The sequence below is a fragment of the Zingiber officinale genome, chromosome 9A (genome assembly GCF_018446385.1).
Source record: "Zingiber officinale cultivar Zhangliang chromosome 9A, Zo_v1.1, whole genome shotgun sequence".
NCBI classification, from domain to species: Eukaryota; Viridiplantae; Streptophyta; class Magnoliopsida; order Zingiberales; family Zingiberaceae; genus Zingiber; species Zingiber officinale.
This window is the reverse complement of record NC_056002.1, coordinates 109,215,000-109,286,346: the sequence shown is the minus strand read 5'-3', so window position 1 is coordinate 109,286,346 and position 71,347 is coordinate 109,215,000. Positions and strand designations below refer to the sequence as shown.

The 71,347-nt window shown below is 41.5% G+C and overlaps 6 protein-coding genes across 8 annotated transcripts; 3 read left to right on the top strand and 3 right to left on the bottom strand.

Moving 5' to 3' along the window:
• Positions 1-25,983: 25,983 nt before the first annotated feature.
• Positions 25,984-26,646, bottom strand: LOC122019457. Its single transcript, XM_042576917.1, has one exon. It carries the CDS (start codon positions 26,644-26,646, stop codon positions 25,984-25,986), a length of 663 nt encoding a protein of 220 aa, XP_042432851.1.
• A 623-nt stretch (positions 26,647-27,269) lies between these two features.
• Positions 27,270-29,113, top strand: LOC122021069 (cytochrome P450 89A2-like). The gene has a single exon (XM_042579146.1). The coding sequence runs from the start codon at positions 27,312-27,314 to the stop codon at positions 28,836-28,838; it is 1,527 nt and encodes a 508-aa protein (XP_042435080.1). The 5' UTR covers positions 27,270-27,311; the 3' UTR covers positions 28,839-29,113.
• Positions 29,114-30,013: 900 nt separating this feature from the next.
• On the bottom strand, positions 30,014-34,408 carry LOC122021338 (protein RETARDED ROOT GROWTH, mitochondrial-like). The gene is made up of 7 exons (XM_042579461.1): positions 33,910-34,408; positions 33,691-33,805; positions 32,388-32,553; positions 31,314-31,462; positions 31,078-31,229; positions 30,487-30,601; positions 30,014-30,386 (listed from the first exon to the last, which is right to left on the bottom strand). Exons 1-7 carry the CDS (start codon positions 34,320-34,322, stop codon positions 30,273-30,275), a joined length of 1,224 nt encoding a protein of 407 aa, XP_042435395.1. The 5' UTR covers positions 34,323-34,408; the 3' UTR covers positions 30,014-30,272.
• A 13,780-nt stretch (positions 34,409-48,188) lies between these two features.
• LOC122020747 lies at positions 48,189-49,786 on the bottom strand. Of its 3 annotated transcripts, none has more exons than XM_042578768.1 (3): positions 49,650-49,786; positions 49,472-49,587; positions 48,189-48,709 (listed from the first exon to the last, which is right to left on the bottom strand). In XM_042578768.1, exons 2-3 carry the CDS (start codon positions 49,569-49,571, stop codon positions 48,441-48,443), a joined length of 369 nt encoding a protein of 122 aa, XP_042434702.1. In that variant the 5' UTR covers positions 49,572-49,587; positions 49,650-49,786; the 3' UTR covers positions 48,189-48,440. The 3 variants fall into 3 exon arrangements, with proteins under 3 accessions (XP_042434702.1, XP_042434701.1, XP_042434700.1); XM_042578767.1 differs by having other exon boundaries at positions 49,675-49,786; XM_042578766.1 differs by having other exon boundaries at positions 49,472-49,761.
• A 186-nt stretch (positions 49,787-49,972) lies between these two features.
• On the top strand, positions 49,973-50,863 carry LOC122020746 (50S ribosomal protein L10, chloroplastic-like). Its single transcript, XM_042578765.1, has one exon. The coding sequence runs from the start codon at positions 50,027-50,029 to the stop codon at positions 50,720-50,722; it is 696 nt and encodes a 231-aa protein (XP_042434699.1). The 5' UTR covers positions 49,973-50,026; the 3' UTR covers positions 50,723-50,863.
• A 5,354-nt stretch (positions 50,864-56,217) lies between these two features.
• On the top strand, positions 56,218-60,647 carry LOC122019655 (respiratory burst oxidase homolog protein B-like). The gene is made up of 10 exons (XM_042577109.1): positions 56,218-57,204; positions 57,282-57,441; positions 57,550-57,598; positions 57,702-57,815; positions 57,911-58,729; positions 58,807-59,018; positions 59,100-59,202; positions 59,268-59,338; positions 59,465-60,069; positions 60,151-60,647. The coding sequence occupies exons 1-10, from the start codon at positions 56,577-56,579 to the stop codon at positions 60,258-60,260; spliced, it is 2,871 nt and encodes a 956-aa protein (XP_042433043.1). The 5' UTR covers positions 56,218-56,576; the 3' UTR covers positions 60,261-60,647.
• The last annotated feature ends 10,700 nt before the right edge of the window (positions 60,648-71,347 follow it).

Genomic DNA, 71,347 nt, shown 5'->3' with positions numbered 1-71,347 from the left:
ACAGACCCAACTGGACTTCGGTCGATTATTAAGTCCCGCGAATCCAACCTGACTTTCCACTAGATATCAGGCCTTATGAACTTATTTGGACTTCGCACCAGCTATCAGGTCCCACAGACCTAGTTGGATTTCATCCTAGTGTCAAGTCTTTCATACCCGTCAACTCCTGCACACTTGGTAAAATAATTAGACCACAAACACTCTAACTTTAATCCACTTATCATTCCTCAAAACATGAGTTAGATCATTAGTGTTGGATCGAGAAGCGCTAGAGGGGGGGGGGGGGGGGAATAGGGCTCGTGGCTATTTCGTTCGATTATCGAAATCGTAAAACACTCGAGTAAAAACGCAGCGGAAATGAAAGAAATACAAGCAGATGAACACAGTGGATTTACTTCGTTCGGAGCCTGTGACGACTCCTACTCGAAGGCCCGCGATCCTTGATCGTTTTCGGTGGGCAACAACTATAAGTTCGTTAAGAGTATTACAAACTAATTACAATTCAAAGCTGTAAAAGATTATACCGACAACAAAAAGATTAAATCCGAAGCTCCGGGTTGTCAGGGTGTCGTTGCAGCACTTCTGGATTGAGTCGTTAGCAGCTTGTCGCAAGGAGATTGCTTAGATAATTGTCTTGTTTTGAAGCTGCACCTCAACCCTCCTTTTATATGCGGTTCCGGGCGCCTGGATCCCTTCCGGGCGCCTGGAGTGTGACGTGGCCAACCAACCAGGATGCTCCACGTGGTGAATACGCGGTAGGGATAAAGTTTGGTCCCGGGCGCCTGGACCTGTTCCGGGCGCCCGGACCTCCGGGCGCCCGGATCCATCCCGGGTGCCCGGACAGCCTTTTTCCAGCAGGTTCCTCACCTGCAAACAAAGGTTAGTCCGAGCAAAATCCCCTGCAAGACAGTGTTAGAATAAGATAAAACATTGTAAAGAAGAATTGACAGTCTTCAGACTGTCCGAGTCTGACTTCGGATTTCCTGCCGGAAATCCTAGGTCGACCCGACGCCTACTGTTCCCTCTACGGGGAACGCATCCTCACCTACTCGCCAGTCGATCCTCCAGATCGACTGGACTTTTGCTCAGCACTCGATGCTTCTGGACTTTCTGCTGGACATCCGCTTCCCCGGCTAGTCCAGTCTTTCACCTGGTTCGCGACACCAGGACTTTTCACCTAGGGTTACCACCCCCTAGGACTTTTGCCTGAAGCCATCGACCTGCCAAGACTTTCCGCATAGGGTTATCACCCCCTATGACCTAGGGTTACCACCCCCTAGGGTTTTCCCTTTGCCTAACCGCAGCTAGGACTTTTCTCCACCTAGGGTTACCACCCCCTAGGACCTAGGGTTACCACCCCCTAGGGTTTTCACCTGCCTAACCGCAAGGACTTTCCTGAAATACTCATTCAACATGTTAGATAATAAGGAATCTTAACTTTGAATCCCTTTGCCATTATCAAAACATAGGTTCGATCGTCGGATGCTTCCTGCACCAACAATTAGTACAAATTACACCAGCAGTCTCCCCCTTTTAATGCAATGACAACTTATATTAAAGTTAGAAAAAAATATTAAAAGACTATATTAAAAATGTAAACAAATGATCTAAGTTAGTTTTGAATTTGATTTACATGATCAAATTTATTTGTTCTTTTTCTGTATTAACCCTTACCTTCCCCCTTTGACATTCATAAAAAAAATACTAAGGTAAAAGAAAGATAGACATAAAGAATGATCAAGTAAAGTCAGTCATTAATGCAGAAATATAACTAAAAATAAATACTTTATATATCTCAGATTGAGAGAGAGGTTTAACAAAAATTGCAAATATTTTTAAAGGCATTTTTGAAGTCAAAATTATATTCCAAATAAGGCCTTAAAAAAACCTTTTACGTAACCTTTTTTAAAATTTTCTAAATAAACTTTTTTAAAATTTCTACGAAAAAAAATTCTAAATGAACTCTTTCAAAAATTTCTAAGTAAACTTTTGAAAAAACATTTTAAAGTAAATATTTGCAAAGTAATTTCAAAGAAAATTTCTACTCAAAATTTTCAAGGTAATTTTAATGAAATAATTGTCTAAGAAAGATTTTTAACAAAATAATTTTCTAAGAAAGATTTTCAAAGTAATTTCTGGGTAAAGCTTTTTTTTTAAAAGAATGTTTAAATAAACATTTTAGAATTTTTGATAAATGATTAGATCCTCCCCTAAATCTAATATCGCTATTTAACACAATAAACACATAATAGCTAAAGAAGAAGATAAGAAATATCAAGCATAATGTGATAAGTGAAATAAAATTCTTGTAACCAAAGTGAAGATCCAATAACATAAGTCAGGAAAATATAGCAGAAAATGAACTACTGAGAAGACAGAGAAGAGGGGTCCGAACCCCAAGATCGTAACATGTCCATCAACTTAGTATGGCGAGTCCTCCCCTCCGCTCGAAGACTGGAAACATCTTGTTAAAGATCGGAGACCTCCTGTTGAAGACATGTCATGGACTCCTCAAGTCCTATAACTCGGTCGTCTAAAGTAGGAGGGGCTGGAGGTAGAGGCAGTCCAAAAAGCTCGGCAATAATATCAAGTATCTCTGCCTCCTCTCCTGGAGCTGGGTCAGGCTGAGGCTGGGCTGTGGGGTTAGGATGATGTTGGGCCTCTCTTCTCTAAGATAGGACATCCTGATTATCTATATGGACACCAGCTAAGAACAGGTTCCTAGCTCCTACTATGTCAAACTCATTTAGAACTCTAACATCATCTGTGGTGACATCAATACCTAATGATGCTAAGTAGGAAGTTAAAATATGACAATAAGACATATGGACCCGCCAGCTAGTGGTAATACCTTCTGAATAAATGATGGTATGAAATATATGCAAACTGATATATATATCTAGCCTTTGACATAATGCATAAAGAAGGAATGAATGAAATGGACGCATCATGGCTACATTATATTGTGAGTAGTCAGAGGCAGAATGCACATGACTATGACTATATAAAGCATATAGTCCTGGATCCTAAGGGTGACAGATCTAAACTAGGTCACAGTCGGTATGCGTTGTCCCCCCCCCCCCCCCAAAATACAAATATATCATATCGAGCATGATATGTAAATAAGGATCACCAAATAGTAGATCCCTAGGGAAGTAGTATAAAAAAGGGCATATAGAGGGTCGTAATCCTAAAAAATCTCTAATGATAATAGGAGATAATGTAATGTCCGTATTGATGACCCTAGAGGTGTATGTAACATCATTAACTTTAATTAAATTGTCATATAGTTCAATACATAAACCTATGTTTATGGAACTAGAATAATACACTAAATTCTGCAACCTATAATAGTCGATAACCTCTACATAGGAAATACATGATCGCATGATGAAACCCCCATCTAGGTATCTAGAATGCAACAGAACATATGGAATTGAAGAAAATCTAACCCTAAATTATTCTGTTGAAAATCTAAGGTATGTACTAGGAGTTGAAGGACCAGTACCAGTATTTGGCCTTTTCCTAATTAACAATAAAATTCTAAATTAAAACATGTAGACAACTACAAAAAGAAGGAAAGATTAATTAAAACTTCTCTTTTTAAATCATGGTTACACATAAAATGAAAGTTTTATCAAAAATTAAAATCTTTCTTTTAAACATTATAGATAACTACAAATAAGGAAAGATTTAAAATCTCTCTTTAATCCCTTGTAGATAGCTATAAAAGGAAAGATTTTAAAATTTTATAACTCTCTTTTAAAACTATGAAGATGGCTATAAAAGGAAAGATTTTAACAAGAATAAAATCTTCCTTTTATTCCTTTAGTGGATGCTAAAAAAGGAAAGTTTAAACAAAATTAAAATATTTCTTTTAACTATTGTAGATAACTACAAAAAAGAAAAGATTTTAACAAAAATAAAATCTCTCTTTTAACCATTGTAGATAACTACAAATAAGGAAAGATTTTAACAAAATTTTGTTTTAAAACAAAACTTTCTTTTCTTCCACTAGTGGTCGGCCACATCTTGGACACCAAGATATGCTTGGGTCGGCCACCTCTTGGACTCCAAACAATGCTTGGTCGGCCCCCTTGCTCCAAGCAAGGATGTGTCCGACCCATTACTTGGGTAAGAAGTGGACTTTGTGGATACAAGGCTTTATAGAGGCTACAACAGGAACCGAGAGGAGAAATTAGTTTTGGTCTCCCGATGAGCTTGAGCTTCCCGTGTTCGCCCCGAACACCCAACTCAAGTTCATCAATAATAACTCAAACCACTAAAGAGTTATTATTGAACTACCACACCAATCCCAAATTACATTATGAGCTCCTTCTTATCATGAGTGCATTAATCTCCCTGTGTTTAAGATATCAAATGTCCATTAATTAAATGAGTTACTGACAACTCACTTAATTAATATCTAGCTCTAAGAGTAGTACCACTCAACTTCATTGTCATGCCGGACTAAGTCCACCTACAAGATTTACATGACAATCCTTATGAGCTCCTCAAGGGAACATCATCAACCTAGATTACTAGGACACAATTTCCTTCTATAATCAACAACACACCATATAAATAATATTATTTCCCAACTTATCGGGCCTATTGATTCAACGAGCTAAATCTCACCCATTGATAAATTAAAAAAATAAATACTAAGTATACGCGCTTGTTATTATATCAGGATTAAGAGTATGCACATCCATAATAACAGAGGTTTTGTTCTTTTATATAGTTAGTATAAAAAGAAACAACTTCAAATGGTCCTACTCAATACACACATAGTGTACTAGTGTAATTTTATAGTTAAGATAAACTAATATCAAATTACACTACAACCACTCCAATGGTTTGTCCCATTCCACCTTGGTTATGAGCTACTGTTTATAATTTATAAGGAACTGATAACATGATCTTCTGTGTGGCACCACACACCATGTTATCTACAATATAAATTAAATGGGCAACTGCATTTAACATAAATGCAGATATTTGATCAATGTGATTCTTATGTTCATACAAAAAAACGAGGCTTTTAGTATACATCCCAACACTTCATAGATGGATGAAGAAATACACTGGTTGTTGTGCATGATCTTGCTCTTTCACCAGAACTGCCCCCATGGCCTCAGGGGTAGCTGATAAATACACCCAAAGTGACTTCCCAGTAATAGGTTTAAATAATGAGGGAAGGGTCTCCAGGTGCTGCTTTAGTTCCTTGAAAGCTTTCTTGCATTCTTCGTCCCACTGAAACTTGACAGCTCTTCGGAGCACTTTAAAGAAGGGGAGTGCTCTATCTGTAAATCGGGATATAAACCTATAAAGCACCATGATTCTACCCACTAGCTTTTGGGCTTCCTTTAAATTCCAAGGCGCCTGCATGTCTCGGAGTATCTGAACCTTCTTCGGGTTAGCTTCAATCCCTCACTCGGTAACGAGGTATCCCAGGAATTTTCCCTCTCAAGCTCTAAACAGGCACTTCATTGGATTTAGCTTTAGCCCATATTGTCGTAACGTGTTGTAGGTCTCCTCTACGTCAAAAATCAAGTTTATTTCCATGATAGACTTGATGAGGATGTCATCCACGTAGACCTCCACGTTCCGCCTTATCTGTTCTCGGAAGATCTTGTATCATCCTCTGATAAGTAGCCCCTGCATTCCGTAGCCCAAATGACATGACTATATAACAGAAAGTAATATCATCGTTCATGATAAAGCTAACTTTCTCCTGGTCTTCCCGGGCTAGAGGAATCTGGTGGTATCCTTGGTAAGCATCAAGCATGCAGATCCTTTCGCAACCCGAGGTTGAATCCACCATCTGATCGATCTGCGGTAAAGGGTAGCAGTCTTTAGGGCTAGCCTGATTAAGGTCCCAAAAGTCGATGCAGACCCTCCACTTATTGTTGGGCTTGGACAATATGACTACATTAGAGAGCCAGGGCAGGAATTGTACTTCTCTAACGTGTCCTACTTTTAAGAGCTGATCAACTTCAGCTTGGATTATCTTATTTTGCTCAGCCGATAAGTTTCTCTTCTTTTGCTTGACCGATCGGGAATCGGGTAGGAGATGAAGTTTGTGCTCAGCTACCTCAAGCCTAACTCCCGACAGCTTCTCGGGGGATCAGGCGAAGACGTCCCTGTTGCGCACCAGACATTTGACCAAATCTGACATAATTTCAGCTAGCAGGTCACTTGAGACGCAAGTGATGCTTTCTGGACGATCATGATAAAGTTGGCCCTCCTCCCAAGGAATGAGTTCTTCCGCTATCGTTAAGGGCTCCTCTTAAATGACGTGAATTCCCCCTGTTATAGTGTATACTAAAAGTCTAGCTTTTGTAAACATTTATTTTTGAAATAAAAGAATAACATTGGTCAAATGTCTATATTTATTTGTTAAATATAGTTGTTCAATTAATTTATAAAATAGATAACATGGTGTGTGGTGTCACACACAAAAGATCATGTTATCAGCTCTTTATAAATTATAAACAGTTGCTCACGACTAAGATGGAAAGGAGCAAACCATTGGTATCGTAGTGTAATTAAGTATTAGTTTATCTTGACTAATAAATTACACTACTACACTCTAAGTGTATTGAGTATGACCATTTTAGGCAAGTTCTTTTTATACTGACTTAATAAAAGAACTAGACCTTAGTTATTATAGAAGTGTATACTCTTAATCCTAATATAATAACAAGCATATATATTTAGTATCTATTTCTTTAACTTATCAAAGGGTGAGATTTAGTTTGATAAATCAATAGGCCCGATAAGTTGGGAAATAATATTACTTATAATGTGTGTTGTTGATTATAGAAGGAAACTGTGTCCTAATTATCTAGGTTGAGAATGTCCCCAAGAGGAGCTCATAAGGATTGACATGTTAAACCCTGCAGGTGGACTTAGTCCGATATGACAATGAAGTTGAGTGGTACTACTCTTGAAGCTAGATATTAATTAAGTGAGTTGCCAGTAACTTACTTAATTAGTGGATATTCGTTATCTTAAACACAAGGAGACTAACACACTCATGGTAAGAAGGAGCCCATAATGTAATTTGGGATTGGTGCGGTAGTGCAACAATAACTCTCTAGTGGAATGAGTTATTGTTGATGGACTTGAGTTGTGTGTTCGGAGCGAACACGGGATACTCAAGCTCATCGGAAGGCCAAAATCAATTTCTCCTCTAGGTCTCTGTCGTAGCCTTATTAGTGCCTTATAAACCACTCATTAAAAGCCCATCTTGGTGTCCAAGAGAGGGCCGGCCCAAGGCTTGGTAACCAAGCCAAGGGCCGGCCACCATATCCTATTAAGGGGTCGGCCCCTTGCTTGGTGCCCAAGCAAGAGGGGGCCGACCACATTAATTCAAACAAGGAGGGGCGTTTTGAATTTTTAAAATCTTCTCTTTGTAGAATTCTACAAGTTTTAAAAGAGAGATTTTAAATTTAAAAACTTTCCTTATTTGAATTAGGCCACATGGTTTAAAAGAGAGTTTAAAAGTTTTAAAACTTTCCTTTTTAAACCATCCACATGGTTTTTAGGAAAAAGAAAGAGAAGTTTTAACATTTAAATTTTCTATTTTTGTAACCATGTTAAAAAAGAAAATTTTATAAGAGAAGTTTTAAATTTTAAAACATGGTTTTAATTTTTAAAACTTTCCTTTTTTAACATCCACTTTAGGAAAGAGAGCATGTAAAATTTTATAGGAGGATTTCTTCTTTTATAAAATTTTATAAAAAAAATTTCTTCCCCTTGATGATGTGGCTGGCCACCCTTGCTTGGTGCCCAAGCAAGGGGCCGGCCAAAATAAATAAAACCAAATCATCATCCAATTAATATTTGATGATTGATTCAATCAAGAGGAAAGAAAAGGAAAAATAAAAGGGAAAAGGAAAAACAAGAGGAAGATTTTAACTTTTGTAAAAAAGTCTTTCCTTATTTGCCTTGGGCAAGTAATATAAAAGAAGGGGTAAAGAGACCTCAAGTTACATCAATTCTTATTCTCTTGGTGGAGTTTCTCTTGGTGGTCGGTCCCTCTCTCCCTCTCTTTTCCCTTTGCTCTCTTTTGCTCCTTGGTGGTGGTGGTGGCCGAATTCTAGAGGAGGAGGAAGAATACTTTGGGTGGTGTTCATCTTGGAGGATCGTCGCCCACACAACGTCCAAGGCAAGGTGAGGAATACGGCAGAAGATCTTGAGGTTATTAGCATACAAAGAAAAGGTATAATTAGCAATTGTTTTCCGCATCATGCTAGTTATTTTTCTTTGTATGAATTCCAAACACAAGAAGCATTAGATCTAGTTTTTCGAATTAGTAATTTGTGTTTGTGTTTTTCTTTGTTTTTCGAATTTGTGATTTGATTGTTCTTTTTGGTTAAACCTAGAGTTATATAAGGAAATTAAATATTAGCTTTCCTTAAAAGGCTTTGTCTAGGCGATGGTGGATGCTCCCATACCTAAGATGGCCATGTGCCTCGCCATGCGGTCCTGAAAGCCAATTTAGGAAATTAATATTTAATTGAATTTATAACATAGGTGGATTTGGATCAATAGTGTTAAGTTCCACTTGCGATTCAAGTCTAAACCATTAAGAACAGATAAGTTAAATTTGGAATCAATAATGTTAAGTTCCGTTTGCGATTCCTAATTTAACTTCTAAAGAACATAATAGGTTGTTTAGGAAAGGTTCGACACTTGTACAAAATTTTTATACAGTGGAACTAGTACGATCTTCCTAGGACCAACCAACACCCACATCCTAGGTATTCTAAGCTTTGCGAGCCTCGACTTTCACCATATCCGCATAGCACTTGCGAGAGACCAGTTGTTCGCCTTTAACTTCCCCGACCTGGTCTCCCACCGGGAATTTTATCTTTTGATGAAAGGTGGAGACTGCTGCTCGGAATTCATGTAGGGTGGGCCTCCCTAAAATAACATTGTAGGTAGATGAAGAATCCACCACGATGAAGGTGCTCCTCCACGTCCTCACCAATTGCTCGCTACCCAAAAATATGGCTAGCTTGATCTGACCAATTGGTCGCACTTCATTACCTGTAAACTCCTATAAAGAGGTGGCTACGGGTTGAAGTTAGTTGGCGTCGATCTATATGCCATCAAAAGTGTTTTTGAACAGCACGTTAACAGAGCTTCCAGTGTTAACGAAAACCCTGACCACGCGGCTATTGGCGATGACGGCTTTGATTATGAGGGCCTCCAGGTCTTGCGGTCCAAACTTGATTAAGGGACCTACAGCTGGTTCCCGGCTGTAACTTACCATGTGTATCTTTAAGCGACATTCATGAGACTTCCGGACTCTGGCGGAGTCTCCATCTGTGGGCTCTCCACATGTCGATCTCCTGGATGACAATATTTCTAATATTCTCCTCCTCAGGACATTCCATCAGCTCCTTGCCCCGGCTGACGTACTGACTCCCTTGACCTCCGCTTTTGGGCAAGAGCTTTCTTGGTTGTCTTACGGCAATAGGCGAACTGTCCAGCAACCTTTGGAGTTTGGGCGCTATCTCGAGTGGAGGCAGGCTAAGTTCAGTTGCCCGCCAAGAATCACGGGCGAACTAGACGCAATCTCCTGTGTAATGGGTGTGGGACTTATGATAGGTATAATAACGAGGCCCCCACTGGCTGGGTTTAGGAGCTTGGACCGCTTTGACTCGTTGCACCACCCTGGATACCTAACCAGGCGGAAATCCCGGTCGAGAATCCTTGGAGCGGGCCAAGGGTAGAGCGGGATATTGTGGCAGCATTTTCTCTGACTTGTTGACATGAGCAGGCGCTCTGTCTGTCTTCCTCCTAGTTGCCTGAGCTTCCTCTATATTAATGTAACTTGCTGCTTTCCCCAGCGTTTCATTAAAATTCTTCACAGACTCTCGAATGAGAGTTCGGAAGAACTCCCCTTCTACCAGACCATGAGAGAAGGCACTCATCAAGATATCCGAGGTAGCGGAGGGGATGTCCTGGGCTACATGGTTGAAGCATTTTATGTAGGCTCTGAGGGGCTCTGCAGACCCCTACCTAAGAGTGAATAGGCAATGGTTAGTCTTCTGATATTTACTGCTACTGGCGAAATGGTGCAGGAAAGCGTTCTTGAAATCCTGAAAATAGGTGATGGATCCAACAAGCAATCTGTCAAACCACTTTTGTGCCAAGCCATATAGAGTGTTTCAAAACACCCGACACTTAATAGCATCACTGTATTGGTGCAACAACGCAGCGTTCCAAAATTTGCAAAGGTAATCCTCTAGATCCTTGCTACTGTCATACTCTCCAATAGCTGGGGGCTTATACCCCTTCGGCAGTTTCTCCTCGAGCACCCTCAAAGAAAAAGGTACTTGCAATTCCTCGGGTAACTCCTTCGGCTCCTCCCTGACAACTATAGCTTTCCCCTTTTTTAAATCTTTGGGTGGGGAACTTTCGGCAGAGGAGGTATGGTGCTGCTCCTTCTTGTTGTAATAATCTGGGCAGGGGTCATAATAGAAGGCTCGGGGGAAATCCTCGGGTTGTTTCCTCTTAGACCCCCTGTCTGAAGGGTGGGTTTGGTCCTTTGAAACTGCAAGTAGCCTATGTAGTTGTGAAGCGGTGGTGTGCCTTTCCTCCATCATCACGTTCCAAAACAGGTGGAGAAGATTCCCACAGATGACGCTAAATTGATCATGTCCGGAATCTAAGTTACATGGGGCTCGGCGGAGATGGCGTTGGTGTTGACGGAGAGGCGACTTTGACGCACCCTGTTTATGTACGTCCGAAAAGTAAGCCCCTACGTGGAACTCCCAGGTTTATAGTATGAAGACGGGTGGTACTTGAACTCTGCACACACTCAAACAAGCACTCAAGGTGTTAGAGACCAGAAACCAGGGAAAAAGTCCCCGGCGGAGACCCTCTGATGCTCAAATCAAGTCATTTTCCCCCAAAAGAACAGTGTACGATGGAAAAAAAAATTGTTGAAGATGAGTATGTATGTGTGCCTTTTAGAAGCCACTCGCCTCTTAGCTTTCTTGAACAGTTTGTACTCTTCGACTGTCATGGTGATGTTGATCTTACTAGTATCCTCCATCGTCACGTTCCAGAACAGGTGGAGAAGATTCTCACAAACGGTACCAAATTAATCCTGTCCTAAATCTGAGTCAGAAGGAGAGGTGACTTTGACGCACCCTATGTCTGCACGTCTGAAAAGAAAAACCCCACGTGGAACTCCTAGGTCTATAGTATGAGGACTGGTGGTACTTGAACTCTACATACACTTAGACAAGCACCCGGGGTGTTAGAGACCAGAAAATAGAGAAAAAATCCCCGGTGCAAGCCCTCCGACACTCAAGTCAGAGTCTTTTTCCCAAAAGAACAGTATATGATGGAAAAATAATTGTTGAAGACGAGTGTGTATGTGTGCCTACTACATGGCCAAGGAAGAGGACCTCCCTTTTTATATGACGTTACGCACCTCCAGAGCTTGACCGTTGTCAGAGAATGTTGGGTGTCAGGACTTGTCGGGTGAGAGAGGATGTACGATGACCTCCTATTATGGAAGGAAGGTTCTACTCTCAGGTAATAGCAGGCCAATGGAATATTCCCTGACGTATGATAGTTATTCTCTGACAAGATGTTACGATTCCTTGACATTGTTGTCGCTTAGTGCTTTTCGTCCCGCCCAAGTTCAGCTACAGACATCTCGGAATGATTGCTCAGAGGTACCGCCAAGATTGAGCCTTGATGAAGAGGACGATCTATGATGAGGGACTCCTTCCCAATGTGACCGTTGAAGAGCCGATCGGGAGTTGTCTTAGCAAAAGCAACAGGACCATCTACAGAGCCCGAGCTGGGGAAACCCAATCAGTCAGGGGCATGTAAGGAACTAGTCCATGCTGCGTCTTACGTCTCAGATCTGGGGACCTGACCTGCCTTGCTTATGCCCGACCAAGAATTATGCGGTTGATGATGCGAGGAGGTCTGACTCCCACCTTCCCTTGATTGTTGATTGTCACGCCCTCTTGACTTTTGATTGTCACGTCCCCTTGACTATTGATTATCACATCTCTTTGACTATTAACTGTGTCTGATCTCCTTTATGCACCGTATAAATAACAATAAAAAAATTAATAATAGAGGTTTACACATCTTAATCAGGATCAACACGAGATGGATGTCATCGTATACAACTTGTAAAAAATATGACTTCGATTGCTGTATGATCCGGTGGTGAAGGAGGGGGCCTGACCGTATAGTGGTCAACGACACGTGGAAGTCAAAGTCAATATGGGTAGACCAATGTTTTGGCCAAGCGGGGAGGTCACCTCGCCGATCGGCCTTAATAGCGCCCAGGCCGGCGCGAAGACAACTCGATCACAGGTCGGGTTTCCGATGCTCAGAGGGTTTCGTATAAAAGAGGCGATGCGCCGACCGGCAAGTCTGCTCGGTCGAGCTACCGAATGACGAAGGTTGCATGCCCGTCCGAGTATGCGACCGAGCGGCTCACCCGCTCGGCCTAGTAACAGACAAGAGAGAAGAGGACAAAATAGACAGCTAGCGATATCCTTCTCGAGACATGCGCCGCCGACAGACAACATGGTCGGCAACCAGACCGGACAGAAGATCGTACGATGGAAGTTTCCACTGTTATGTCGGAGATATGCTCGGACGGTTGCGGTATGGCGCCAGACACACTTTTCTTACACGTCCATTTTGAAGTATGCTTTGAGGAGCGTGCACGCCTCGGGAAGCGTGCATGTGCCCCCCCCCCCCCCCGAATCCTATATAACGACCCCCAAACTTCGACGAAGGTATGTGCGATTATTCACTGTAGCTACAGTTTCGTTACTCTACTTCCACTTTATTTCACCGGTGCCTGACTTGAGCGTCGGAGGGTCGTCGCCGGAAATCCCTTCCCGGCTCGGCTTTGTTGCAGGTTCGTCGGAGGTCCACGTCATCTTAGAAGTCATCTGAAGACAGCAGTGAGTGCCACGTCCCCAGTGCCCGTCAACTCGACTCTCGGACAGGATTAATTTGGTGACGCCTGTAGGAACGCACCTGAAACTGAGCCGAGAAGATGGAGGAAGCTGAATGTTCACACACCGTGACGCTCTCTCCCGAAAAACTCGACGCGCTCATCCAGGCGCGAGCGGCAAAGATAGTGGAGCAGCAGCACAAAGTATTAGCCGAACGGATAGCGCAGCAGGCGACCTCGACGTCGGGAGGATGCCGGACGGATCAATTCGGAGTTTCAAGAAATTCCGAGCGGCATTCCTCCACCACTTTGCCAGCAGCTGACGCTACCAGAAGACCAGCGTCAGCTTATTTTCCATGAAGCAAGGGTCGAGAGAGAGCCTCCGAGCCTACATCCAACATTTCAACCAGACGGCCATGGATATTCCCACGGTCTCATCCGAGACAATGATGCATGCCTTCACTCAGGGCTTGGTCGACGGGGATTTCTTCCGCACACTCATCCGAAAGCCGCCCCGCGACTATGACCACATGCTGAAGAAGGAAAACGAGTATATCAACGTAGAAGAAGCTCAGGCTGCTAGGAGGAAAGAAACCCTGTCCGAGTCTTCAATTCCAGCCGAGCGAAGGCCGCTGGCCAGTCATCAGCCACCAAGAGGACCCCGTGCCGAGGGAACGTGCCCTCATCAGGAAACAAGGCCGCACGTCGTCCAACATGTGGCGGTCGATCGGCCCAAACCAAAGGAGATGGTATGGACTCCCATGTTTTGTTTGCTTCACCAGTCAGCCATCCACAACACCCGTGACTGTCAAAGTCTTGGACCGATTGCTCACCCAGCGCCGAGGAGCTATCGACGCTGATCACCTTCGGCAGATCGACACCATCGACACCAGAGTACCGGGTGACGGGTGGCTAGAGAGTCCCCCGAACGGCCACATCATCATCAGGGAAGAGCCAATCCTCAAGTCTCGCAGGAGCGAGTGAGACCGTCCGCTCGGGAGGAAGAAAACAGGAGCAACACTGCTCAAGGCGAGATTAGCATCATTGTTGGTGGACCAACAGGCGGTGACTCAAACCGGGCCCGAGAGTTACATGCTCGGCAGCTAAGGATTCATGCAGTAGGCTGCGGTCAGGAGCAAGCACAGGGCCCTGAGATCAGCTTCAGGCCTAGAGACATTGATGGAGTTGAAGTACCACATGACGACACACTCATCATCTAGGAGGTAATAGCAAATTATACTATTCACCGCATATTCATTGATACAGGTAGCTCGGTCAACATTATTTTTAAGAAGGCGTTCGATCAACTGCAAATTGATCGAGCCGAGTTGCTGCCTATAACAACCCCGCTATACGAATTTACTGGCAATGAGGTTTTGTCGGTCAGGCAAACCAGGTTAGCCATCTCGCTCGGAGAGGAGCCGCTGTGGAGAACGCGGACCACGAACTTTATTGTGGTCGATGCCCCCTCCGCCTGCAATGTGATACTGAGGTGACCGGCTCTCAACGAGTTCCGGGCAGTCGTCTCAACTTTCTGTCAAAAGATCAAATTTCCTATCGAGGACAAGGTGGGAGAAGTCCACGGCGATCAGCTGGCCGCCCGGCGATGTTATGTGGAGATGATCCAAGCTGAATCGAGGTCCGCTCGGAAAGCGCCGCACCTTGAGGTAAACTCCATAACCGAAAAGCCTCCGTCCTTAGTTTATGAAGAAAAGGAAGAGGTGAAGATCCAGGATGGCAGACCAGGAGCCACCACGTTCATCACTTCCGACCTGGAGACAAATCAGAAGGAAGAGCTAATCAGTTGCCTGCAGCGCAACCACGATGTCTTTGCATGGTCAACTCACGAGCTATCCGGTGTCCGGCCAAGCATCGCGCAGCATGAGCTCCACGTCCTGTCGGACACTCGGCCAGTGAAGTAGAGGAAGCGGGACTTCAACGCGGAGCAGAACGTCATCATCCGAGCGAAAGTGGAGAAGCTCCTGGAGGTCGGCCACATACGGGAGGTGCAGTTCCCAAGCTAGCTCGCGAATGTGGTACTGGTCTCCAAGCCAGGCAATAAGTGGAGGATCTGCATCGACTTCTGGGATCTGAACAAGGCGTGCCCAAAAGACTTTTACCCTCTGCCCTAAATTGACCAGATGGTGGATTCGACCGTTGGATGCGAACTGATATGCATACTGGATACTTGTCAGGGTTACCACCAAGTACCGCTTGCCCGAAAGGATCAGGAGAATGTGAGCTTCATTACGGGGGACGACACCTACTATTACACCATAATGCCGTTCGGACTGAAGAACGCTGGTGCCACATATCGTGGCTCATGAACAAGGTGTTCCGGAAGCAGATCGAGTGAAACTTAGAGGTATATGTTGACGACATACTTATTAAATCAATCCAGACGGCTAACCTTTGTGTAGATATAGAAGAAACCTTCCAGACGCTGAGGATGTACGGAGTCAAGTTGAACCCCCAAAAGTGTCTGTTCGAAGCAAGGAGCGGTCGCTTTCTGAGGTACATCGTTACCGAGCGGGGCATAGAGGCGAATCCCAGCAAAGTGAAGGCACTGCAGGACATGCCGCCTCCCAGAAACTTGAGGGAAGTGCAACGCCTTACCGGTCGGATAACGGCCTTCTCACAGTTCATCGCCAAAACGGTCGATGGGAGCTTGTCTTTTTCAAGATTCTGCGTCGAGCCACCAAATTCCAGTGGGATGAAGAATGCGACCATGCATTTGAGGAATTAAAGGTTTATCTAAGCTCTTTGCCTGTGTTAGCTAAGCCCAACATTGGCGAGCTGCTCCACATCTACTTATCCTCAACCGAGCATGCTGTAGGCTTGGCGTTAGTATGACAGGACGGCGAAGAATAGCCCGTGTATTTCCTGAGTCACATTCTAAAGGATGCTGAGTCTCGATACACTGGCCTCAAAAAACTTGCCTTCGCGCTAGTCCTCGCCGCTCGGAGGCTTCGACCTTATTTCCTCGTGCGCACGATAAACGTCATGACGAATAGCCCTCTAGGAAGAGTTCTCTTCAAACCGGAGGCGTCCGGACGGCTAATTAAGTGGACAACTGAGCTTAGTGAATTTGATATCCAGTACCAACCCCGCACGGCCATTAAGGCACAATCATTGGAGGACTTTGTCACCAAAGTACAGAATCCCGAGCCCGAAGCTTTATGGAGAGTATATGTGGATGGGTCATCCACTTGGCTCGGGAGTGGTGTTGGTATTCTATTGATCTCCCCTCAAGAAGATCGGATGCATCTGTCCGTCCGGCTGGACTATCGGGCAACCAACAACGAAGCAGAATATGAAGCCCTCATAGCGGGATTGCAGGCCGCTCGGCATGTGGGAGCAAGCCGTATAATGATCTACTCAAACTCTCAGCTTGCCGCTCAGCAGCTCTTATGATCCTTCAATATAAACAACCCCAGACTTAGGCTCTACGCGGAAGCTTTCGAAAGGCTCAAAGCCAACTTTGACGAGGTTGTTGTACAGAAGATCCCCCGAGTGAAGAACCAGACGACAGATGAATTAGCCAAACTTGCAAGTTCAATAACGTCGATCATCATCCAACAAACGATTGAGCATGTAGCCTTAGTGGCTCAAAATGACAGAATGGAGGGTCTCGCATTCCCGAGCGACTGGAGGATGACCATAATGGAATTTTTACGATCGGGAGCTACGCCATCCGATCGGGAAGAGGCACAGTTGCTGAGAAGGAAAGCCGGATGGTTCACCCTCATCGGGGATCAGCTCTACAAGAAGGCTTTCACTCGACCATTGCTAAAATGCATCAGCTCGGAGGACGCGGAGTACATACTACACGAAGTACATCAAGGGTCTTGTGGGGGGCACCCGGGCGGCCGCTCATTGGCGAAGAAGATTCTGCTAGCTGGGTACTTTTGGCCGACCTTCCAGGAAGATGCCGCTCAGACCATCGCCACTTGCCTTTCCTGTCAAAAATATCACAACTTCACCCATCGACCCACTGAGGAGATGAAGGCGTCTACAGTGTCCTGCCCGTTCGACCAGTGGGGCATGGATATTGTGGGACCTTTCTCGATGGCGACCGGGCAACGGATGTTTTTACTTGTGGCGGTGGACTACTTCTCCAAATGGGTCGAGGTCGATCCCTTGGCAAAAATAATCGAGCAGATGGTCAAAAAGTTCATCTGGCAGCACATAATATGTCGATTCGGTATTCCACGTCGGCTCGTGTTCGACAATGGACGATAGTTCATCGGACAGCAGCTCCAAGAATGGTGTTAGGGATACGGTATTCAGCAACACTTCACCTCTGTAGCCTATCCGCAAAGCAACGGCCAGGCCGAGGTCGCCAATCGAGAGATCCTTCAGATTATTCGAGTTCGGCTCGACCATATCGGGGGCAGCTGGGTAGATGAGCTCCCAGGCGTGTTATGGGCGATTCATACTACCCCTAAGGAAGGAACGGGGGTCACGCCTTTCCACTTGATATACGGAGGAGAGGCTGTCGTGCCCGTAGAGGTCAGAGTAGAATCTGATCGAGTGCAACAGTACAACGCAAGTAACACCGAGCGGAGGCAACTGGAGCTAAACTTGATAGACGAGGCGTGAGCCAAAGCATCCGTCCGGCTAATGGCGTACCGACAGAGAATATGGCAGAATTACAACAGGCGAGTAATTCCTAGGGCATTCCAGGTCGGCGACCTTGTATGGAAGAAGATAAAGCCGGTCGGCGATGTGAGCAAGCTGGAGGCTCCCTGGGCCGGGCCCTTCAAGGTTGTCATAAAGCTCCGATCGGGTGCCTATTACCTTGAAGACGAAGACGGACGGCCGCTAGAGCGACCATGGAGTGCTAACTATCTACAGTCGTACCGAACTGGTTGAAAGGTGCGCCAATGTAATTTATTAAGTGTATTTCTGTTCTTCGGTATCCTTTGCTCGCAGGAAGGAATTCATGAAACACAAGGGTATAACTAGTTCCCGCCAAACGGCTATACTCCATCAAACCGTCGAGCGGCGACGTTAAACTCTAGAGTCGAACCGGCGACTATAAACCCCCCGGCCTGAAGACCGTCGAACGGCGACGTTAAACTCTAGAGTCGGACCGGCGACTATAAATCCCCTGGCCTGAAGACCGTCGAGCGGCGACGTTAAACTCTAGAGTCTGACCGGCGACTATAAACCCCCCGACCCGAAGACCGTCGAGCGGCGACGTTAAACTCTAGAGTCGGACCGGCGACTATAAACCCCCCGGCCCGAAGACCGTCGAGCGGCGATGTTAAACTCTAGAGTCGGACCGGTGACTATAAACCCCCAGGCCTGAAGATCGTTGAGCAGCGACGTTAAACTCTAGAGTCTGACCGACGACTATAAACCCCCCGGCCCGAAGACCGTCGAGCGACGACGTTAAACTCTAGAGTAGGACCGGCGACTATAAACCCCTCGGCCTGAATACTGTTGAGCAACGACGTTAAACTCTAGAGTCGGACCGACGACTATAAACCCCTCGATCGAAAGATCGTCGAGCGGCGACGTTAAACTCTAGAGTCGGACCGGCGACTATAAACCCCTCGGCCCGAAGACCGTCGAGCGGTGACGTTAAACTCTAGAGTCGGACCGGCGACTATAAACCCCCCGGCCTGAAGTCCGTCGAGCGACGACGTTAAACTCTAGAGTCGGACCAGCGACTATAAACCCCCCGGCCCGAAGATTCTAGAGTCGAACCGGCGACTGTAAACCCTCGGCTCGTAGACCGCCGAGCGGCAACCATAAGGTTCAGCCTTGGCACCGCGTAAACCTAATGGGACTTACGGAAGAGTGATGGTCTTGTACTCGACTACCGAGCGGTAGCTCGAAGATCAAGAGGCGAAGGCTCGCATGAATCAGACAGCTCGCTTGAATACACATGGCAATTGAACGAGCAGACAAGGAAAGGCCAAAAAAGGTTCATTGATCAAAATAAGCCGAATAGCAAGTACACATAGAGAAATAGGTCGAACGACCAGTACATATCCACGACTTCACTCTAACTAATTAAAAATCTCATCCGGAATCGTGGTTAGAAGATCATCATGATCACGGACGGGAATAGTGAAATCCTCAGGAAGCTGACCCTTTGTCTTTAGATAGCCAGTCGTGGCGGTGATGGCGAACTCGAACGCATGGACGAGCCGAGCGCAAGCTTTTTCAATAAATTTCTCTGAGCGGATGTAATTCTGCTGCATGATAGTGAATCGACTCGGCTCGGCCTCCTGATATTCTTTTAGGGTGGCTTAGGAGGCCTCGAGTGCCTCCTGAAGGGTCTTCAAGTCGCCCTGGAGAGTGACCACCTCCACCGAGCGGCCAGCCTTCTCGGCGGTGAGCAGATCAGTTAACTCCGTGACCTTCTGCTGGAGCGCTCGGGCCTCGACATTCTTTGCCTCCAGGTCGATGACGGCTCTATTCTTCTTGGAGGTAGCCAAGTCGACCTTTTTGTTATACGTCTTCACTTGGGCCTCGAGCCGGTCTACCATAGTTTACAGGGCTGAAGATTTGTGTCGCTCGGCCTCTAGTAGTTTGTTGGTCTTATCCAGGTCGGCCTTCAGCTCAGCATAAGAAGGGCCTTGAGGGGGAGCCCCACCAGAGACCTTGAGCTTTTTGAACTCCTCTTCAAGGAAAGCTAAGCGGTGGCATACCGCTATACTTTCCACCCAATTCTGCAACCAGGTCAAAAGGGAAATAGTCAGTACCGAACGAAGAGGAAAATTTGAAGGCTTGTGATAAAAGTTACCTCGGTGGTTTGTTGCAGATAGCTGTTGTCGAGCAACCCCGGGGGCATTAGACCCACGCGCGCTCGTGCGTCCTCCCAGACTTTTACGAGGGGTCCCCGGATGGTTATCGAGTGTTCGGGCTTGTCGGTTGTTCGGTCGTCTGCAAATATTCCTCTGTCAGTAAGTGGAGTAAGGCCTTGATAGTCCTGCATTGGTATGGGGTAGACTGAGCGGACGCTGAAGGGGCAGAAGATTGGCCGACCGGCTTAGAGTGAATAAGGGATCGCTTGATTACCCGTCGAGCCGGAGGGAGTGAGCTGAGAGGCTGAGCAGCGACGGGGTCGGAAGGCCAATCTCCTTGAGATAGGGTCCGGTCAGAAGACAATGCTTCCACAGTCGCTGGAGCCAGTGCAGGAGGATAGCCCATCTGCTCGGACTCGTGAACGGTTGAGGTGGTCGAGCAAGTTGGTGTGCCTGTTCGGCGGCGTTTGCATCCAACCAATGGGAGTTCATCATCAGAAGACTCGGCTTCCTTGGGCTGAGTGGTCGATTGAGTACTAGACGGAGCGGTCTCTCCAGCTGCATCAGTAGTGACTGTCCGAGCGGCACACGCATCGTCCGCCGTCTGCACGTCTTCGCTCTCACCTTCATGAAAGCCGACCGGGGTGATGCCAAGTCTCTCCGCCTCCTGCGCTGCAGCCGCCTCTATCTCTGCGGCCTTGCATTTCAGCATGCCGAACACCACCTGTCACGCCCCGGGGGAGTCCCTGTCCGAAGAAATTTCGGTAGCACCTCCCCTGTACGGCTGACAATTTGAATCATTTCTACATGCACAATATACATCAGCCACAGGCGGCTGGAATATACATACAACCACACAGTTATATGATACAGCTTACTCGGCTGATACAATAAAAACACAACCACGTAGTTATATGTAAAGCAGCCCACTCGGCTGTACCAAAACCAAAACACAACAGAAAATGACAGAAACCAAATACAAACCAAACACAAAACTGCTAGCCGGCTAGGCTTACACAACCAACAATAATACAAAATACCACATAACAACTTCAAAACTCCAGAAACAAAATCGGAGCACAAACTAAACACACTGACACATAAAACAAACAAAACATAAATGAAACCGATAAATCTTCTGAGGTGATGTGGGGACCAGCAAACAGGATACTCCAAGCGACATCATAACCAACCTGGTACCTGAAAAAGATAGTGTCCACGGGGGTGAGTTCAACAACTCAGCGAATACCAATAGACATGCCTAGTAAGAAATATCTAACAGCAATAAACATGGAATACAACTTCCTAATCATATATAGGAAATATGCAAAACTGAAAGGTAACTGAGGAAGCTGTACTCACCAGGAACTCCTATACAGAACAAAAGGATCGTCAAACCAGATACACAATATGCCTCCTGTATGCATGTCAAATAAATGCATCCACCAAAATACAGCAAACACAAGCAAATAAATGCAATAAATGCATATGATGTCAATGACATGGTCACCCCTGACGTCAATCAGTCATCTCACACACAATGGTGAGACTGAGTGGGTAAATAAATGCATCCACCAAAATACAGCAAACACAAGCAAATAAATGCAATAAATGCATATGATGTCAATGACATGGTCACCCCTGACGTCAATCAGTCATCTCACACACAATGGTGAGACTGAGTGGGTAAGGTTGTGACAACCATGCACTCTGACGTCACTGCTCTTGATGAGTGACCGAATGGACGGGATATTGTCGGAGTACACATATACTCCTACCCCAAAACATAAATGGGGGAGCACAATGCTCTCATCTCCCGGTACACCATGACGGGGAGGGGTCCCTGACGTGCTACCACGCTGCATCACACTACCCATGAGCGGACCAACGGAGCACTGAACAGAGCAAAACTGACGTGTTACCACGCTGCGTCACGCTACCCATGAGCGGACCAACGGAGCACCGAACAGTGATGAAACTGGTGATATGCTCTACAATAATGGAGCAGCCTATCACGCAGCATGCAATCATGAGAATGGTGCATGAAACTAAGCATGACAATATCCTGAACCAAATCCACATATATATATATATATATATATATATATATATAAATGTGTACCCTAGTACCAGTAAGTCGGATCCACAGATCTAGGGTATACAGATCCTCTATGATATAACAACGTAGGTCCGGAACATATCCACCTCCATAAAATATGTACCAACAATGTACATGGATCAAAACAAAAGGGTCTAGGTATACAGATCAGATATGATATAAAAATATAGGTACACATGCCAGATAATAAAAATCCAGAATCTAGTCTTACATCAGTAAAGCATGGTATGTCACTTACTCTAGGAATTAAGGTAACCATGGCAATAATCACGAGGCATAAACATGGATACATAACAAACAACAAAAACAGAACATGTTAGACAGTGGCGAGGGGAAGAGGCAATGGCGAGAAATAGAAGGGGAGGAAGGTAACCGCCGCCGGTTAGGGTACGGTGGAGATGGCGTCAGGCGAGGAAGGGGGTGCGGCTCAGGTGCGCGAGGGAAACGGCGTCGCGGAAGAAAATAAGATAAATAAAAACAAGGAAAAAGGAGAATAAAAAAAAAATCGAACTTTTCCTCGTTAAATTGGGGTAGCCTAAATAGGCTTTCCCCTGCCCTGTTTTCATCCCCGTAAACTCATCTATACGAGCTCCGAAAATTTCCCGAAAAATTTCTAAAAATTCTGAAAAATTTCCTTATCATTACCTGCCCTTTTCGGTATTTTAAACCACTGATTTCATCATAGTCTCGGCTGCAAAAAAGAGAAAAGAAATCAGTTAGACTCAAGGAAAAGGAGAGAAAGTTATTTCTTACCCGGGCCGTTCGGAAGCCGCGTTCGGATTGGGCTTAAGCCGAATAGATACAGCATCCCTTCGTGCAGCAGCATATGGATGTCCAGCTTCAGCCCGGCCAGCAGGCTAGCCGCGTGTAGAAAAGCGGGCTCGGTCCTATAACTCTTCAGGTCGGGGGGAGGCGGCAGCGAAGTTTGCCACTGGGTTCGGAAGGGTGGCGGCTCGGGAAAACTCAAAAAGAAGAAATTGTCCTTCCAGTGCTTGTTGGAGGTAGGCATTTTATCAAAGAAAACAAAGCCGATCCGAGCTTGAAACAAGAAGGTGCTTAGCTCGGACTGCTTGGGATAGTAAAAATAATGAAAAATCTGAGGCTTAAGAGGGATGTTGTGCACTCGGAAGAGCACAACTACGCCACACTACAGCCTGAAGGAGTTGGGCACGAGCTGGCCGAGTGAAATGCGAAAGTAGTTGCACACTTCTATAATGAATGGGTGGATGGGAAACCTAAGGCCACCTACGAATTGGTCACGGAAGAAGATAACAGTGTCGGCCGATGGGTCATGAGGTCGGTCGGACGGCCAGCCAGGGTGAGTTTGTGGTCAGTAGGGATGTCATATGCATTGATCAGTTTAAAGGCATCTCCCGAGTCGAACCGACTCTCCATGGCTTGATACCAAAGGCCGGGAGAGGGGGTGGACGAACTGGCCATGATCGGAAAATGAAAATGCAGAAGCTTGTCGGAAGGATCGACGGAAAGAACGACGAAAGAGGCGACACCAAGGAAAGCAAGGGGAAGCAAACGCGAAAATAAGAGAGGAGCAGGGAGCTTACAAAAGTGGACCTAGGAGAGGGAGGTGGAAGATCGTCGAAGCGCTGGAGGCAAAGGAAGCCGATGAAACACGCGGAAGCAGCAATGATCGAATAGTTGTCGGCGCTGGTGCTTTATAAACATAGAGCTCGGTCAACCTTAGCCGTCCGATCCAGGTCATCGAGATCGAAGTCGACATCCGACCGTTGAATTCAAACCACCGCCTGTCCCATCGAAGCTGACGCCCTCTCTTTTATGATGACGGCGGTGGCGCCATGTGATGACAAGTTAAAGGGCGACATTTAATGAACGCCATTACGCAGGTGTGGGTGCATGCTCGGCCTTAATAGCAGGGATTTGCATGAATTCCGAGGAGATCCTGAAGACGTCAGCATTAATCGCCCTCGGGTCGGCAAGGTAATCAGCGATAAGCAAAACTTTCCAAGGCCCAGTGGGTAGGCTGCCGAGCGGTTGCCTGGCACCATCACAGTGCCCGAACAAAGAAGCACCCACGTCAGTGGCTGAGCGACCGCTACACCGCTAGACTAGTAGTCCAGTCAGTCGGACTTTTAACCTCCTTCGACTAGACTTGAGGGGGAGACACGTGATCCGGTGGTGAAGGAGGGGGCCCGACCGTACAGTAGTCAACGACACGTGGAAGTCAAAGTCAAGATGGGCAGACCAATGTTTTGGCCGAGCGGGGAGGTCACCTCGCCGATCGGCCTTAATAGCGCCCAGGCCGGTGTGAAGACAACTCGATCACAGGTCGAGTTTCCGATGCTCAGGGGGTTTTGTATAAAAGAGGTGATACGCCGACCGACAAGTCTGCTCGGTCGACCTACCGAATGACTAAGGTTGCATGCCCGTCCGAGTATGTGACTGAGCAGCTCACCCGCTCGGCCTAGTAACAGACAAGAGAGAAGAGGACAAAATAGCTAGCTGGTGATATCCTTCTCGAGACATGCACCGCTGACAGACAGCATGGTCGGTGACCAGACCGGACAGAAGATCGTACGATGGAAGTTTCCACTATCATGTCGGAGATATGCTCGGACGGTTGCGGTATGGCGTCAGACACACTTTTCTGAAACGTACATTTTGAGGTATGCTTTGAGGAGCGTGCACGCCTCGGGAAGCATGCATGCCCCCCCCGGATCCTATATAAGGACCCCCAGACTTCGACGGAGGTATGCGCGATTATTCACTGTAGCTACAGTTTCGTTACTCTACTTCCACTTTATTTCACCGGTGCCTAACTTGAGCGTCGGAGGGTCGTCGTCGGGAACCCCTTCCCGGGTCAGCTTTGTTGCAGGTTCGCTGGAGGTCCACGTCATCTTGGAAGTCATCTGAAGACAGCAGCAAGCGTCACGTCCCCAGCGCCCGTCAACTCGACTCTCAGACAGGATCACCGTATTAAAATCATCTAACATAATTATTGCCTAACTTTCTTTCGTCTCTCTTGTTTTAAGAGTAACCGCAATCCTAAACTTATAAACTCAACTTTATCGTGGGACCTACTATGCCACATCACTGCCACATTAAAAATAAAAAATCTATAACTTTTATAAACCTCTCCCTACAATCATAAACCCAACAAACAACTTTATATTGGACCCACCACATCATTATCTATATTTTCTATTTACTATCTTATTTACTATTTATTTATATATTATCATAAATACATATTTATAATATACCTGTTAATTAATTTATTAATAATATATATTAGTTTTATTTAATATTTTTAAATAAATTATTAATTTAATAATTAATATATAATAATTAGCTACATTTTTTGTTCACTAAATTTATTTACAAACAAAATAATTTTATAAAAATATTATTGAAAATTTAATAATTTGTAACATTAACAAATAAATAATTACAATGAGATCATAAAATAAAACATAGTACATAATTAAAACAGAATTAATTAATAATTAACTTATTCCTCACTAATTATATTCATAACGTGTGTCCAGACATGGTCAACTAAGTCAGCTCGAAGCCGGTGATGCACTTCTCTATCACGTAGCTCGTTATAATTCTGGAGGTACTCTTGGAATTCTGGGGTAGTGCCCATGACTATTTATGCCGGTGGAGGAGAGTATTCATCCGACCAATTGACTGATGTCTTTCCTTCATCCTCAATAATCATGTTGTGCAAAATAATGCACATATACATGATATCCTTTAAGTCATTTTTGTACCAAGATCGCGTAGGACCTCTAATTATTGCCCAACGAGCTTGAAGCACTCCAAATGCTCGCTCCACATCCTTTCTTGCAGCCTCCTGTCTCTCCTTAAATTTTTTTCCTTTTGGGATCCTCGGGACATGGAAAGCTCTTCACGAACGTAGCCCATTCCGAGTATATACCATCTGTCAGATAGTATCCTTTTGTATATGATGTGTCGTTTACTGTGAAATTAACATCCGTTGCATTTCCCTGTAGGACGACGTTAAATAACGGTGATTCATTAAGAACATTTATATCGTTACCCGACCCTACGACGCCAAAAAAAGCATGCCATATCCACAAGTCTGCAGACGCGACAGCTTCAAGAATTATTGTTGGCACACCATAATCGTCTCTAGTAAACTAACCTTTCCAAGTGATGGGGCAATTCCTCCACTCCCAATGCATGCAATCAAGGCTGCCCAACTTTCCAAGAAAATCGTGTCTCTGCTCATGCATTTGAAGCAAGCGTTGAGTGTCAGCAGCATTGGGTCTTCGCAAGTATCGTGCCCCATACACATCGATCATACATCGACAGAAGTTGATCAAGCAATCAAGGGAAGTTCTCTCACCCATCCGTACATACTCATCTAGAGAGTCGGCGGGGGATGCATATGTCAATTGACGAATAGCCGCCGTGCATTTTTGAAGTGGTGACAAACCTTTCCTTCCAATTGCATCTCTCCTCCACTGAAAATACTCTGAATAATCTGTCAAGGCATCGACTATGGGAACAAATAACTCTCTTCGCATGCGAAATCGTCGTCGAAAGACTTCAGCGTGAAATGTTGGAACATCCGAGAAGTAATCTCGGACAAGGCAAACATGCCTGTCTTCACGATCCCGGTCCACATACCTCCGATTTGTAGCTCTTCGAGAACTTCGAGTTTCTTGACGTCTCTGCTCTTCCTTCTCAAGTAGCGTAATCATCATTCGATCAACATCATCTTCCGCATCTTCCCACATCTCATTTCTCCAAAATTCACGAATATTATTTTCTCTAGAGCGATGAAGATCTTCAGACATTTCGAATATAAATGAAGTTTTAAGTGGTTCATAAATCAGAAATACAATGGAATGAAGAATCATAACTTCCACATTGATATATATAGACTAATTTGTAATAGTTAGTTTATAACGGTTATTTTACAACGACGTTACCAAACAACGTTGTCTAAATATTAAATAGTCATTTTTTTACCATTGTCTAAAAAATAGACGTTGTCATATTTTTACCGTTGTTTAAAAGATAGACATTGCCAGATAACGTTCATTTTGACAAATGAATGTTGTCGGTCAATTTTGCAAAATGAACATTGTCGTTCATTTGACAAAAATGGGCATTATCTATTGTCTCATTTGATTAAGTTTTAAAAAATAAAAAATAACAAAATTAAATATTTGCTTGACAACTAACATGGGACTCATGTGCATTTAATTTCATATTCTTAAAAGCAATATGAAGCCAACATCCTGAATGTTGGCTTCTTTAATTCTAAATTTTTTGAAGTCATGCAATATAATTGGGTTTACAAAACCCAACTTCTTCGGTTTGGTAAACCCACCATTGCTTTTTGAAGTCATGCAATTGGGTTTACAAAACCCAACTTCCGCAGACACCCTAACAATAAGATCTATTGCCTGGACGCGCTGGCAGAGGCATCGGGCGAAGGAATCATCTTTTAGACGCCATGAGCTTCCTCTTCCTCTTGCTGTTCCTCTTCATCCCCCTCTCCTACTGCTTAATCACACTCGTATTAACTCCACGTCCATGTAAAGGAACTGCGAAGGTTAGATCATTGCCGCCAGGCCCTCCTCCCCTTCCTCTGGTGGGCAACCTTCTCTGGCTTCCACCCTCTTTCTCACGAATCGGCACTCTCTTCACTCATCTCCGAGCCGCCTACGGCCCTACTGTCACACTCTACATCGGCCGCCGACCAGCCGTCTTCATCATGGAAGGACACGTCGCGCAGGCAGCATTGGTCCACCAGAGCTCCGCCTTTGCGCGCCGTCCTCCGCCCCTCGGCACCTCTCGCGCCCTCGGCAGCAACGTCCACACCGTCAATATGACCGACTACGGCCCTCACTGGCGCCTCCTCCGTCGAGCCTTCGCTTCCGTGGCTCTCCTACCGGGAGCGCGCCAGTGGGCCCTCGAAGCACTCGTCGACGACCTCACCTCGGCTTCCGTCGCCGCCAGGGAGAACGAAGTCAGCCCCAGCGAGATATTCGCGCGGGCTCTGTTTCGGTTATTCTCGCTGCTCTGCTTCGGCGAGGAGCTCGAGGAGAGTACGTTGTGGGCGGTGAGGGAGGCTCAAGTCGGAATCATAAGCCTCGCAGTTAAGCTCAGCGTCTTCAATTTACTGCCCAAGATTGTGTTGGTGGTGTTCTGGAGGAGATGGGTGCAGTTGGTCCGGCTCCGGAGGCGGCTCGATGATCTTTTAATTCCTATCATTCGAACTCGCAGCCGAGATCAACTTGCGGTCCTTCGTTGCAGAAGTATGCCATCATACCTCGATGCACTCCTCGGCGTCGAGCTCGAGGAGGAGGTACGTCGACGTCGGCTGATCGAGGAGGAGATAGTTAATCTCTGCTCGGAATTTCTCAACGCGAGCACTGAGACCACCTCCGCCGCGTTGCAATGGATCATGGCCAATCTCGTCAAGCAACCGCACGTGCAAGATAAATTGGTGGCGGAGATCGCGAGTGTGATGGGAGCTAACAAATCAACGATCGTCGGGGAGGAAGAGGTGAAAGAAATGGAGTATCTGAAGGCGGTGGTGCTGGAAGGGCTGCGACGGCACCCGCCGGCGCACCTTCTGCTGCCGCACACGGTGGCGGAGGAGAGGGAGGTGGCTGGGTACGTGATCCCGGAGGGGGCAGTGGTGAACTTCGCTGTGGCCGAGATGGGGCGAGACGAAGCGGTGTGGAAGGAGGCGATGGAGTTCCGGCCGGAGAGATTTATGGAGGGTGGGGAGGGAGAGGGAGTGGACTTGACTGGGGTTCGGGGAATCAAGATGATGCCGTTCGGGGCCGGGAAGAGATTGTGCCCAGGGATGGGCATGGCCATGCTGGTGGTGCAGTACGTGGTGGCGAATTTGGTGTGGAGATTCCGGTGGGTGGAGGTGGTGGGGAAGGAGGTGGAGCTGGCCGAAGAACCGGGCCTCACTGTGGGCATGAAGCACCCGTTTCTAGCTCGCCTGGTGCCAAGGACTCTGTGAAGAAAGGAGAAAATCAAAAGAAATTATATTTCGTTGCTATTATTGTAGTCGAATAATCTGCAAGCATGCAGTACTGCTCATTTATGATACAACCTTATAAATATTAATTGTGAACGATAATTATGGTGTATGATCTTAAAATTATAGTAAGAAGACTTATGGCAACTACAACTATATTACCAAAAATTAATTACTTGCTAAGATGAAAAAGTAGGTATTTTTTTATGTTATTGTGATGATTCTTTAAGTGGAATTATTCATTTTTTCAGGATGTAATGCACGGACAAGAGAGCACCTAAAAATGCTCAGGCACGCTAATTGTTGGGACGAAGTTTAGAAGACCTCACAATTACCAGAATCAAAAGACAAGACGAATAGGGGAAGGCGACATTAGAAGCGACTGTAAAAGCTCATCGATGTAGCGTGTGATGGGATAAAATCAGAGCCGCAACGGCGCTGGAGACAAAAGAGTCGATAAATGACAATATTGAATGGAAGCAATGATCAAGTGGAATGAAAAAAAAAATTAGTTTGCTTGTCCCTTTATTTGATAATTATAATAATAATAATAGTATAATTGGTAGAGTGACTTATTTTATGCTTGATTTTGTTTATTTATTTTTAAGTAAACTTGACTTTTTTCGTTCACCTTTTGGCTTGATCTGCTCAGTCTGCTAAATGTATTTGACTTAATTAATCTAATGAATACGCCATGGATCATTCAACACCTTGTGCAATGAATCATGTCGATATCATGCTTATTCTGTTCTGATGCCGAATAGAGATTGTGATGCAGAATCAAATCATATAGAAAATTAAGACAATCACAAAATAACTCTCGCATAAAAAAATCAGTCAAACTGATATGAATAAAAAAACATTAACTAGAAATTATTTAGATATGACACTCGTATAAACTTAGCGTCAACTAAACTGAATTATTGTACTCTCTAAAATTAACTGCATACCGAGCTTATTAAAAACTTATATTTGACTACTCCTAGATAAAAGATCTTACCGAAATTAACTTAAGAATTTTTAAACACTTATTTTTCCGCTCATCTCAAGACTGCTTAAAGATTTATAGAAACAAACAAAAATTCGCTGCTTCACGGATTACAACGTTCTGCCTCACTAGCACTCCAACTACAAGTTCAGCAGCTCAGCAACGTTAATGATTGCAATTCGTTTCCCCTTCCCTTCCCATCACTTAATTAAAATTTTACATGCAGAATTTACATGCAAAAACAAAATTACCTAGGACTGCAAAGTTCATGGTATATTGTTTCTCTGAACTCAACAAAATCTACCCATTGTCGTTGGTAGATGATGACAAATAAATCTGTTTTAGCACGCCAGTCCAATCATTGAAAATAAACAGTTTCCTCATTGCCTAGTTTCTGGTCGTAGTCAGATTGCGGAAGCAATGGTTCTTTAATGTAGAATGTATGAGAGGAAGATATCAAGAGCAATCAAAAAAATGATCAGCCACTCCAAGAAAACAAATGTTCGATTCTGAAGGATTTCCTGGATGAAACTGATATTATGCTGCACAAAGAGCAAAAGACAGGGAGAATAGATAAATCGTAAAATTGGCATTGGCAGACAAATCTAAGAAACTACAGAAATGGTGAGGCATGAGGTTTACCTCCACAAATTTCAATTTAAAATTAAGATTTTCAAATCTCTGTGATAGCTCATATTCATCCCGAAGATACTCCCATACCTGTGCATAGTTAGCATTCTTCCAAGCAATATCTGAACTGTAAAATTGAGAATAGCATAAGCTCATAAAAGAGTTTCCAGTTATAGTAAATATTGAATCAGTGTTCAACTATCCAATATGGTTAAGAATACATAGCAGGAAATTAAGTGACCCACATCCAGGATTGCACAGTATCGTTAGATCTTGAATATTTTCTGATTCTAGTCTACGCACTCAACAAAGCATTAATGAGAATTTTTTGCATGCAAATTGGAGAAACAAATTGCTAGCACTGGCATATAACTGCAGATATCAAAATTCAGTAAAAGCACTGGATTTTGTCAATGAAATTCTGCAAGAAATGATTCTGCAAAAGAAATTCAAATTCCAAAGGAAGAATGGAAGACAACTAAAGATCAGAAGCAAAATTCACCAGATAGAAATATCATAGATTTAAATATTAGTTATAGATAGATAACTGTGGAAACTATATTAGCGAATAGATAAATTGATGATGCAAAGCATAAAGGTCACCTCTCAAAAAGCCCGAGTTTGAGAATCACAGCAGTGAGGTTAGAATTTGATCTCCACACTAACTGGAAAAGTTGCTTCCGTTGCATAGTAGAAATTCCAGTCTTCTCCAAAACACGGTTGATTTCTGCAAATTCGGCCACCATTCCATCAACCTAATAAACGTGACAGTATAAGTTTTCCATAAGAGAAGAAGAGCAATCAATGAATTTGAGACTGATAAATATCTTGCCACATACTTGCTGGATGTAGTGATCTAAAGCAATGCTTTGACTAAGAACTCTTCCTATGATTCGTATGCCATCCATATTCAAAGTCTTCAGCACTATATAATCAAGTCCACCTTGCATCCAATTCTCAAGAGTTGGTTTCTCAACTATTGCAAAATCTAGAGTATCAAAAATTCAAAGCAAATTTAGGAAGTTGAAAGGCATTGCTTTTTCTTCAAATTTAACAATAAATCTTATTTTTTATAAAAGGGCATACCTAATATCCTAGTAGAATGAAACATGATTCATGTAATGGAAAGAATAGTAAATCAATGCAAGTAAAGCAGCAACAGAAAACTAGAAAGATGCTCAAATTTCAAACTATACCATACAACTACTATAAGACTTTCATTTCTTTTTTTATAGGAGTACCTATCCTGAATAAAGTGATGCTTGTTAGGGCAGTATAATGCTAAAAGTTAAAAGGGAAGAGACAATGAGTAAATTAGTGTAACATGTTAGAGGAAACCAAGATAATTAAATATGAACTCCAAGACATATATTGAGAATCACCTAAATTTACAACAAGTGTTTCATAAATTCTTCTTTAAAAAGAGACAGAATATAAGGCATCTCCTTCTAGGCCTTCTTAGAGTTCCCAGTCTCACATTGATATAATTGCACCAAGAAAGTTGACAAATCAAAGTCAGAATTTCATTTTACATGTACTAACACTGCATTTATTTTTTTTAACTAAGAGAGTTATGGTTACATCCTAACTTAACACAATCTACAATATATTGGGATTTAAAAGTAACATTTGTAGTAAAATTGAGGGTATATGATGATGAAAGAGCATTTACATTAAACAGCCTATTGCCATTGTCCAGTTTTTAGTATTTTCCAATATGCTAAATTCAATATGATGGCCTATAGCTTAATTGTTCAACAATAATGTGACACACCACCAATTTTGCAACATGCTATGCCTATAAGATATGCACACATCAAAGGTGTTCAGTGTTCTAATTCCAACATATGAAGAAAATAATGCATACGTGGTACATTTTTCCCTAGGAAGGGAAGCAACTTTGGGATGCTTACCATCCTTTCTCATTTCTGGCAGTATACCTGAAGCATGCTTTTCAACAATCTTCAGATACCCATCAACTTCATGATCAGAAACATTAAACAACACAACTGAACCATAATGAAACACAACCATATAATGGCAAGAAACTTCACTTGGAAAATCAGTCTTCAAAACCTTCTACATTAAAGAGAAACCGAAGATTTCATGAGCAAAAACAGTGTATTAGGATTTGATTAACAAAAGTTACATGAACTTCAATCATGGCCATGGCACAAAAACAAAAACTAGCTAATTACAGTTATACTACATACATAATGCAGTGAACTCAGTTAAAATAAAGACAGATGTCCTTGGAATCTAGGTTCCTCATTCTATTCATGATACTGCAATTACTGGTTATAATGGAAGGCTGGTAATCTAGTATTCATCAAGATCATTGGGATAATGAAATTTCCAAATGTCAGAAGGCTACAGATAAACAGAATGCACACATTTTCCACTCTGGAAACCATCCACAATCCTAATGTTTTGCACACTATCAATGATTTTACAGACTTCAAGTATGCTGCCACCACTGTAGTAAACCTGATTTAGATGCTGAACAAAATAGAAGAAAAGAACTAGGCCATGCTTTTGTATGCATAATTGCATTCCATCAGTTTGAATGGTTCATTGTATATTTAGTGCTTCAAACTTTCTTCAAGGAAAGACTTTAAAGAAAGGAAGGAAAGAACAATTGCCAAGAAAAAAAAAAAGGAAAAAAAATAGAGAGAGAGAGTAGTTTATTAGCTTTCAGCCATTTTCAGAACTCTACATAGTTAATTGCCAGTTTGCTGATACAAACATCAAACAAATCACACATTTAGGAGATGGATGAATGTCAGATTATAATAGTAGTGGGGCAATACACAGCTTGTTCATGATGATGATAATGACGGTCATGATGGATATCAACCTATTGATCACTTTCCATAAATTTGATTTTACAAAAAAAAAAAAAACTGAAATCTAGATATTAGATAATTGAACCTGCCAAGGACAAGTTGCACACTTTGCAGAATTTTATGAAGTAAAGGGTTTAATGTTAAGAGTTTCATCAACGAACAGGCAAGGAAGAACCAGAAATTACCAATCAAATTCATGTAAATTGTATACATTTCCTTTCTGAGTAGTCATCCACCAAGAAATGGGATCATAAACATTTATTAAGTAGTAACAACATAAATCATGTCAAAGAAGAGCTTGTTTACATGAGCTTCCAGCAGAAAGAATACAGTTTATAAAGGGGGCAAAATCAAAACAACAGTCATTTACCTGAGAATCGTTCTTATCATCATGGTATCGGAGTACAATGTAATTGGTGGCTCGAGAGGTATGAGGGGTGACGACATTAAATGCATTTTGGGCCTGCAAGCTCCTCAAGTCAATACTGCAATTCAATTGAACGCCACCATAGTAGAAATCAACAAAAAGCCCATAAAAATCAAAACCGCAATTTCATAAGAACACAAGAGACAAGCTGAATCAGGGTACCTAGTGCAAAGGAAATAAGCCTTGACAGGGATGAACCGGCTCTGCTTCTCCTGCTGGGCCAGCGATAGGAGGCCCCCCTGCTCCTCATGGAGCGGGGAATGCGCGGGGGACTGCTGATCCTCCCGAGACTCGACCCCGCGGTCGGAAGGGCTGGAGGAATAGTGCCTCGGTAAGGGATTGTTGAAGAGGGAAAGGAAAAGGAGGGGGCGTCGATGGGACCGAAAGAGGAGGAAGGATGCGGCAGCGGACAGGCCACCGCCGGGAAGAGAGAAAGGGATTACGATTTGGGTGGGGCCGCGATGGAGGGCTTTGTAGGGAGAAGGGAAGTAGGGGGAAGGAGGAGGAGAAGAAGAAGAGTAAGAAAGTAGAGTCCGGAGACGCCTGGCGAGGGCGCCGAGCGGCGAAATCGCCATGGCGGCGTTACATCATCAAGAGCGGCCTTTGTAACTACGGCATTTTACTGAACCGTTTCGGTATTATCCGAAATACCACTCTTCTGTCTACCGGTTTGTCCTAAATTTAAAATGAAAACTAATATATTTTTAAAAAGTACATTTGATAGTATAAATTAAAAATAATAAATTAAATTAACAGTACATTTTTATATTTTTAGTTTATCAATTTAAAAAATTAATTAATTTGAATGACTTTTAATTCAATTTAGATTTTTATAAATTTTATAGAAATATAGTGATATCTAAATTATTTTTTTTATAGAGTTTTAAAAAGTACGTGATATTCAAGCTTGATTTTTTAAAATTCTATGAAAATATTTTGATATTCAAATTTTAATAGATTTTCATCGATTCTTTTAGAATTCCTTGAATATAAATTTTAACCAATAAGAGTTCTCCAAAACACTTGTACAATTTTAAAAATAAAATAAAAAATCTTCATCTCACCTTTAAGATTTCTATAGATTTCAAATCGCCTTAACTTTATACAAATAAGTCATTTTTCTTCTCGCTCCTCGATTTTGATTATTTCTTTGATCTTAAAAGCTCTGTCCTTGTTCAACCTCTCGGCGGCCTGCATCAACTTCTCAACATGCATTTCCTGTGAAGTCGAGAGTCCTCTGAAACATCGTTCTCCAATGTTATAATGGCAAAAGAATGATCAGAACAGCTGGAATGAAATGGCAGCTGCTTGTACCCTTTTCTCCAGCAGTGACTCACGGCGGCAAGCTGCATGCGGAGATTTTTCTACTGTTACTCTTGATGGGAAACAATGAGGAGTGTCATCCGGTGAAGCTTGCGGTGTGCCGGAAAGAAGAAAAACAAACAGAAAAATTATTTGAGACGACTAGTGATGTTTCCATCGGCTAGTTACGAGTAGGCCGAAGTCAAAGTCGATTTGGATGGCGACGCTGTACTTAAAGGCAAAGAAACTTGAAACATTAGGTTTTAATATAAAATATATATTAATAAATCAAATTAATTCTCAACTTAATTAATTAATAATTTAATAAAGTCTAAAGAAATTATATCCTAAAAATATTATATAAAATTTTTTAAAGTTTAAAAATTTCTAAATAAATTTTATATATTTATATTTATTTATTTTAATAATATTATTACTAATCAAATTAATAATATTATTATTAATTTTATTACTAATCAAATTTATCAATTCAACATTTTATTAAATTTTGACCAATATTTTATGATAATTTAGATTAAATTTGTAAATAAAAATGTAAAGATAAGTTTTGACCAATAAAATTATTAGTTTTATGTAAAACAGAGTTAGAATAATTAGCAAATAACATGTAAAGATAAGTTTTGATAGCCTTCAGACTGTTCGGTCCTGACTTTGAGTTTCCCTGAAACTTTAGGTCAGATCGACGCTTACTATTCCCTCTTTAGGGAACGCGCCCTCACCTATTCCTCTCAAGAGAGTTTACCTTTTGTCAGACTAGCCCTCCAGACCATCTGAACTTTTTCTTAGCATTTGAGACTCTAGGACTTCATGTTGAATGTCCACTCCATGACCTGTCCAGACTTCTATCTAGTGTCTGTGACCCCCAGGATTTTCACCTAGAATCCTCGACTCTAGGATTTCACATAAAGTCCTCCACCAGATAAAACTTCGCCCAGTCCCCCGAACCAGGATTTTGTTGCCTAACCGTAGCTAGGACTCTCCATAATCTAGGATTACCACTCCTAGGACCTAAGGTTACCTCCCCTTAGGGTTTTCCACCTGCCTAGAATCCATTAGGACTTTTGCCTAAGAACACTTTGGAGTTTTATGTAAGCTCAGTAACACTTATTAAATCACAAGACATCTTAACTTTTGAACTGTTTGTCATAATCAAAACTCAAGTTTGATCGTTTGGTGCTCCCTACACCAATAAGTAACACTATATTGCCTATTCACTACTCAAGCAGAGTACATAGCTATGGAAGAATGTATGTCTCAACTCTTATGGATGATGCATATTTTAAAAGATTATCAATTATTGATAATATAAAATATAAAAAATTTAATTGAAAACATAAGTTTAATTAATTTAACAAAGAATATAATATATATACCATTCAAGGATTAAACACATAGAAGTTAAACACAACTTTGTAAGGAATCATGTAGCTAGGGGTGATATTATACTTGATTATGTTGTGTCCAAGTCAAACCTAATAGATATTTTTACAAAATCCTTACATAAACTTGAGTTCAGTGAACTTAGAAGACAATTATGAATGTGCTTAGTAGAATAGGTTCCAATTCTTTCAAAATCTTTTTTTTTTCTTTTCAAAAATTATAATTTTTTAAAATTATACTATCTATCCTTTTTCAAAATTAGTTTGTTTTTAAAATTCTTGAATAAATACCTATATTTTCTTCCTTCAAGATTCTTTACTAGTGCTTTCAATGATTAGGCATAGCTTAGGTTTTTTCCCCTTAGAAAGCATGTACCCATAGGTTTCAGCCAGAGCATCTCATAATCACATTAGAATTACCTTGCTTATGTATGAAAAACACTTATAATAGTGTGAGATGTATAGGATATTGCCTAGACTTTAGAATGCTTATGTCTATGCATCAATATAAATCTGAGCTATAAATACTAATTCAATTGATTAAGTTAAGTTATCATATTTAGTCAAATTAACTGAATCACTTATTTAACTTGACTAACCAAGTGAATGTTAATACCTTATGGTAAATAGCTATAGCTAAAGGTTAGATATTTCTTCTAAGAAAAGTAAATGATTACTTTTAAGATTTTTTTTTACTACAAAATTCCTTTTACTTTGATTTTTCCATTCTTGAACTCTAGGATAAAAATCATTCATTTTAACTATCCCCTCAAATTTAAAACAATTGGTTGAAAAACTTTTAAGGCACTAATATATCAAGGGGAGCTTAAAAGTTAAAATATATTTTTTAAAATTAAATATTATTTTCTTAAGTTAAAAGACTTTTTCTCCACTGAAAGTTTTTTTTAATATACGTCAAAAGAGGAATAAAAGAAATTAAATATTCAAAGTTAAAGTATTTTTCAAGTTAAGTATTTTTTTTCAAATTAAGTATTTTTCAAATTAAGCATTTTTTCAATTAAGTATCTTTTAAATTAAGTATTTTTTAAAAAAGAAATTAAATATTTTTGTGAAAAAACAAGTCAAACTATGGTTGAAAATTAAAAGTTTAAGGGGGTGTTTGGTTGATGGGTTTGTGAATAATGGAATGGAATGATAATAAAAGATAGTGTTTGGATTGTGGGTTTGGGAATGACATTTTGGGAATGATTACTAGATTTATGGAAATCAACTAAACTCATATAACTTGATGGGTTTCATTTCCATTTCTATTCCATTCCATCCTACTATTAAACTCATACCCATAGTCATTCTCATCATCTAACCAAGCGCCCCCTAAGTTTTTGTCTTAAGTTAAAGCTAAGTTTTTAACAAAACTAAGAATTTAGCTAAGTCTTTTTTTAAAGAAAAAACTAAGAAAGTGCTATATTTTAGGAGAGTTTAAAATCTTAAAGTTAGAAACTAATCTTTTGAAAAGTCTTATCTTTTGAAATAGCTTTTTCAAAATTCTTACTTGTGAAAATATTTACTTGTCAAAATTCTTACTTGTTCTTAACTTGTTTGAAATATTATGTACTTGCTTAACTTAACTTTGAACTATATTATCATAATAAAAAAAGGGGAGATTGTTGGTGCAGGGAGCACTAGACAATTGAACCTGTATTTTGATAATGACAAAGAGTTCTAAGTTAAGGGTTATTATTGTTATAGCAAGTTGAACTGAGTGTGCAAGAAAGTTGTAGTTGAGGCTAGGCAGGTGGAAAGTCCTAGCTACGGTTAGGCGATGAAGTCATGGTCCGAGGGACTGGGCAAAGTCTTGACGGGTCGAGGATGTTGGACGATATCCTAGGGTCGAGAACACTAGGTGAAAATCCTGGAGGCCGCAGACGCCAGGTGGAAGGCTGGACGGGTTGCGGAGTGGGCGTTCAATGAAAAGTCCTTATGTCTCGGATATTGAGCAAAAGTCTAAAAAGATCTGGAGGACCAGTTTGCCAACAGGTAAACTCTCCTGAGAGAAGTAGGTGAGGACATGTTCCTCGTTGACGGAATAGTAGGCGTCAGTTCTGTTGGAGGATCGGTGGCCGGCTTGAAGGGGGGTTGGATAGCTAGGTCACCCTCAACTCAATTTCTTCTCTACAAGAAGGTTAGTACGCAGCGGAATACACTAAACAAAATAATGAAAGCAATCAAGGAAAAATACAAACGCTAATAAGCTCGATGTAACGTGGTTCGAAGATTGCTTGCTCCTACTCCACAACGTGTCCTTGAGGTGGGCGAGCCCTTAATCCTTCGGTGGATCAGTCCCCGACAATCTCCGACTAGAGCTTCTCCTTCTCGGTGGAGCAAACCTCTCACAAAGAATCTCTCCCTCTTTACAAGATGAAGTCTAGGTTTAGGAGGAAGAGAGTGAACTTTTGGAAGCTTTGGGCAGAGACTAGAAGTTATTCAATGTGCATAAGTAACCTTCTTCATGCCCCAAAGCTCCCCTTAAATAAGAGGAGAGAGTTGATCGCTAATTAACTCAAACCCCGACACCAGTCGACTGGTCGATGCACCAGTCGACTGATGTAGTCGTTAGACACAGCCAACGGCTCTCTACAGAGCCCATTTTCTACCAACGACTATGTACTAATTGACTGGTCCCATGACCAGTCGACTGGTCCCCGTAGTCGACAAGCACAGAATCATTCTGTGCATTCTGTGAAATAGGATCAGTCGACTGATCCAATGACCAGTCGACTAGTCTCAATACATTCTCACACACTCATCCTCGGAGTCGCCTTCGAAGTCCTCTTCCTCGGCCTTCGTCCCTCAGATGCATCGGAGCCCGCGGCTCCTCTCCATGCCATCCTTCACGCTGCCTTGAAGTCCACTTCCTTCGGCTCCACTTCATTGCTCCTCATCCAGCGGTCCCTTAGATGTCTTCCACACCATCCTTCACCGACTCAAGGATCCGAGCCCTTGGATGAGTTTTCCCACACTTGGCCGTATCAAGTTCTCATGTGTTTCACCAAGTCCTACAAGACTCAAACACATATCAAATATATATGAAAGTCTAACTTAAACTCTTTGACACACACATCAAAACCTAGGTCGATTACACCAACAATCTCCCATTTTTAATGTGTGGCAATATGTTTAAGTTAGACACAAATAACAACTTTGAAAAAATTAAAAGCAATATATAAACATGAAGCATAAAACCATGCTCCCCCTTAACATATGCTCTCAATCCTTAATTTTCAAAATTTTATACACAAGTACGAGAATAAAGGTTTCTAACTTAAACCTACCCATTTCTCCCCCTTTGACACCATCAAAAATTGTACCAAAGATGTACACATACTATGGTATCAAATTTAACCAAATTCTGACCAAAATATTGATTTTAGAAACCAACAGAATGCTGGAAGGTTGGTACCAGTCGACTGGTTCAGATACCAGTCAACTGGTACATTCTGATTTCGAATTTCAACACTCTGAGGCTAACTTCAGAAATGCATAAAAAATTTCAAAAAATTCAAAAAATATTGAAATTTTGAACACATATTTCTTTCAATGTCCTTTAACTAGGAAAAATATGTTTTCATGAAAAGTCAAAGTATTTTTGAACTTTTGACCAAATCTCAAAAAACCTCAAAAACATGCACGTTGTATCGAATTAAACCCTAGTTTTGCAATCATATGTTTCAATATAGCTATGTCATAATAAATAAAACATAGAATTATTTTCAAAACATTTAAAATATCCAACTATGATCTATGGGCAAGATGTCCATTAATTAAATATTTATTTTCCCCATAGTTGGTCTATTATTACTAACAATTTGATATATATCATAACTCATCAAAATGTCATAAGCATAAGTGAATTATTTGTATCATCCTAATATCTCACATTTATGGTTAGAAAATAATGCAAATCATTGTGAGATAACGGTAACCTCTACTTAGCCCTCTTGATCATGAATCTCTTGATAGATCGGAAACTTGCAATAGAGGGGGGGGGGGTGAATATCGCTTTTCAAAACTCTTCTTTTCGTATTTTAAAACTCAAAGTTAAGCAACGGAAATTAAATAAAGAGACACGTTCTTTTACTTCGTTCAGAGCCTAGCTCGACTCCTACTCGAAGGCCCGCGGTCCTTGACCGCACCGATGGACAAATCACTATAACTCTTCTCTCTGAAATCCTCGTAGAAAAGCAGATCATACAAGTACAAATAGAATAAGATAGTAACAGTCCTACTATCTTATTGAAATTAAGTGCAATATGAAAATATACCAACAATTATGTGTGCAAATTGAAGCTCGATCGGTACTTCCGGACGGAGTTGATTTGCGGAGTCAATGACTTGTAGCACAATCTGTACCCAGAGAGAAGACTTGAAGATGATCAGAAAGTTCTACTAGCCTCTATCTTCGAGCCTACTTTTATAGGTGTACTGGAGGTTCGGTCGACCGATCCCACTTTTCGGTCGACCGAACCCGCTCCCTTCCTTCCTGGCTGAAGTTTGAAGCTGGATCGATCTTTTGCATTTACTGGTCTTTAATGGTTCGGTCGACCGATCATGCCTTTCGGTCGACCGAACAGCTTTCTTCCCTGTTCGTTGTGATTTTACCGAGATCATCATTTAATGCAGAATAAATGCTGATTGGATCGGTCGACCGATCCTCTGGTTCGGTCGACCGATCAGCTTTTTTCCTTTCCTGCTGATCGCTGCTGATGAGCTATCCTTTGCTGAGTGACCCTGGTTTGGTCGACCGATCTTACTGTTCGGTGGACCGATCAAGCTTTCATCGGGCTCGACCTATGTTCTGGTTTGATCTGAATACTGAACTGAACTTTGTTGTTTCGGTCGACTAATCCTCTGGTTCGGTCGACCGATCATGCAGTACCTGTAGAACAGTGTTAGGCAAAACATCTTGCAAAACAAAGATTAGCACAATAACAGTATAATGCAAGAATAATATTAAAAGACAGTAGAACTGTCTTGATCTCAACTTGGAAACCTTCCCGGTTTCTTCAATTGGATCAGCGACTTAAGGTTGTTCCCTTCGAGAACCCGACCTCACTGTCGCTCCTCCAGTTTGTTTACCTCAACCTACCTGCCAAACTTAGATCCTCCAGATCTAGTTTGGACTTTTCACTCAGCCTTGATCGGCTCCCCAGGACTTTTCCTTTGATCTTCGGTCCTCTAGACCTCTCGATCACACCGCCAAGCATCCGGTCCCCTCGACCCACTTGGACTTGCACCTGGGTTCCACGATCTGCTAAGATTTCTCCTGCCTAGCCTCCAACTAAGTCTTTCCCGGTTGAGCAAACATCCTGCACACTCAGTCAACTTGTTAGATCACAACAAGACTTAACTTGAACCTTTGACAACATCAAAACTCAGGTTTGATTCTGGTGCAACTTGCACCAACATCTCTATCAAGGCTAAGTGCTCCCCCTTAAGGTTTCAAATCAACCATTTTTCAAGGATTTGAATAATTATTTCTATGGTTGACTTGACCTAAAATCCTCTAACCCTTAAGGATTGATTTTGGCACCCAATAGAAATTCTTTCTAATTGGGTTAACCAAATATTCCTTGGGGATCCATTTTCTATCTATGGTCTTGGTCTTTGATTGTCCCTAGCAAATAGACAATGGTAGGTCTTTTCACTGTTGGGTTCATTGTATCCTAACCTATTTTTCCTAAAACTTGCCCTTTGGCTCCCAATAATCATGTTTAGGGTTTTAGAGCCAATTTCAAATTGCCTAAGGGCATTGGTAAGATATTCTACCTTTTCCCTTAATCTCCTATTTTCCTCTTCTAAACATGAATCATTTGAACTTGTAGAGGAAGAAATAAGCATGGATTCTAATTTTTCTTCAAGACAAATAATCTCATGTTTCAAAAATTCATTTTTCCTTTTAGCTTTAAACAAATCATCATTTGTACTTGAAATAATTTTGATTAAAATATGGGGAGGAAGATTATGTACCTCACTTACCGAGACGTCCGAATCCGATGTTTGACCTCCCCCTTTACTTGAGCTCCCTTTTTCATCTTCACTTGAGCTCTTTCCCTCTTCATTTTTGGATGAGGTGGAGGCTACATCATCAATTCCCATTAGAGCAAAATTGACTACATGGTGCTCTTCTTCCTCCGATGAAGATGGATCATCCCATGTCGCCTTTAGATTTTTGACCTTCTTCCCCTTTTCTTTTGTCTTCTTCTCTTCCTTCTTTTTTCCTTCTTTCTTCTTCAAGAGAGGACAATCATCTCTTATGTGTCCTTCTCCTTGACAATTGTAGCAAATGATCTTCCTTGTCCTACTTTTGCTTCTTGAACTTTTCTTAGCACGATATTTGTTAGATGAAAAATTCTTAAATGCTCTTCTCATTTTCCTTATCATATATGCCTCCTGATTGCTATCCATTGAGGCACTTGACTCCTCGGAATCGGAAGATGATGGAGATGGAGATTTCTTCTTCTTCCCCTTTCCCTTGTTTTCCACAAGGGTTATTCCTCTTGATCTATTTGCTTCTTCTTCTAATCCTTCAACTCTTGTTTCGTGAAGCTCCATTGTTGAGAAGAATTCATCTAGAGAGCTCTTCTCTAGATCCTTTGAAATGTAGAATGAATCTACAATGGAGCTCCATGTCAAGGTTCTTGGGAAAGCATTGATAGCTTTCATTATGATGTCCCGGTTGGAGAGTTTCTTACCTATACTTGTTAGTCCATTTAAAATTTCTTTAATTTTAGCATAAAGTGTAGATACCTTATCTCCCTTCTCAAGCTTTACATTGTTGAGTTGAGTTCGGAGGAGGTCTCTTCTTGCCAATTTAGCCTCCGATGTGCCTTCAAGAAGCTCCACTAGCTTTTCCCATAACTCCTTGGCGCTTGAGTAGGTTCCAACCCTTGTTACTTCTTGTTGAGGAAGGACATTTAGTAGATGATGTATGGCTTTAGAATTCGCTAAATGTTCTTCCCTTTGCTTCTTGCTCCACTTTGTTTTCTCAAGTATCTTATTGTCTTGATCCCTAGGCACTTCGAAATCATTTTCCATGATTAGAATTATGTCAAAATTGGTTTCGAAAAATACCTCCATCCTCTTCTTCTACCAAGAGAAGTCCCCTTCGAATTTGGGTGGATGAATATTTGAGCCGACCATTTTGATGAAGTGCTCTTCTTGGCGATTAGTCCGTTGAAGGGCGTTCTCGCTCTGATACCAATTGTTGGAGGATCGGTGGCCGGCTTGAAGGGAGGCTGGATAGCTAGGTCACCCCCAACTCAATTTCTTCTCTACAAGAAGGTTAGTGCACAGCGGAATACACTAAACAAAACAATGAAAGCAATCAAGGAAAAATACAAACGCTAACAAACTCGATGTAACGTGGTTCGGAGATTGCTTGCTCTTACTCCACGATGTGTCCTTGAGGTAGACGAGCCCTTGATCCTTCGGTGGATCAATCCGCGGCAATCTCTAGCTAGAGCTTCTCCTTTTCGGTGGAGCAAACCTCTCACAAAGAATATCTCCCTCTTTATAAGATGAAGTTTAGGTTTAGGAGGAAGAGAGTGAACTTTTGGAAGCTTTGGGCAAAGACTAGAAGTTATTCAATGTGCATGAGTAACCTTCTTCATACCCCAAAGCTCCCCTTAAATAAGAGGAGAGAGTTGATCACTGATCAACTCAAACCCCGACACCAGTCGACTGGTGTAGCCGTTAGACACAACCAACAGCTCTCTATAGAGCCCATTTTCTACCAACGGCTATGTACCAGTCGACTGGTCCCCGTAGTCGACAAGCACAGAATCATTCTGTGCATTCTATGAAATAGGATCAGTCGACTGATCCAATGACCAGTCGACTGGTCCTAGTACATTCTCACACACTCATCCTTTGAGTCGCCTTCGAAGTCCTCTTCCTCGGTCTTCATCCCTCAGATGCACCCGAGCCCGTGGCTCCTCTCTGTGCCATCCTTCATGTTGCCTTGAAGTCCACTTCCTTCGGCTCCGCTCCATTGCTCCTCGTCCGGCGGTCCCTCAGATGTCTTCCACACCATCCTTCACCGACTCAAGGATCCGAGCTCTTGGATGAGCTTTCCCACACTTGGCCGCACCAAGTTCTCATGTGTTTCACCAAGTCCTACAAGACTCAAACACATATCAAATATATATGAAAGCCTAACTTAAACTCTTTGACACACACATCAAAACCTAGGTTGATTGCACCAACAAGTTCGACCTAAGATTTTTGAGTCAGAACCAGATAATCTGGAGACTGTCAAATATTTTATTTTTATATTATTTTATTGTGCTAACTTTGTTTTGCAGTGTATGTTTGGTATTTTGGACTAATATGTCTTGCAAGAAGTAGAATGCATAAAAGAGCCTCGGGTGAACAGTGCTTGAGACGCCTTACATGGTGCTAATGGCGCCTCTGACACCCTGGTTGAAGGCGCCTTCGAGTGCCTTGAAGGTGCTTTCGGATGGATATGTTAGAGTGTATACTAAAAGTCTAGCTTTTTGTATAAACAATCATTTTGAAATAAAAATCACATTAGTCAAATGTCTACATTTATGCTAAGTGTAGTTGTCTATTTAATTTATTGTAGATAACATGGTGTGAGGAGACACATAGAAGATCATATTATCAGTTCCTTATAAATTATAAATAGTTGCTCACAACCAAGATGGAATGAAACAAACTATTGAAATGATTATAGTGTAATTTGGTATGAGTTTATTTTGACTATAAATTACACTAGTACACTCTGAGTGTATTGAGCATGATCATTTGAGATTGTTCTTTTTATATTGATTATTAAAAAGAACAAGATCTCTGTTATTATGGAAGTATGTACTCTTAATCATGATATAATAACAAGCACGTATACTTAATATTTATTTCTTTAATTTATCAAATGGTGTGATTTAGTTCGTTAAATCAATAGGCCCGATAAGTTGGAAAATGATATTATTTATATGTTGTGTTGTTGATTATAGAATGAAACTGTGCCCTAGTAATCTAGGTTGATAATGTCCCCTTGAGGAGCTCATAAGGATTGTCATGTAAACCCTGCAGGTGGACTAAGTCCGACATGACAATAAGATTGAGTGATACTACTCTTGGAGCTAGATATTAATTAAGTGAGTTATCAGTAACTCATTTAATTAGTGGACATTCGATATCTTAAATACAAGGAGACTAACACACTCATGATAAGAAAGAACCCATATTGTAATATGGGATTGGTGCAATAGTGCAATAATAACTTTTTAGTGGATTGAGATATTATTGATGAACTTGAGTTGGGTGTTCGAGGCGAACACGGGAAGCTCAAGCTCATCGGAAGACCAAAACCAATTCCTCCTCTTGGTCCCTATTGTAGTATCTTATATAAAGCCTTATATCCACCCAAAAGCCTAGCTTCTTAGGGTCCAAGTTAGGGCTGACCAAGCCTTGCTTGGAGACCAAGCAAGGGGCCGACCAAGCTAAGCTTGGAGTCCAAGCTAGGGCCGGCCAAGCCTTGCTTGGTGCCCAAGCAAGGGGCCGACTACACACAAGAAGAAAAGGAAGTTTTATTTTTTGTAAAATCTTTCCTTTTATAGAGATCTATAAAAAGGATTTAAAAGGATGATTTTAATATAAAACTTTTCTTTTTTAGATTGGTCACAAAAGGAAATAAAAGGAGTTTTTATTTTGTTAAAAACTTTCCTTTTATGATGATTTTAAATGAGAGTTTTAAATTTTAAAATATTTCCTTTTATAGGTTTCTACAAAGGAATAAAATAGATATTTGAAATCTTTCCTTATTTGTAGTTGTATATAATGTGAAAGAAAGATTTTAATTTTTGTTATAAAACTTTCCTTTTTATAACCATGTTTTATTTTAAATCTTTTCTTTTATAGATATCCATAAAAGGATTTAAAAGAGAGATATTTTAATTTATAAAACATTCCTTTTATAACTATCCACAAAAGGGATCTTAATAGAGAGATTTTAATTTTGTTTAAAATCTTTCCTTGCTTGGAGCACAAGCTTGTGGTTGGCCATGTCATGGGAGAAAAGGAAGTTTTATTTTTTGTTATAAAACTTTTTTTTTTGACAAGACCAAGGAATATAAAAGAGGAGGGGATGTCTCACCGAAGTACACATCTTCTATTCCTCTTTATTCTTCCTTGGTGGCCGACCCTTGTTCTTTCTCTTCTCTCCTTTTGTTTTTCTCTCTTGCAGGCCAACGACATCAATTGTGGGAGATCTCTTGGTGGCCGGTTGCTTGAAGGAGAAGAAGAAGAGAAGGAAGCTCTCTTGTCTAGCATCCCTTGGAGGTTATTTGGTGGCCGGATCTTGGAAGCCTTGGAAGAAGCTTAAGTGGATTTCATCTTGGAAGATCGTCGTCCACATGACGTCCAAGAGAAGGAGAGGAATACAATAGAAGATCAAGAGGTCTATAAGGTACAAAAGGTATAACTAGTTATTAGTTTCCGCATCATAACTAGTTCATCTTTTTGTATAGATCTTGAAAAACTAAAAACAAGAGGTTATCGGTTTAAGTTATTGTTTTTGTTATCAATTTTATATTTTCGATTTCATGTTTCAATATTGTGTTTCTATTGAGGTCTCTATAGTTAAACCTAGTTTACTGTAAGAAGTTAAATATCCAATTTCTTTGTGAGACTTTGTCTAGAAAGTGGTGGATGATCTCATACTCAAGAAGGCCTAGTGCCTCACCATGTTTAACCTGGAAATCGATCTTTGAAATAGATATTTGATAACTTCTGTAATATGGTTTAACTTAGGAAGATCACATCGGTTAAACTTGAAGTAAGAATGTTAAGTTTCGTTCCCAATTCAAGTTTAACTTCTAAAGGACAATTTGGATTAATAATGTTAAGCATCGTTTGCAATCCAAATTTAATTTCAGTAGAGCAGATGGGTAGCTAGGATAGTTCTACACTTGTACAAATTTTTGTACAGGGGAACTAGGACGGTATTCCGAGTAGCAACAAACAGGATAAACAACGCAGGTTGCGGAGGTTATCGAGTCCGAGGAGAAAGATATAACTTCTATAGCTAGAGGCATCTTCCATGGTGTTGAAGGCACCTTCGACCCTTTATAAAAGTTGTCTTCGAGCATATGGTGAAATACAACTCATCTTCGAGATCCCTCTCTTACCCAATGTTCCAAAGACTATCCAACAAAGTCATAACGCTGCTTCGACGACCAAAAACTCTCAATTTGAACATCGTCATTGTCGGTATAATTTTTAGTTGTAATTCTAAACTTGCTGTACTCATCTTTGTATTATTCAGAATTGCTAGTGAATTTCTTAAAGTAAACACTCAACGAGTGTAGGCCTTGGAGTAAGAGTCATCATGGACTCTGCACCAAGTAAAACTCGATTGGATTAGCTTGGTTGATTTTGTTTCTTTCCTTCTCTATTTCCGCTACACGAACTCTTATGTAAACATTTTTCGAAAAGTATAAAAAGCCACGAGAACTATTCATCCCCTCCTCTTTCTAGCACTTTCGATCCTAAAAAAAATCAATTATCTCAATTTAAGCTATCAAACTCAGATATTTCGATATAAATACATTATAGAGATTTTCAAAGGGAACATTGATTTGAAGTAATTCGGAGTTTTCTAAATCTATTAGTCAATTTCGATCAACCTAGCTAATGAATCTAAAAAATCATAGGAGTATTTTGAAAATATGAAATGTGATTTGAGTATTATAAAAATTGAATATGCAATTTGAAGATTTGAATAATATAGAAATTTGCTTACAAGGTTTAGTAAAATATCGTACTATATAAAGAGACCAGTGCTTACAGTTCGATATGCAGTTTTATAATACAATGTTCATGAGCAAATGTTGATAAGAAGAAACCAGTGCTATTAAATGGAAAAACCATATTCTTCAGTCCATTTTCTACTGACCAATCTATATATCATGCTGCTTCTGCAATGCATAATAATACTTGTGGATAAGATCACTTAAGTGGGGCTAAAAGTGTGTAGATGAGAAGCATTGAGACCAGTATGATGGCTCCTCCCAGAGTGAACTTTGGACTAGTCCATAGCATGAGGTTAGACCTTTCAGTTCTTTTTATGGGATCTACTTCTTCTGACAATGGATAATCAGATCGCCTCGGGTTCCAGCTCACGTACTTGTTGGGGTTGAGCTCTGAGAACATGGTTTTCTTTCCCCGCTTCCTAAAGCTTGACCATGCCTTGTCCCAATCTGTAGACACCCTATCACCTGCTCACAAAATAAAAGAAGCAACATTCACAGGAACTAAATCAAGATACAAAAACAAAACAGATGTTACAACAAATGTTTTCCATCTATTTCTTCCTGTAGATACACTTGCACTGGAAACTTTATTTGTGTGGGTTTTTGAACTTTGCAACATAAACAAACAGTGATTATAGCTGCTAGGTCTACTCACCAAAGGCAATGAGAATCCCAAACATCCCCTAAATACGGTATAAATTTGGATAAAAGTTCTTCAAATCATCTTTGACGGTGATCAAAAAGGAACTGAATCACCAAATTAAACAAGACTCCATCGCTCAAACTTCCCACAAAAGTGTGCAACAAAGTTACACCTAATTGGGAAATCCTCCTCAACCTTAAAATGTGTTATGTTGTGACAACTCTCTGCAAAACATACTTGAAGGTAGTAACCTAAAGAATCTAAGGCTTCTTGCAGTCGAAACAACCTGCTCTGAAGATCATCACGCGCTGCTATGAATTAGAGTGTTAACTGAGACACACTTTAAACAATGATCATCTTGATTGCAAAGATAGGAAGGAGAATTCTTAATCCTAACTCCAAAAGTTCAGATTGGTGAAGTTGGCAATTTGCTTCCCTATTAAAATGAATATAGTTTTTTCTTCTTCTTTCTATTACTTAGTCTTAAAGCTCTTGCCATGTTACGTATACGTAGTTCATATATTTAAACACATCAAAGGAGCAAGAATCATGAAAAAAAGTTAACATGAGATGAGAAAATCGACCTTTATCGCTCTTGCCGTTATCAGGCGATCGAGGATCCTTCTTGGAGCAACGAGGTCGGAGAGGAATCCGCGCTGCGAGTCTCCCCAAGCCGACATCCATCTCACCAACCCGATTGCTAGATCAAAAATGTGCTCAGTACAGTCGATAATAGGGAAGAGAAAGAGTAGCGGAAGCAACCGGAGCTTTCAGAGAAGGAGGAAACCAGCTACGCTACGCCATCGACGATAGAGTTCAAAGCAGCCTCCGAATGAAGCGAAGATTGATGAGGTAGGGGAAGAAATCCTGGTCCGTTTATTTCTCTATTGTTATCAGCTGTGTTCTTCATTACACCAAATAATAAAACTATTTTTCTATTCGCTACCGAATTGGCATTAAAGCCTGACACGCTGGAACTGTGTTTGCCCCACCGCTGTCCTGCGGACAATTATCCTGCACCACGATTGAGACCAGACACCGGATCTGCATTCCTCCGACCGCAAGTGAAGATAAGGCAACGCTATCTCATCCGGTAACCCTTTCGCTTCGTCCGTCGAGGTCTCCCGAGTCTCTCTCCCATGGAGGCCTCTCTCTGTTGCTCCTCCACCTCCACGCCGCCGCCTCTTCGCACTCAAGCACAATCCCTTGCCCTCAAACCTCTGTCCAACCCCTATTCCCTCTCCTTCCGGCCCGCACGTCGAAACCCCTCCTCGTCCACCACCATCCGCGCCGCCATCAGCCGCGCTAAGAAGGAACAGACAGTGGAGATCGTGAAGAAGGAACTCGAAGGCTGCCACCTCATCGCCGGCATCCGCTACAAGGGCCTCACCGTCAAGGAGCTGCAGGACCTCCGTGCCGCTCTTCCCCCCACCTCCCGCCTCCTCGTCGCCAAGAACACCCTCGTCAGCAAGGCCGTCGAGGGCACTCCCTGGGCCTCCATTGCTCCCTGCCTCCAGGGCATGAACGCGTGGCTCTTCGTCCACTCGGAAGAGATACCCGTAGCCCTCAAACCCTACCGCACCTTCCAGCGCGAGCGCAAGCTCGAGGAGAACGACTTCACCGGCGCCGTCTTTGAGGGCAAGTTCTATGCGCCTGACGAGTTCAAGTCCCTCGAGACTATGCCTAGTCGTGCGGAGATCTACGGCAAGATCCTGGGCGCAATCAAGAGCCCTTCGATCTCGCTTGTCAGCACGCTTCAGGCCCCCGCCAGAGATGTCATCCTCGTCCTCAAGGCCTATGTCAGGAAGCTCGAAGAGCAGGGTTCTGCTGCGTAATTCCTATCCTTCTGTTTGTTACATGTTCAATTTGCCATTTTGGATTTGGATGATTAGATTATTTATTGAGTAACTTCAAAATGTATGATGCTGTATACGCCTTCGACCTCAAATTTATTTTTCCATAGGTTGTATCTGCCAGTAACAAGAGTAGAAGACATCACTAACCAATGCGAGATCATTCCACAGAAATGCCTTTTTCTATACTGAATTTTATGAATTGGACTATTAAGGCATGATGAACATGACTGGGTTAAGTAGTTGAATTAGGTGTTCTTTGTAGCTTGACAAACTCATGGTTGTCATAATGGGCAGAGATAGTGCAGGGTAAACATAATTTTAACCACTGCAACTACTGAGGTTAGACTAGGAGAGAACTAAAAATGCTTGGCTTTGTTAACTAACTGCTACTGTATGGTTATTAGATCCTACAAACATTGAACAAGATATTAGATAACCAGGTTTCTTTTCTTTGAGATATTTTTTTAATTCAGATAGAACACCACCTTACATTTACTATTTTATGTGTTTTTTTTTTCAATTCAATTGGATCACTAGGTTCACACAGTTTTGATCAGATAACAAGCTTAGTTTTTCAGATAGCAAGCTTAGTTTTTTACTTAGCAGTCAAATAATAGACATACACAAATTTGTAAGTGGGTAACCTAATTGATGATAAAAATGAACTTAATGCTAATTCAAAACAACAATGGCAGATTATGGACCAATTGTATAAGTAACTAGTAATTGTGTCATATAACATTAGTTACTTTATAATAGTGTTTAACCATGAGGGTTAGATTGTTTGGAAGCAACAAATGGGAAAAAAAAATAGCAGAGTTAAGATAGGCATGCGGTGTTAGTAGAAAGAATAAAATTAAAAAATAGAAAACATACTGAGGGTGTATGGGCATGCTTAAATGCATTGTATCAATTAGACTAGAGTGTATAAGGGCAAATAAGCTTGGTTCTGCTATGGAAGGCCGAAGCACTTTGTAGAGTAAATTGTGTTTGATATTCAACTTTTAAGTGCTTTTCCATTTAGTAGCACATTCCAAGTACTACTTTTCCAACCTAGATGAGAGCGTCTTTTACATATTATAGTGATATGAATATATTTTATATTATATCATAAAATATATTTAATATTTGAAATTTTAGTATTTAATAGATATTAATTAAAAATATATATATAATTGTAAGATATTTTTAAATTTGTTTAATTAGTTTTATTAATAAAATAAAATTATAAAATCTTAATTACTATTAGTATCTTAACAATATCTAAATTCTATAAAGTAATATATTTCTCTCTTTGCTTGATCAAATGAATTAGTATTCTTATTCTGTAACTATATTATGAAATTTGCATTAATATTATAGGTAGGTTAAACCAAGGGGTATTATGGATAGCATAAAGAAACACAATTTAACTTACTGGAATATTGTAAGATTCATTTAGTGTCGTTAAACAGTTGGCATGATGATTATGAGAGCAAATAGAAAGGTAAAATGTTTGTTATCTTATGCCTGTATTTATTACTCAGTTTGGAACCAAATGCCATCATCTTAATTTTGTTTGATTGATTACTTGTGTTGATGTTGCCACACTATATCCAAGATGACTAACACACAAGTCAAGGGACTTTTATTTAGATAGAATACTGGACAATCTGTAGATAATAAATTCTTATGGTTATTTGTTAAAATGATTGTGATGCATGATTCGATTAGTGGCCATTCTGATATACTGTGATCAATGTCATCATCTCTATGAATATGCAGTCTTTTTTCCAGTGTTCTTTTTATGCATTTTCCAGTCTCACCATGTAGGTTGATCTTTTGTTTTAGTTTTGTTGTATTTCTTCTTAGGAGTGAACACTCATTTCTTATACTACCAATATAAAGTCTAACTAGGAGATGCTTTTACAAAATTCAACTTGTTCCTTACGGAGACGGAACTTATGCCTGTTCAATAGCACATCATCCATCCCATAGGCATTGTTCAAGCATTTTTTTAATGACAGACTACTTTCTAAGAAGATTGGAATTGAGGAAATTCCTTTCTAGACTAGCTACCAAATTTATCAGAATGGAAAACTGCGTAAAGGTTATTTGTCTATGCATGTTTTCCATGCTTATCTGCATCCCGTTTTTCAAGGTAATTACATGTATCTTTTCTTAATTGAATCCTTTTGAATACTTCGCCTTTGGTTTACTGAAAGCTTGAAACACGTCTAATATAACTAAGATCTCTTCTTATAGCATCTCAAGGTTGCCTAGGATGAATCATAGAAACTGTGTAGCACTTGCTCTCCATACTGTCTTTATTCTGCTTAGCTGAGTGGCGAAGGGTTCATGGACATCCTAAATTTAATTTGACTAAAGTAGACCATTTTTGGAGTTTTTATTTTTACAAGGACTCTTTTGGGTCATTCCCTGGAAACACTCGTAATGTTGCTTAGATAGCATAGAAGATCTTCAGTTGAGTGACAACATAAAATAAATAGCAGATTTAACTAGTTGTCGATATAGTGTAGTGCTAAGAAGTAATTCACCATCGTTATTAATCCGAGTCTATCAATACTGATGAAGGAAATGTCAGTGTCAAAGTTTCTTGGTCAGCAGCATATAAACACGCAATTAGCTTCTTCCTTGTTTGTTCCTTTGATGGAATGATCTCACCAACCATTGACAAATTCTAGAGCAGTTGCTTTCCCCTCTTGATTACCTGGAATTACTTTTCATTATCAAGTAATTATCAACACCATATTCGTACTTATCATGTCTTATTACACACAGGTGGCAGTTGCCAATTCTAAATAATATTAATAATAGTAACGGGGTTCTAGTAGGGATGTCAAAAATGAACCCGACCTGACGACTCAATCCGAATCGATCCGAAAAAATCAGGTTCGGGTTGGGCATTTTCGGATTCGGGTTGGAGGGTTGGAGAGTACAAAAGTTTCGGGTTGAGTCGGGTCGGGTTCGGGTTGACCCGGGTTGACTTAAATATAGGGGTTTGTGAATTTTTTGGGGTTAAATCAAATTTTATTTTAAAAATTTAGATGTTTTTATGTATATTAATATCATGTTTGTATGATAATGATGGAGTATTGAGATAAAAGTGAAGAATTATAGGGAAAATAATCTAAAAAAGTCGTTTTGAATCGAATTTTCGGATTATATGGGTCGGGTTCGGGTTGGTCGGGTTCGGATTCGGATTGAGGTGTTTTGGGTTGAACTCGGGTTCGGATCGGGTTCGGGTTGGGTTAAAAAAAAAAAAACTTAACCCGATCCAACTCGATCCGATCCATTCGAATTGACACCCTAGGGTCTAGTACTCTACCACAGTACTATTGTATTTGCCTGTGAATTGACTGTAGCTTATTATTTACGATTATTTCGTATTCCTCGTTGCGGTTTTATGATTATTAAATAGAATAAGTAGGTATATTATTTAAATGAAAGTGGAGTATAAAATGGTTGTTCCTCGTCGCCAAGTCATCCATTGTGAGGGCGGTCGGTCTACGAAATAGCGAAGTAGCACTCTCTGTGACAAGTCATGATCACTTCGATCTGACCTTCCCTTACTAGGAGGACATTGCTATCCACTAGAAATCTTGGAATGTAAGAGGAAGGCACCTTCCGATGTGGACCATCTTTAGCTTAGAGGCAGCTTTAGTCCTTGTGCAACAAATGTAGTTGCATAATAGTAAGAGAAAATGTCTTAATTCCATGGCAAATTCATAGGCAAGGTTCCTCATGAAACACATCACCAGGCCAGCCCAGTGTGTGAGATACATAGTTGTCCTTCCTGCGTGTCACATCGTCGCTGATGAGTCAATTATTCTGGATATGGTATCTATTTTTTATTTCACTTTTTGAGAGCGACATTAGGATTCCTCCAATCGTTTCATGCGAAACCACATCAACCAAGGAATAGGCTAATTGTAAGGACACCAAGCTGTACCCTTGTGCAATTGTAACTTAGTTTTTTAATGTACATCTATCCTTTTCTTTAATGATTTGGGTTTTCTCAATTGAAGAGGAATCATCTCTCAGTCATATCTTAGTTTCCACTAACATTTACAACTTCAAAATTTTTGTCCATCTTTGTTTTTGTTTTCCCTTCTTGAACTTCTGCCATCTGGACGAAGAAGATCAAGATGCTAATTGAAGGCGTAAAAGTAGGTCGATAGAAGAAGGACCAACCACTTGATCTTGACAGTAAGTGCTGGTTATGCTTCTCCTAAATAGCTACCAAATTATTAAATATATCCTATTGAGATAACTTTGTGTTTGTAGAGTAGCAATCCATGTCGTGCCTTTATAAACTTCTCTCTGAATTGCGAAATTGTCAATGTCTCTCCGCCAAAGACGTTGGCTTTTTTTATTTTGGACATTTCACCAAATCACACAATTATATCATTTTTTTTTTCAATCAATGAGTCTCTAAATTTTCTACACCTTAATTTTACTTTACTTCTTCCTTTAATGCAAAAAAAAAAAAAAAAAAAAAAATGGTGTATCAGATGCTAAAATGAAAAATCATAGATTGAAAAGACGTCACGAGGTGATCTATAATTAAGTTTGTTGGTTGGTGTGAGTTATAAATCAATTTACAGGCTTAAAGCATCTCTACTCGTTTTTCTATCTAAAATTTATAATTTAAAATAAAAAGATTATTTTATTAAATATTGATATTCATTTTTCAATACTTATATATTAATTTTTTTCATTTCTTCTCCTTCTTATAATATTTACATTTCTTCTCCTTTTTATAATATTTAAGGAATGAAGTTTATTTTTTTAATTTAAAGAAGTATTATTTATAAATATATAATTTAAGAAATTAATAGAGATAGTTGATATAAAAGATTTTTAATTACTCTATTTAAAATTTAAGCTAAATTTTTTAAATAGGATATTTGATAAGGATATTTTTAAATGGGTCTAGTGGCTAATGTATGAGGTATTGTCATTATGAGATTTGGGGTTCGAATTTTGACAAAATTGAGATAAATGTCTCCTTTATATTTAGAGCATGTTTATTTTTTTTTCCGCTTGAGGAAGATGCTTTTGAAATTGATCAACTGGATACATAGTTAGATAGGGTTGTACTTGTGGATACGCATGTACATGTAAAATAAATAAACAAATGAGTATCAGAAATCAACGAGCTCAATCGAGAACTCTCTATCCCTCTTGGAGTGGTGACGTATCTTTTTTCATGCTTTAACTACTTACACCAATAGTTATTAATCATTTATGATTAACTTCTTTTATATTATTTAGGGATAGAGACGCTAAGGGCGAATGAATCTCTTTTGTACCACATATACAATGTTCGTGAATTAACAATTGCTCATCTCCTTAGAATGATCTAGTGATTAACATATGAGATATTATTATCATAAAATTTAAAATTCAAATCTTGATAAAATCAAAATAAACATCTCCTTAATATATTAATCATTATTCACCATTTGTCATTGCTGAATCAGCAATTGCTCATTTCCTCAGCTAATCAATCAAGATCGAACGAATACTAGCCGCTTCAACGATCATCCCGTCAAATACTACGGAAACGGCTACAGTGACGGTGGACTTTTGACTCTCGTTGCCACAATCCCATCCACAGATGTTTGTGCATTACTTGCTTGCTCCCGCACAAATGATATGTGCAGGATTGAGTGAAGGTGGTAGTAGCAGCGGCTCCCTGGATTTGCTCCTCCAATTCTCTCCTGTTTCATCGCTACTTTTCTTCTAGACATTTTGAGGTTGATGGAGTCGTTACGTTGCTGGTGAAGTCTTTTTTTGGATTGTGGAAGCACGGGTTGGAGGTCGGGAGATGAGGAGTACGGCGTCGAGCCTGGACGGAAGGGGCGGAGAGAGCCCCGTGGATGGGATCGAGGTGGAGAGCCCAGGAATTCCCTTCAGCGGTCCTCTGAGTGGCCCCCTGATCAGCCCGATCAACCAGCGGGGTGGCGGTAAGAAGAGCCCCCGGTTCAGTTACTCGCCTTCGCCGTCCTCGGCCTCCTTGAAGGGGAAGAGCGATCACGACGACGATGATGACGAGACGTATGTGGAGATCACCCTGGACGTGCGCGACGACGAGGTGGCATTCCACAGCCTGAAGGCGGCGGCGGCCGGCCGAGGGGACGCGGAGGTGGACCCTGACGTGGCCGCGCTGGCTAGGGAGCTGGAGAGACGCGCCGGGCTCGGAAAGTCGATGATGCGCACGGCGTCGTCCAAGTTCAAGCAGGTGTCGCAGGAGCTCCGGCGGCTGGCGTCGTTCACACGGCGGCAGGGGCCGGGGAAGTTCGACCGGACTAAGACAGCGGCCGCCCACGCCCTCAGAGGCCTCAAGTTCATCAGCAAGGCCGACGGCGCCGCCGGGTGGGCAGTCGTCGAAAAGCGCGTCGAAGAGCTCTCTGTTGACGGCATGATTCACCGCTCTCGCTTCGGCCAGTGCATCGGTCCGTTGTCTATCGATTTCTCCCTTCTCCTCTGGAAAGAAACACTGCCTGTAAAGTTTGAAATTTTCCATTAACAGGAATGAAGGATTCCAAGGAGTTCGCAGGAGAGCTGTTTGATGCATTGACGAGGAGGAGACGCATCAATGGAGATAAGATAACAAAATACGAGTTGAAAGAGTTTTGGGATCAAATTTCCGACCAGAGTTTCGATTCCAGGCTTCAGATCTTCTTTGACATGTAATTCAAGAATGAATCCCCTGTTTTCCAACTTTCCCGACCATGCATAAAAGTAGAATAAATTGACCGAATTCATGCGACATCTTAATTGCTTCGTCCAATGCACAGGGTTGATAAGAACGCCGACGGGAGAATCACAGAAGAGGAAGTGAAAGAGGTAAACTAGCTCAATACTCTGTACCGAGTATTCTAGCACTCCGTTATTCATCATCAGTTAATTTGGGCACTGTTATTTGAGCAAACACATAATTTGCATACAGATTATCACGTTGAGCGCGTCAGCCAACAATCTCTCGAAGATTCACGAGCAAGCAGAGGAGTACGCTGCGCTGATCATGGAGGAATTGGACCCGGACAATCTGGGATACATCGATGTAAGGCGCAGGCCCTGTTCTTTAATCGAAACATGCCCCTTGTGATTAATTCGTTGCAGTGTGGCCGGAGTTATTGATGGTGATGAGGATTACAGATATACAACCTGGAGATGCTGCTTCTCCAGGCACCGAGTTACTCGTCGCAGATCGGCACCACAAACAGTAGAAACCTGAGCCAGATGCTGAGCCAGAAGCTGAGGCCGACAAGGGAGCCGAATCCCCTGGTGCGGTGGTACCATGAAGTGCGTTACTTCCTGGAGGATCACTGGAAGCGGGTGTGGGTGGTAGTGCTGTGGCTCTGCGTCTGCGCCGGTCTCTTCTGCTGGAAGTTCGTCCAGTACCGGCATCGGGCAGTGTACCACGTCATGGGCTACTGCGTCTGCGTGGCCAAGGGCGCCGCCGAGACACTCAAGTTCAACATGGCCCTCATCCTCCTCCCCGTCTGCCGCAACACCATCACCTGGCTCCGCACCCACACTCGCCTCGGCAAGGCCCTTCCCTTCGACGACAACCTCAACTTCCACAAGGTCATCTCGGTGGGCGTTGCCGTCGGAGTCTGCCTCCACGCCGTCTCGCACTTGACGTGCGACTTCCCGCGAGTGCTCCACGAGACGGACCAGGAGTACCAACCCATGAAGCGCTTCTTCGGCAACTCGCGGCCCGGCGACTACTGGTGGTTCGTGAAGGGCACGGAGGGCTGGACCGGGATTATAATGGTCGTCCTCATGACCATTGCCTTCACGCTCGCGACCCCCTGGTTCCGCCGCAACCGTCTCCGCCTGCCCAACCCCTTCAAGCGCCTCACCGGCTTCAACGCTTTCTGGTACTCCCACCACCTCTTCGTCGTCGTCTACGTCCTCCTCATCGTCCACGGAACCTTCCTCTACCTCACCAGGGAATGGTACAAGAAGACGGTACGCGGCGAGTCGGCGTTGTTCATCCTTGTAACCGACCCTACGATCGTTAATAGATAGATAAATAACATTCGCAGACATGGATGTACTTGGCGATTCCAGTGATCCTCTACGGAAGCGAGCGGTTGATCCGATCCTTCCGTTCCAGCGTCCGGGCAGTCAAAATCTTGAAGGTGGCGGTCTACCCAGGCAACGTTTTGACTATCCAAATGTCCAAGCCTCAAGGCTTCAAGTACAGGAGCGGGCAATACATATTCGTCAACTGCGCTGCTGTCTCTCCCTTCCAGTGGTATTCTACGCACGCCCAATTTTTCATCTAATTATATTCTCCATGATTAATAGCTCTCGCCGTCCGTCAAAACGTACGCAGGCACCCCTTCTCCATCACGTCGGCCCCGCAGGATAATTATATCAGCGTCCATATACGGACGATGGGCGATTGGACTCGGCAGCTTAAAGCCGTCTTCTCGGAGGTAGGATTCGTGTCTCCGTCCCTTGAGTTGTAAAAGCTGACTTCCATGGTCATCCTTATCCATAGGTGTGTCAGCCAGCAGCAAGTGGGCAGAGCGGTCTTCTGAGGTCGGACTACGACAAAAACAACAAACCCGTGTAAGTAATTTTGTTGACGATTTTACCTTGGATTATATTGTGCAGGAACGCATGGAATTAATTACTTGCTCCAAGAAATTGTACTGCTTGTGCGAGGTAAAAACATAGCTTTTGTTGGGTGTGCAGTTTCCCGAAGGTATTGATCGACGGGCCTTACGGGGCTCCGGCCCAAGAGTACAAGAAGTATGAGGTGGTGCTGCTTGTGGGGCTGGGCATCGGCGCCACGCCCTTCATCAGCATCGTCAAGGACATCGTCAACAACATGAAGCGGCTGGAGCCCGACGAGAGCGACAGCGACGGATCCTCCTCCTCCGACCGCGAGGACCATGTGACGGAGGAAGGCGGCGGGAGTGGGAGCGGCAGCAGGAGGCACGGGCTGACGCTGTCGGCGTCGGGGTCGAGCTCGTCGTGGTCGTCATCGTTCAAGACGCGGCGGGCGTACTTCTACTGGGTGACGCGGGAGCAGGGGTCGTTCGAGTGGTTCCGGGGGGTGATGAACGAGGTGGCGGAGACGGACAAGAAGAACGTCATCGAGCTGCACAACTTCTGCACCAGCGTATACGAGGAAGGCGACGCCCGGTCGGCGCTTATCGTCATGCTGCAGTCGCTCAACCACGCCAAGAACGGCGTCGACATCGTGTCCGGTACCCGCGTCAAGTCCCACTTTGCCCGTCCCAACTGGCGCAACGTCTTCAAGCGCATCGCCCTCAACCACCGCGAACAACGAATCGGTCCGCACCAAATCAATACACTCGATCAATAGTTTTTGCTCCTTGCGAATTTTGCCGTCTTATCCTAAATTTGATTTGCAGGAGTGTTCTACTGCGGAGCCCCAACGCTGACGAAAGAGCTGCGTCAGCTGGCCACGGATTTCTCACGAAGGACCAGCACCAAATTCGACTTCCACAAAGAAAACTTTTAAAAGCATTCATTCAACAGTGCTAATTAATGTTAATATCACACCTATCTCGAAAGCCTCTTTGTACGGTTATTGGTTTTGCAGCAACACCTCTTGTCATCTGAATAAGATATTACGATCGACGACCTGAGAGAATGTCCAATAAAATGTTGGCTGGAGGATATACAGCGTTCGTCACCAATAACTCGGTGACAACTTTCCCTGTTCATCTTTTGTTATATTCCTTGGCTCGGTGTAAAATTTGGCAGTGGATTCAACGGATTGTTAATTAACCGTGCAGTAACAAAATACACAGAGGCTTGTACTTCCCATCAAGTGTGTACAAATTTGGAGGTGGTCGGAAGGCCCGTCCTTATTTCAACTTATAAGGAAATTTCCAAGTTGGCTTTACTCGTTTCCTTCTTTTGGTCTCTATCTTTTTGTCGACTAACATATGTAAGTGTGATGCAAGTACGATGAGATTGGGACTCCTGCTTATAACTGTGTGGTTGCTTATAAGGATGAACATGGTTGCAAGAATCAGATATTTTTAAGAACTGTGATACATCAATAATAAATTAAAAGATGTATATCTAATTATCATCTTACTTTAAGGTTAAAATTGAAATCTGAATACAACGGCAAACCGAATAGATTAATTTGAATCCATCACTAATGTCACTGTATCATTTATTTGTCACCTAAAATCCTATAAATATAGTGGAAGTCTTTCATAAGATTGTGCCAGCAATCCAAGGTTTCTTAATGAAGGAAAAGAATGGAGGGGAAGAGAACACAATTCAGTATGCTTTAATTGAACCAAAACTCTTCTATTATATACGCGACCCAACTTATAGGGACTATTCATCATAAAACTCATACTTCTTTAATAGTCCATAAATATTAATGAACTGGATTATTGAATCGGATTATTGAATCTACACATTAAGGGGGTGTTTGGTTTAGGGTAATAGGAGTGGGGAAGGGGAATGGGAATGAGAATCATTGATTCCCATTGTTAATGTTTGGATTATAGGAATAGAAATACAAATAAGGGAATGAATCCTTGAAATTGGGTAATAACTCATTCCCATGTACCTCCCCTTCAATGAGCCATTACCCTATTTTCATCAATCAAAATATTCCCTTATTCCAAAAATACCCTTGACTTAAAACTAAAATTTTCTCCATTAATATCAAATATCAAAATATATTTATTTATTTTTTCTTTCATATCACTTATCTCTCCTTATTCTCTCTCATTATATTTTCTCTCTCATCATAGTTTCTCTCTCATCATTTTATCACGCACTTTCTCTCTCCTTAATCTCTCCTATCACACTCTCTTTCCTCTTTTTTTCTCATTACACTTTCTCTCTCATCATACTTTCTCTCTCCTCAATCTCTTCCATCACACTCTCTTCCTTCTTTTTTTCCTCATCACACTTTCTCTCTCATCACACTTTCTCTCTCCTCAATCTCTCCCATCATACTCTTTTTTTTCTCATCACACTTTCTCTCTCCTCAATCTCTCTTATCACACTTACTCTTTTTTTCCTCAACACACTTTCTCTCTCATCATACTTTCTCTCTCCTCAATCTCTCCCATCATATTCACTGTTCTCTTTTTCTCTCACCATACTTTCTCTCTCTTCAATCTCTCTCATGACACTCTCTCTCCTTATTTTTTTCTCACTATATTTTCTCTCTCTTCATCCTCTCCTATAATACTTTCTCTCATATCATATTTTCTCTCATCATGCTCTCTCCAATCACACTCTCTTTTTTCATTTTATCTCATCAGACTTTCTCTCTCTTCATTCTTTCTTATCACACTTTCTCTCTCATAATATTTTCTCTCTCATCATTCTCTTTCATCATTTTTTCTCTCACATTCATCTTTATCTCACATCTAATTTTTCTCTTATTTTCCTTTAAGGGTAAAAAAGGAAACTTTGATTTATTCCGATAGAAGATATACAACTAACCAAACATTACTTTTAAGAGTGATATCCATGCTCATACCCATTCCCATTCCACAATATAATGATTCCCATTCCGATTCCTATTCCTAGGAAAGAACCAAACACCCCCTAAATACATATTCATTTAATTCAAATCCCTTTTATATGCAATCAAGCATTAAATCGATTAATTGGAGTTTAATTTCTTTATGACAATTAATTGTACGTGTGCATTAATCAAGTGTAAGCTCAAACTATGGAGATTTAAGCCCACTAATATGGACTTAATCCTTCAATCTTCCATTAGACTATACTTGATCCCTTATACACCACACAACCCCTTAGTTGAGTCAATATGTCAAAATTTATAAGTTAAATACCCCTTTAAACAATTTGATTCATTAAATCAATTAGTACAAGACTAAAAAAGTCAGAGTTATAATAACTATAACAAGACCCAACAGTAATCAAAATATATCATTAACAACATAGATCAATTATGGATGTGTAGGACAAGAATGACACGAAGTGTGATCTATAAGTGTTCATTCTCAATAAGTCTTCCTTATGACTGAAAACAAGTCCAAATCATGTTCACTAATACCTGATGCTAAATCAGAATGGAAAAACATGATTCAATCTTATGACTCCAAATAGAGTCTGATCCGGCGGATAGAACAGGTGGCCCTCGTTTGGAGGGGTCGACGCCATGTGGAAGTCAAAAGGCCAGGTGGACAGGTAGGCTGACCGGAGAAGGAGGGGCTGACCTCCCGGCCGGTCGGATAGGAGTCGGGATCCGACGCTCAATGGAACAGTAAAGAAGGGCCGAGCGGAAGTCAGGCTTGGTCGAAGATTTAAGGTAGCATAGTGCTAACAGTCCTTACGTAGCACCCGCCCGGAAGTCTCCCCAGCATATCAATGCAAACGACAGGCGGGACGTGATGGGCGTGCCGCCCGGCCGGCGCAGGGGATGAGGGCCGTCCGGACGACGCTCTTCGTCCAGCCGGCCGGATGGACGTCTCGGCCGGTGGTGGGTAAAGAAGGACAGGAACATCTTCTGACAGCCGTCAAGTCCTATGGCTAGGCCATACTCCAAGTCTGACATGGGGTGTTCTGTTGTCCCATCGAAGACGTGATTGGACTGTAGCAGTATGGCGTCAGGTAAGCTTTCTGACAGACACATACCGAGGTATGGGCTGCGGATACGTACGCGCCTCGGTGGACGTGTAGGAGCTCTTTCACCACTCTATATAAAGAGCCACATACTTCGCCGGAGGTACGTGTGAGACATCTTTGAAGCCACCTTTTTCACTACTTGCTTGCCTGACTTGAGCGTCGGAGGGTCGCCGCCGGGAACCCCTTCCCGGCCCGACTTCTGTGCAGGTTCGCCGGAGCTTCGTACGACTAGCCGGAGATCTATATCAGCAAATCGGAGAGCACTACGTGCCCAACGTCCATTGAGTCAGCGTTCGGACAAGATCAGAGTCCATATCATATTTACAACAATCCAAATGCAAAATCGCAATAGTAAATATAATGTCTATATGTTAGAGAAAGTTAAAAAGCATGCACACATATAGAAACTCTGCAGTGTATATAATGAGCCAAAATATGTGTTCATGAATATAGAGCATTACACAAAGTACAGATTCCTACATAATCGGTACTTTATTAAGAAGAAGAACTTGTTGGTGCAATCATACCCTGGAAGTTTCAATGTGTTGACAATTATTTAAATTTAGGTTAATACGTTGGATCTAACATACAGTGTGAGTTTCCAGGAGAAGTTCTTGCAGGTCAGAAGACCGGATGCAAGGTAAGAGAAGTCCAAGAAGGTCGAGAATCGGATTCTTGGCAAAAGAATCCTTGCAGGTCAGAAGACCGGATGCAAGGAAGAGAAGCCCAAGAAGGTTGAGGACCAGATTCTTGGCAAGAGAAGTTCTTGTAGGTCATAAAGTTGGATGCATGATCCCTCACGTATCAGAAATCAATTGGAAAATTGATTTAGACACGGCTGTGAGGCAGAATGCCTCTGGATCGATCAGTCGATCGATTGGAAGGAAGTCAATCGATCGGCCGATCAATTGGGAAGGTTCTGCGCGAAGCACAGAGTACTTCTGGATCAATCAGCCGATCGATTGGGGAAAACCAATCGATCGAGCGATCGATCCAGGAAGCTTCTGTGCGAAGCACAAAATGCTTCTGGATCGATCAACCGATCGATTGGGGAAATCCAATCGATCGAGCGATCGATCCAGGAAGCTTCTGTGCGAAGTACAGAATGCTTCTGGATCGATCAACCGATCGATTGGAGCAATCCAATCGATCGAGTGATCGATCCAGGAAGTCTCTGTGCGAAGCACAGATTTCCCTTGGATCGATCATCCGATCGATTGAGGTTACTCAATCGATCGGGCGATCGATTCACAGAGTTGCGATTTCACGTGCAGAGGTCTGAATCGATTCAAGAACTATGCCGATCGATTCAAACTCAAGTGAAGCAATCTAAGCCGTTGATCGTGACACGATGGTTTCCAACGGATACTTATGAATCGATCCAAATATGACTCCGATCGATTCACGGCGACGGCTACGTGAGAAACGGCTAGTTTTCTCAACGTTTAAAGGTATGGAAGAAAAAGAAAAGACATAACAAAAGAAAGAAATACTGTTCCATTGCTCTCCAAGGTCTCAACTCTCTCAAGTGCTCAAGATATTCAAAAGTGCTCAAGTTCAGAATCTCCCTCTCGCTACTTTCTCAAATCTCACTCAGCGAAGAAGAAGCCTTTCTAAAGCCTGTAATTTTTCTTTTCTTCTTCATTGTGGTGAGTGCGATCCTTTATTTTTGGAGAGGGAGAGTTGTAACCGTGTAAGGTTTCTCCACCTTCGGTGTGATTTCGAGAAGGAGGGTTTTGATAGTGGAAGAGTGTGAGTGGTGTGAATCTTTGGACTAGTCACCTCCTTGGGGAGGTGGATACCAAGTAAATATCCGAGTTAGCATTACCTTCGAGTTTCCGCTGCGTAAAATCAAGAAAACGAAGTGAGCCATTCACCCCCCTCCCCTCTAGCTCAACCGATCCTAACAAGTGGTATCAGAGCATTGGTTTGCTTTTGAGGATTCATCACCAAGAAAGCACAAGTTAAAGAGCTACAAGATGTCTTTGAAGGAGGGACATAGTACTTCACGACCACCATTCTATGAAGGCAATAATTTCGTGTATTGGAAGAGCCGCATGGAACACTATCTTATGACCGAGATTGACATGTGGTTCTCAATCATGGAGGGATTCACGGCGCCAATCGAAAATGGAAGAATGCTTGAATCATCAAGGTGGGCTGTTGAACAAAAAATGAAGGCTCAAGCAAATGCAAAGGCGATTGTGACTCTTCAATGTGGATTAAGCTCGGAACAACTCAACAAGGTTGGACCTTTCAAGAGTGCCAAGGATTTATGGGATAAGTTCATTAAGTTAAATGAAGGCACCAAAGATTCAAGAATTGCAAAGAGAGATCTTTTGATAAACCAACTCCAAAATTTCACAATGAAGGAGGGAGAAACGGTAAGTTCACTACATGGGAGGTTCAAGGAACTCCTAAACGGTCTTCATTCAGTTGGAGAGAGTGTAGAGAACCGAGACCTCATAAGGTATGCTTTAAAATCCTTCCCAAGAAACTCATTATGGTCATCCATGGTGGATGCCTATAAGGTATCAAGGGATTTGTCAATAGTAAAGTTGGATGAATTATTTTGTGAACTTGAATTACATGAGCAAGCTAACACAAGCCACAAAGAGAAAGCTATAGCTTTGGTTGCAGGTGAAAAGAGCAAAAAGAAGTACAAGGAAAAGAAAAAGGAGAAGAAGGAGTCATCTTCGGAATCTGAACAAAATAGTGATAGTGATAGTGATGAAGAGCTATCATCTAGTGAAATGACAAACTTTGTTCGAAGAATGATGAGACATTCAAGGAAGTTTGACAAAAAGGATGTCAAGAAGATTTTCAATGATGAAAAGAGAAAAGGTAAATCTCTTGTGGATACTAAGACTAAGACAGATGTTATTTGCTATGAATGCAAGAAAAAGGGACACTACAAAACGGAGTGTCCAAAGTTGAAGAAGCAAGAGGAAAAGATCAAGAAAAAGAAGAAGGCTTTGAAAGCCACATGGGATGACTCATCGTCAAGCTCATCGGAAGAAGATGAAAGGAAGAACTCTAAGCACATGAATCTTATGGCCTTAAGCCATGTTGAAGATAGTGAAGATGAAGATAGTCATGGAGAGGATGTGGAGTCTTCAAGTGAGTCATCATCTAGTGATGACGAGGTAATTTCTCTCAAGCTTGATAAGATGTATGCCACCATTGTATGCTTAACCAACGCACTAGCTAAATCAAAAGGGAAGGTTAAGAAATTGTAAAATGACTTGAAATCACTTAAAAATGAAATTGTGTCATGTGAAACTTGCATGCTTCATGAAAATGACAAAAATGATCTTGATGATCTTAAAAAGGAAAATGTATCGTTGAAATTACAAGTTGATAACCTTAGATATGCTCTAGAAAAATTTACTTCAAGCTCAAAGTATTTAGACATGATTCTAGGAGCTCAAAGGGGTGTGTACAACAAAGCGGGACTAGATTTTAAATCACAAGATAAGGAAGTTAAATTCATGTCTCTAATTAGTAGAAATCATGCTTCAAGAGTTAAGTTTGTTCAAGCTTGGGTACCCAAGCAATTTGTTATTGATGCTACCGGACCCAAGGTTTGGGTACCAAAACATTTGGTTTATCGTGTTTAAACAGGCATGCGCCGAGGGGGAGCATCCAACAACATGATTTGTAGATAGTAGATGTTCTAAGCATATGACGGGGGACTCATCAAAATTTTCATCATTTAGACACAAAAGTAAAGGTACCGTTTCTTTTGGTAATAGTGGTGAATTAAAAGTTATAGGAATAGGAGATATTAGAATTTCGAAAAAAATTGTAATAAAAAATGTGCTATTAGTGAAAGGCATGGTTTTTAATCTTTTAAGTGTTAGTCAACTATGTGATTCGGGTTATGGAGTTGAGTTCAACTCATCTCAATGCCTAATCAAGCATAGTAAACTAAACACCAATATTCTCATAAGTCATAGAAGAGAGAATATTTATCAAGTTGAACTATTTGATGCTACTAATGTGTTTGCTAAGTGTCTCATGTCCAAAGAAGAGGAGACGTGACTTTGGCACCGGAGACTTGCTCACACCAACATGAAGAATATCAAAAACCTTTCAAAGAAGGAGTTGGTGCAAGGATTGCCAAAGTTGAAGTTTCAAAAGGACAAAATATGTGATGCATGTCAAATGGGTAAGCAAATCAAAGCTACTCATAAAGGTAAAAATGTTGTAAGTACCTCAAATGCTTTGGAGCTCATTCACATGGATTTATTTGATAGTAGTAGATATATTTCTCTAAATGGTAGTAGATATTGCTTTGTGATTGTGGATGATTACACTAGATATACATGGGTATTTTTCTTGAAACATAAGGATCAAACTCTAGATACCTTGATTGCTTTTTGTAATAGAGTAGAAAATGAAAAGGCTCATAAGATAAACAAGATAAGAAGTGATCATGGAGGTGAGTTTGAAAATGATAGATTCACAAATTATTGTATAGAAAAAGAATATAAACATGAATTTTCCACCCCTAGGACTCCTCAACAAAACGGAGTTGTTGAGAGGAAAAATAGGGTTTTGCAAGAGGTCGCTCGGAGCATGTTAAATGAATATTCACTTCATAGTTTCCTATGGGTCGAAGCAATTAATATGGCATGTTATGTGCAAAATCGAACACTAATACATAGGTTTATAGGAAAAACACCTCATGAGTTGTGGTTTGGTAAACCACCTACAATTAAGCATCTTAGAGTGTTTGGGTGTAAGGTCTATATTCTAAACACTAAAGATCACTTGGGAAAGTTTTCCGCTAAGGCGGATGAGGGGATCCTTGTAGGTTACTCAAGTCATAGCAAGACATATCGAATTTACAACAAAAGATCAAAATTAGTTGAAAAATCACTAAATATTGTCTTTGAAGAAAATCCTTCTTTGAACTCTATAAGAACAAACGATGAAGAAATACATTTTGAGTTAGAGAAATTAACATTGGATGGAGTAGATCATCAAGGAGAAGAAAATCAAGAAAGTGATGGTGAGAAAAATGAATTTTTGCCACTTGAACCCGAAATTATAATAAATCAAGAATTAAGACCTACTAGGATTCATGTAAATCATCCCTTAGATCAAGTAGTAGGAGACATCACTCAAGGAGTGAGAACTCGATCTTACTTTAGAAATGAAGGAAGCCAAGTCGCCTTGATATCTCAAATAGAACCAAAAACCATTGATGATGCCTTGTTTGATCCCGATTGGATTTTAGCAATGCAAGATGAACTATCTCAATTTGAGAGAAGTCAAGTTGGGATTTAGTTCCTAGGCCTACAAACAAATCGATTATTGATACAAAATGGGTCTTTAGAAACAAACTTGATGATAAGGGGATAGTTGTGAGAAACAAAGTTAGATTGGTTGCTAGGGGTTTCAATCAAGTAGAAGGGTTAGACTATGATGAAACTTATGCACCCGTAGCAAGATTGGAGTCAATTAGGATGATGTTGGCATTTGCCGCCCACAAGGGGTTCAAATTGTACAAAATGGATGTAAAATCAGCATTTTTGAATGGTGTTATAAAAGAAGAAGTACATGTTGAGCAACCACCGGGGTTTGAAAATTTGGAGTGTCCAAATCATGTATATAAACTTAAAAAGGCCTTATATGGGCTAAAACAATCTCCCCGGGCTTGGTATGAACGATTGTCAACATTTCTAGTATCAAAAGGGTTTCATAGAGGAAAAATTGATCCCACTTTATTCTTGAAAAATAGTAGTAATGGTATGTTTGTGGCCCAAGTATATGTAGATGACATTATTTGTGGTTCCACAAATAAAGATTATTTAAATGAATTCATTAATCACATGGAGAGTGAATTTGAAATGAGTTTGGTTGGTGAATTGACATTTTTCTTAGGGTTACAAATTAAGAAAACAAAAGAAGACATTTATATTCATCAATCTAAATACGTCAAAGAGCTCTTTAAGAAATTTGAAATGGAAAATGCAAAGGAAATATCTACTCCCATGGCCACTAGTACTAAATTGGATAAAGACGTTGAGGGGAAAGAAGTTGACTCCAAGATGTATCATAGTGCTATAGGAAGTCTTCTCTATCTTACGGCTAGTAGACCCGACATACTTTTTGCCGTAGGTATATGTGCACGGTATCAATCTTGTGCCAAGGAGTCACATTTGAGTGCCGTTAAGCGAATTCTTCGTTATCTCAAGGGGACTCAAGATGTTGGTCTTTGGTATCCTAGAACCGAAACTTTTGACCTAGTGGGCTATACCGATTCCGATTATGCCGGATGCAAATTGGATCGCAAAAGTATTAGTGGTAGTTGTCAATTTCTAGGATCTTCTTTAGTAAGTTGGTCAAGTAGAAAACAACATTGTGTAGCTCTATCCACAACCGAAGCGGAATATATTGCCATGGGAGAGTGTGTATCACAATTATTGTGGATGACTCATACTCTAGAGGACTATAAACTTACTTATACCAATGTTCAATTGGATACATACTTACTCAAAGTATTAAAGTTTTTGACACCTTTCAATTTTGTGTAAGTTTTTGCTAAGAAGAATCAATTTATGTCAAATTTTATTTTTCCTTGATGATATGAGACATATATAGTGACTACACAAAATCTTATGATTTTTAGAGGCTTGTACAATTATTTGTGCATTTCCAATCCTTGGATCTGAAAGCTTTCAGAAATGCAGAAATATCAGCCTTCCCAATCGATCGGTTGATCAATTGGGAGGTTGGCGTTTTCCCACAGATAGCATCTGAATTGATCAATGGATCGATTCAGACCATTTCAATCGATCAATGGATCGATTGGGCCACGTTTTTTGATTTTCCAGAAGGTATATGAATTGATCAATGGATCGATTCAGAGCATTTGGATCGATCACTGGATCGATTGAGATGCTTATTCAAATTTTCACAGAAGCGTCGTGAATCGATCGACGGATCGATTCACTTGTTCTCAATCGATCGGTTGATCGATTGAGAATTTAAAACCCATCTTAAACCCCTAAATCCACTGGTTCTCGAATCGATCCACTTACTCTATCTCTTCCTTTTCTCTCTCTCGACCCTGTCTTGCCCTAGGCGATTTTCCAGGCGACTCTTTCGTCTGCCTCGCTCGTTCACTCCGACGTGCTTCTCCGGTGAAGGGGAGCTCTTCCACCTCTCTTCCGGTTCTGCTTCTTCTCTCTCAACGCACTGGGCAGCCTTTCTTCCTTGTCTCTGCGTCCTCACACACCATGCGGTCTCAAAACCCTAACCCTAAGTAAATTTCTTTGCTCTCTTCTCTCTTTTTTTTTTTTTTGGTTTTTGCTCCTATATTTGACCTAATCTATATGTGTCTTGTGTGTCTTTTTGCATTATCCCTCATGCATTGCATTACCTGCACTGACCTTGCATCTTTGCATATCTTTCCTTGCATTTTTCTGTTGCACTGCAAAACCGTGTGCCACCTCTTGTGCTTTTTCATTTCCTATCCCACAGAAAGAAACAAAAGGTTCGGGAATCGGGTGAAGGATCGTCCGTACCTCCATCCCGTCCTCAACCTCCTACTGATCCGAGGTTCCCTAATGCTGCATTGCAGCAAGCCTTTAGCAAAAACACCTTCAAACTTATAACCCCTAGATCAGTTGATTTGCAATATTATAGGACATCTTATTTTGATACCTATAATCGGTTCAAGAATTATAAACTTGAATCTTTGTTAACCTGTGAGAGGGATGTCAATGTAGGCTTTGTCTCTGAATTTTATAATAATTTGCACACTTTTGATGGTGTAAATTATCGCACTCGTGTTGCGAAACGGAGCTTGGACTTCTCCTATGAGATTCTTCGATCTTTTCTTGACTGTCTACCATCCACCAATGAATTTGTCTTTTATCCCACTCTTCCCGATGAGCTGCCTCCACCTTTTGAGCATATCAACATCGCATCCATGCATCAGTTTTTTTTTGGTCGTCC

Excerpts from the sequence above, each read along its gene's own strand:
- LOC122019457 (XM_042576917.1), bottom strand. The coding sequence starts at position 26,646 with ATGTCTGAAGATCTTCATCGCTCTAGAGAAAATAATATTCGTGAATTT.
- LOC122021069 (XM_042579146.1), top strand. The coding sequence starts at position 27,312 with ATGAGCTTCCTCTTCCTCTTGCTGTTCCTCTTCATCCCCCTCTCCTAC.
- LOC122021338 (XM_042579461.1), bottom strand. The coding sequence starts at position 34,322 with ATGGCGATTTCGCCGCTCGGCGCCCTCGCCAGGCGTCTCCGGACTCTA. Across the intron at positions 31,230-31,313 it reads TAGATCACTACATCCAGCAA|GTTGATGGAATGGTGGCCGA; the intron begins GTATGTGGCAAG and ends CACGTTTATTAG. Across the intron at positions 30,387-30,486 it reads TTAAATTGAAATTTGTGGAG|CATAATATCAGTTTCATCCA; the intron begins GTAAACCTCATG and ends CTCTTTGTGCAG.
- LOC122020747 (XM_042578768.1), bottom strand. The coding sequence starts at position 49,571 with ATGGATGTCGGCTTGGGGAGACTCGCAGCGCGGATTCCTCTCCGACCT. Across the intron at positions 48,710-49,471 it reads TAACGGCAAGAGCGATAAAG|GTGATAGGGTGTCTACAGAT; the intron begins GTCGATTTTCTC and ends TTTTGTGAGCAG.
- LOC122020746 (XM_042578765.1), top strand. The coding sequence starts at position 50,027 with ATGGAGGCCTCTCTCTGTTGCTCCTCCACCTCCACGCCGCCGCCTCTT.
- LOC122019655 (XM_042577109.1), top strand. The coding sequence starts at position 56,577 with ATGAGGAGTACGGCGTCGAGCCTGGACGGAAGGGGCGGAGAGAGCCCC. Across the intron at positions 59,019-59,099 it reads GCTGTCTCTCCCTTCCAGTG|GCACCCCTTCTCCATCACGT; the intron begins GTATTCTACGCA and ends AAACGTACGCAG. Across the intron at positions 60,070-60,150 it reads CCACCGCGAACAACGAATCG|GAGTGTTCTACTGCGGAGCC; the intron begins GTCCGCACCAAA and ends TTTGATTTGCAG.